We start from the raw sequence: 72,089 nt of genomic DNA, 5'->3' as shown, positions 1-72,089 counted from the left end.
GTGTAATGCATCTCATCAAGAACTACTTTCCATAACCCTTCACTGTCAGGAGCATATATCCTATTCTGGTACTTAAGCACACCATCATCATCTATGATGTCCCCATTTTAGCATATAGTTTAAATAATAAATTAATATTTTTATATAAATTAATATTAATAATGATATTAAAATAATAATATTTTATAAAGTAATATCACATTATAATCATATAATAATATTATACATATCGTATAATAATCTAATTATGATTAAGATATGTAGCAACATACTACAATCTAATAATATAGTTGATATATTATTAAATTAAAATATATTATAATATAAATATAAATATAATATATTTTGTGATATTAATATACATATACATATTAATAATAATTTATATAATTTATATATAATTAATATAATAATATAATATATAATCATTAAAATAATATATAATTAATAATTATCTTATTAATATATCTAATACAAAAAGGCACAACTCTTTGAGTATAGTCATATATATCAACACATCAAAAGAGACAGAGATCATCAGAGAGAAAAGATGGAAAAAAAGGTATACAACAAAAAAAAAGGGTCATTACAAATGGTATCAGAGCATAATCCTGCCATCCAGTGTGTAGGAGCTTATGGAAACTTTAAAGAAATTATTAAGAATAAAGCAAAGAATCTTAACTCGCTTGCACGAGCTCAGAATTGTGTAATATTGAGAACATATCAAACATCATCACAATTTACCACAGTTTCTGGAGTAAAGACATGCCCTTGTAATTTATCAAGCTGGACGCTGTAGGCAGACAATTTCTAACCTATGCAAAGTTTAAATGTGGCTAAAGGTTTCGAATAATGTAAATGGAAGGCCCAGAGAAGATTTAAGAAAATAGAGGAGAGGAACAATTCTTAGATTTGTGCAAAAGAATCAAAGAATCTTATATGCATGTTTTTTAAGAATGGATTGTTGAAATCAATTCAAAAATGGAAAAGAACAATGCAATCTTTCATGAAAAGCCACAAGGAATTTCCGCGCTGGCCAAATCGAACGTTTTATGTTTAGCGGAGCCAAAATCAAATCAGCGGTGCAAAAACAAAACTAAAAGTTCAGTCGGTAAAAACAACAGTAGTCTGCCCCAAATATTCCTGCAGAAGCTTGGGTAGGCTGATCCAGGCTATAGAGACAATGTCGATAGGCTACCTGAAGATTTTTGCAATCTCCAATCACTTGAACACATGGAGTTAAGTTCATGTGTAATGTTATCCTGATCACTACCTAGCAGATTTGGAGTCCTGAGAAAACTTCGACACCTAGACTTGTCTTCCTGCAAAAGGTTATCTTCACTGCCAAACAGCTTTGGGGGTTTGGGTAATTTGTAGCATCTAGATATGTTTTCATGTGTAATGGTATCATCTATGAAGAATCAACTATTGTAGTCACTGATTATTAATAGCTTATCATAAATGATTATTAAACTGCTGAAAATAAATTCTCAGCTAATATCGAAAAATAACACAACTGCAACTTCACTTATAAAATACGGAAAGAAATGCGCAACACAATGAACACAATATTTTCGGACAAATTGTCCTTGGCAAAACCCCTAAGGGAAAAATAGTTCTATAGATGAGGAATTATATTAAACTTTAGCAAATCAAGAGATACAAAATTCCTTGCCTCACACTAGCAGAACTCTGACAACCTCCTAATTTCTCTCGCTGATATTCCTCACTGCTATCCCCTCGCTAATATTGCGCCCTTGCTAACACTGCAAGACAATTTGCTATCACTGCAAATTGCTTCTCCAAAACTTCATGTTCTCCAAATGCCCCCTTGACCTCCTTTTATACTAATCCTGTTGGTAAACCAACAGCCGAGATTGATTTACAATCGACGGTTGAGATTAAGACAACTTGACAGCCAACAATAGAATTGGTTGCAAGGTGTCCAAAAGGGAATCACTAAAATTAGTAAATAATTATCCTTGCAACAACTATTTACTACTTCTCGGCAAGTGGACAAACAGCTGTCCAAACTACCCATAACTAATGCTGCTATACATAGATAAGGATGAACAGCTATCCAAGCTACCCATAAATACTACTGCTATTTTTGAGTAAAAAATAATAGCTGTCCAACTAACAATAATTAACACTTCCTCTTAGCGAGGAAGCTGTTCTGCAGGACACCCATCTTATCTCTAAAAAAGATAAATTTGGCCTTTCCCAAAGCCTTTGTCAAAATGTCTGCTACCTACTCCTCTATAGGTATGTACTATAGCTGAACAACTTTCCTTTGTACACAATCTCTGATGAAGTGATATCTGATATCTATATGTTTAGACCTATCATGAAACACTGGATTCTCAGACAACTTGATGCAACTCTGATTGTCACAATGTATCACAGTAGTCTCAACCTTCTGACCAAACAAAGCTGCTAACAACTTCTGAAGCCATATAGCTTCACATGTCACCATGCTAGTTGCTATGTATTATGCTTTTGCTGAACTTAGAGCCACAGACTTCTGCTTCCTGCTGAACCAAGATACAACTCCTGATCCCAAGCTGAAACAACACCCTGAACTGCTCCTTTTGTCTATTGTACTTCCTGCCCAATCTCTGTCAATATAGCCTATCAACCTGATACCTTCACCTCAAACATATTTGATCCCATACTTGACTGTACCATGCAAGTAATGTAGCACATGCTTAGCTGCTATCTAATGCATTCTCTTTGGTTCAACCATGAACTGACTAAGAGAGTTTACTGAAAATGCTATATCTGGTCTAGTATTGACCAAATACATAAGTGAACCAATCAACTATCAATATAAAGTGGGATCTACATCTTTCTCCTTAGATGTATCTACCTTCCTCCAATTCGTGATCATGGGTGTAGATATGGCTTTGCAATCCTCCATCCCAAATTTCTTCAAGATTTCAATGCAATATTTCCCTTGACCAAGGAAAATCTCTCCATCTGTCTGCCACACTTCCATGCCTAGAAAGTAGTGCATAAGTTCTAAATCCTTCATCTCAAACTCTTCTACAAGGTTCCTCTTGCAATCCACTATGAGCCCTAGTGAACCTGTAAGAAATAGGTCGTCCACATAAAGAACAAGAATGAGAATCTCACCCCCAACCATCAAGTAGTAGAGGTTAGCATCTGCTTCACTCTTCAAAAAGCCCATTTTCTACAAGTATGTATCAATGCGCTCATACCACACTCTAGGATCCTGCTTGAGTCCGTACAATGCTTTCTTCAATCTGCACATGTGGGTCTCTTTGTTGTGTGCTACAAAGCCTTTTGGTTGTTCTATGTATACCTCCTCCTTCAACTCACTATTAAAGAATGCTATCTTGACATCCATTTGATGGATTTTCCATCCCATCTGTGCTGCAAGTGAGATTATAGCTCGTATAGAAGTATACCTAGCAACTAGAGCAAATGTCTCCTCATAGTCTATTTCCTCCTTCTTAGAGAACCCCTTTGCCACGAACCTCACATTGTATTTCTCAATTCTACCATCTGCACCATGCTTTATCTTATAGATCCAGCGAGATCCAACTACAACCCTATTTGTTGGTCTAGGTACTACCTCCCACACATCATTCTACATTATTGAAGAATATTACTCAACCATAGCATCTCACCATACCTAATTTTTTGTAGCTTCCTGATAGCTAGAAGGCTCACTATCTACCAACTGACTAACTAATGCCACATAGTCATTAAACTTGGTTGGTTGTCTTCGCTGTCTAGTACTCTTCCTAGGAGCTCCCACAAACTCCTGAGTATCCCTTTGTGTATCTGGAACCACATGGTTCCCATTGCCAACTGTAGAGGATGAAATGTCAACCTCTAAGTCTTCTAGATGCATTTCTTGTTGCACCCGTTGCTCCATACTCTGTGAATCTTCACTAACTGAGTCTACACTCGTACTGGTAACTGTACTTGAGCTTTGTTGCCCTTGACTTGGTCTTGGAGCTTCTATTGGCTGCTCACTCTGATCATCTGCTGGCAAATCTCTGGATCTCCTGAATGCCTTGTCCTCCATGAACTTGACATACCATCTAACAATAATTCTTTTAGTCCCTAGAATGAAAATCCTGTATGCCTTTGAGGTCCCACTATACCCAACAAAGTACCCCCTCTCTGCAGTCTGATCTAACCTAGTACATGTATCTCCAGGAATATGACAATATGCCAAACTCTCGAATATCCTGAAGTGACTAACATCTAACTTCTTCCCTGTGAAAGCCTCCTCTGGTGTCATCTTCCCTAGCACCTTGTGTGGAACTCTATTCTGAATGTAGACTACTATATTACACGCCTCTAGCCATAAGTAACAGGGCATGTTTTGGTCATGTAGCATAGCTCTTGTTGTCTTCGATATAGAACAATTCTTCCTCTCAGCAACTCCATTCTGCTGTGAATTGTAAGGAACAATCCATTCTCTCTTAATTCCTTCTCTGGTGTAGAACTCCTGGAAGACATTTCCTTTTTACTCACCTCCATTGTCTGACCGAAGAACCTTTATCTTCTTTCCTATCAAGCTCTCCACAAGAGCCTTGAACTCTTGGAATCAACTGAAAACCTCATCCTTAGTCTTCAAGAAGTATATCTAGGTCTTTCTAGAGAAATCATCAATAAAAGTAACATAGTACTCATATCCTCTGAGAGATTTCGTTGACATTGGTCCACAAACATCTGAATGTACTAGATCAAGAACACCCTTAGATCTGGTGTCACTCTTTGGAAAAGATGCTTTTGCAAACTTCCCCAACACACATCCCTTACATACATCATCATGCTCTATGCTCACCTCTGGAACACCTGTCACTGTCTCACGAAGCAATCTAAGTGCTCCATGATGAATATGGCCCATCCTCCTATGCCATAGCTCTCCAAGATCTCTAGGATTATTTTTTCTCATAAGTGCCTTAGGAGTATCAAACTACAATCTATAAAGGCGACCACTCCTAACTCCAATAGTTATGGGTGATTTCCAGTCCTTGTGCTTAATCAACACATGTGTCCCTCTAAAGAGTACATTATACCCCCTATCTTGAAGAACGGATACAAAAATCAAATTCATACCTAAGCCTGGCACATATAACACATCATGAAGTGGAATTATCTTTCCATTCTCCCTCTGAAATTGAACAGTCCCTTTCCCAACAGGGTTGAGTTTGGACAAGTTTCTCATAGAAATCTGGATGTTGGTGTCCTCCTCCTTGTAACTCGAGAAGTACTCTCTAACTCCTGTCATATGAAATGACACCCCACTATCTATATAACAAACACACTATGAGGTTGAGCTAACCATACAAGCTATGAGTGCAAACTCATCTTCCATTCTACTGGAGAGTTCTTTTGCACTTGCTAAAGCTGCCACCTGCTTCTTAACCTTGTTCCTCTCTGGGAAATCACTGACATAGTGGCCAAACTCGTGACATCCAAAGCACTTGACCTTAGAAAGGTCCTTCTTCTTCTTTTCACTTTGTGAATTTGATCCTTGGCTAGATCCCTTCTTTGCTTTCCCTTTACCCGCTAGGGAAACGTTCTCTTGTTCCACCTCATTTTTTTGACTCTTGTTAGGCCCATTGACAAGACTTAGTCTAAACTCCTCCTGAGTGAAATCAGTCCATAGTCGATCCCAACTCGGTAAAGTATCTCATCTACTAACAACTTGAACAAAGACACTCTATTGTTTAGTAAACCCATTTAGGGCTATTCTCACTAGCTCATCATCACTAGGGCTATCTCCAACAGCTGCTAACTCATCCTTGACAAGTCTAAGCCTTGTGAGGTAACTTGTGATGTCTTCTCCCTGATTCATTTGAGTGTTCTTTAGCTTCTCTCTAAGAATCAACTTCCTATTGGTGGTAGCATTCCGGTATAGATTCAGAATGGCGTCCCACATCTTCTTCATTGTATCTAGCTCAAAGATATGTGGAACAATATGATCCTTGACACCATCAAGGATTATCCTCCTTGCCTTGGCATCGTCCTTCCTATATGCTGCAAGCTATGTTGTATCCATTGGTACAGGTACAACACTGGTAGCATTATCCTTGATACCATTCTCTTCCAACAATAAAGAAATTCTGGCCTTCCAGACACCAAAATTTGAGGCACCATCCAATCTATCCTGATCTCTTAAACCAGCTGAAGCCATCTCAAGGGTTTAAAGCAATAATAAATCTAAGGAGATTAAAATTTCTTTCCTAGGGGGAAACTCTTCTACCCTTAACAATGCTCTGATACCATGTGAAAAATCAACTATTGCAGTCACTAATTATTAATCTCCTATCATAAACGATTATTCAGCTAATATCAAAAAATAACACAACTGCAACTTCACTTATAAAATACCAAAAGAAATGCGCAACACAATGAACACAATATTTTTCAAAAAATTGTCCCTGGAAAAACCCCTAAGAGAAAACTAGTTCTAGGAATTTTGTCAGTTAAAGCCTCTGTCAAACAGATTTCCATTTAGTTATCTATGCAGCTACTATAGACAAAGAATGAGCATTGAATAGTGGTCCCTTAATGGTGGAGGGAAGTTATTTGAGTGTTTGGGATTAGACGAAAATATCCATCTACAAGAGCATTGTGCATATCCAGGCACAAAAGTAGAAGAACGAATTGAGGTTTCATTTAAGGGTAGCTTTGCCCATAGACCGAGCAACCTTTTAGTTGTTTTCTTCAAAAAAATTTAGTCCCTCCTTTGATTTGCAATTTCACGATGATTTGGCCGGGTTGAGTGCATGCAGTCAATTTTGGCAGGAGGGGTGATTTACTTAGGACAATGCACAAGGTATGCTTAATTCACATTTTCCCTTTCATTTATATATAGAAATGTATATTTATGAAATTCAAACATCATGATAATTTAGATAGTTTCAAACATTCGATATATGTTTAAAAAATGGTTATTACATGAATGATACTATATTCATGGAGATCAATGTGGTCACTCAAGAGTGAAATAACTAATTTCAAATATTATGTTAATTTATAATATTGTTATGAAATATGTTGAGAATATAATTGAGTATAAATACATATTCCTAGTATCACTATTTTCTATTCCTTTGCAAGGAGACATTATTCAAAATATTTGCAACCTATTACATAGTGGGTAGGGAGTGTGCATAGGGGGAGGAGTAAATCGCTCGCATTGTGGCAAATGATTCCCAATATGGATTGAGGTCTAAGGGAGCTCCAAAGCCAAGTGTGTCCAAACTCAGAGTCATAGTAAATCTTCCATCCACATTAAAATAAAGTATGTTCCTAGTGGGTAGGGAGTGTGCACAGGGGGAGGAGTAAATTGGTTGCGTTGGGGCAAAATTAATCCCAATATGGACTAAAGTCTGAGGGATCCCCAAGCTGAGCATGTCCAAACTTAGAGCAGCAGTAAATCTACCATCCACTATGGAATGATACACCCTATTATACCACTAGTTATGGAAAATATTTATTTCCAATCTAACTTTTGATTTTGAGACAGGTGATAGGAGCACGACATTCATAATCAAGGTATACTATATATCTACATCATGTCTTCATGTATCAGTGTGTTTGCTTTGTGTCTTCTTCGTGTCTTCATGCACTCTTGTCTACTTAGTGTTTGCATCATGTCTTCATGCATTAATATGTCTACTTTGTGTTCTCAATCATATGTTTTTGTACATGTTATTGTATACTAACATGTTTACTTTACAAGCGCCTAACACATATGCAAGAAAAAGAATAAATCCATAATATGAATAAATGAAGATCAAATCATTGCTTGAGGACAAGAAAATTTGAGAGGGGAGGACTGTGATGTCCCCATTTTAGCATATAATTTAAATAATAAATAAATATTTTTATATAAATTAATATTAATAATTATATTAAAATAATAATATTTTATAAAGTAATATCACATTATAATCATATAATAATATTATACATATCGTATAATACTCTAATTATGATTAAGATATGTAGCAACATGCTACAATCTAATAATATAGTTGATATATTATTAAATTAAAATATATTATAATATAAATATTAATATTAATACAAATATGAATTATAACAAATAAAGATAAATAATATTAAATATATGTGGTATACATATAGTGGATATATTTCAAATATGTATAATAATATAAAATTCTTTAATTTAATAATATATTAATATAAGATTACATTATATTATTTCAATTAATAATATAATATTATAATAATCTTATTAATATTAATAATAATTTATATAATTTATATATAATTAATATAATAATATAATATATAATCATTAAAATAATATATAATTAATAATTATCTTATTAATATATCTAATACAAAAAGGCACAACTCTTTAAGTATAGTCATATATATATCAACACATCAAAAGAGATGAGAGATCATCAGAGAGAAAAGATGAAAAAAAAGGTATACAATAAAAAAAAAGGTAAACTAGAGAATGACCAGAAAGGGTCATTACATCATCAAAAGAGTAGTCATCAAATCATGAATCAAAGGCGTTGGTGTCCAAAATTGACTTCAGACATTTATAATGAGTATCTCTAAGAAGGTATTGAAGAATATACTCTCTCATACAAGTTTGAGATGTAGTGATAGTGGTGATATACCTACTATAACTAAGTGCATCTGTTACCCTATTCTCGTTTCCATAAATATACTCAATATTGAAGTTGTATTCACTAAGGAATCCAAGACATCACCTCTTCCTAGAATTTAGATAAGGTTGAGTGAAAATATATCTCAATGCCATATGATCAATTCTAATCTCAAATGGCTTCCCCAATAAGTAATGCCATCACATTTGCAAAGCATGTACTATTGCAACAAACTCTAAATCATGTAGAGAGTGATTCACTTCATGTTGTTTAAGCTTCCTAGACTCATAGGCAACAACCTTTCCATCCTACATCAATACACCTCTAAGCCCATCTCCTAAAGCATCTAATGTGACAACAAAGTATCTATTAGGATCTGGTATAACCAAGATAGGAGTTGTAGTAAGCTTTTTCTTAAGCAACTGAAATCTTTCTCACATGCTTCTATCTACTCAAATATTTTACCCTTTCACTACAGAGATGTGATTGGTGTTGCTATGCTGAAAAATCCCTTAATAAATTTCCTGTAATACCCAACAAGACCCATAAAACTCCTAACTTTACTCACATTCTATGGAGTTGGCCATTCAAGGATGACTTTTATCTTTACAGGGTCCACTACTATGCCTTCAGTTGATAAAATATGCCCCAAGTAGTAGATCTCTTTCTAATTAAATGAACACTTGAAGAGTTTTCCACATAGTTTCCTCTCTCTCAGACATTGCAAAACTATGTGCAAGTGCTCTTCATGCTCTTCTAAATTCTGAGAGTATATCAAGATATCATCAATAAATGTCTCCAAGAATTTTTTAAGACAGTCTTTGAATATGTTGCTCATTAGGTTCATGAAAGAGATAGGTGCACTTGTCAGTCCAAATGGTAAGTGATGTAGCCAAAATTCCTCAAATAATTAACATAAACATAATACAAAAACAATACAAAATAAATTTGAGAATTTCAAATTCTTTTTTATCATTCTTCCAAATCCTCCTCCCCTACAATGAGAGAAATTACAATTTTAAATACAAATTGGAATTTACCATTTTTGGCAATTTTTTCATAAGACTATTTTTTGCCATTTTTGGTAATTTTTTTAAAGAACTTGAAAAAAGAAAATTTTTTTGTGAAACTTCCTTTAAATGAGATTAGATCAACTGCCAACTAACATTTGAACTTGGAAGTAATATTTCAAGGTTATTAATAAAAAATAGCTTTATAAAAACTAAGAAAAACATTAAAAGCTTGGAAAAGTTCTACTAAAAGGTCCTACATCATTCTCCTCTAGTTGAAAGAACGCAACTCCTGCAAGTTTTTTTTGAATGTGTATAGTTTCTTTTCTAGAACCTCCTTCCATCGTATCAAACATAAATTTTATTGACTCATAGGAATGCGAGTTTGTTCCTTCTTCCTAGTCTTCCAATTTTTTGACATTTTATAATTCATCTTTGCAACCATCACTAGATCCCTCTTCCTCTTATTCTTCTTAATCCATAATCTACTCAATATCTTCTTAGCCTTTAAAATTCAAAATTTCATTTCTTCTTTATAAACCTTTGTACCATAATCATTTATGTCTTCAACATATAATGTATCAACATATTCTCCATTACCACAATTTTTATAATATCCTTGAAAATATATATATTCCATATTAAAAAATAATTTGAAACATCATCATTAGAAACCTTCTTATAAACATGCACTTCCACTTTTTCATTCTGAACATAAGATTCAAATACTTGAGAATGATAGGAAGACTCTTCTATGATTATGCTTACCATCTCTTCTTCAGTGCTTGATGCTGAAATAGTCATAAGTATACTTTCCATTTTATTTTCCACCTCTTCCTCCTACAATATTTTATTTATCCTTTCTTGCATTTTTCTCTTCTAAAAAACCTTTTTAACAGGCCATGTGATCTTCTTCTTGATAGGTAGATACCATTTTTTGCATATCTAATTTCATTAGCTTTCTTAATTGTTGCCAACTTTCTTGTAATTTTATTAACATACCTTTCAACTCTAATTGCCTCATCTCTTCTTCCTTCCTTCCTCTTCCTCTTTTTCTCTTTTATTTTATTTTCTTCTCTCCTCTTATGCAAATACTTCCTAAATAAATCTAGCTCTTCAAACCAGTCTATCCTTTGCCACAACTGGATTGTTTCTCTTTTCTACCTTGATTTTTGGAAACTAGTTCCTCTTCTCAAACTACATAAACATAAACTCATAACCACACAAATAAAATAAAAAATATTTTCCTAGACCGTCTGATCTTTGATACCAGATGATGCAGTGAAAAATCCTCAAATAATTAACATAAATATAATACAAAAAGAGTACAACATAAATTGGAGAATTCCAAATTCTTCTTCCAAATCCTCCTCCCCTACAATTATAGGAATTACAATTTTAAATACAAATCTTAATTTAACATTTTTGGTACTTTTTAATAAAACTATTTTTTTTGCCATTTTTGGTAATTTTTAAAAACAAATTGAAAAAAGCTGATTTTTTCATGAAGCTTCCTTAAACTAAGATAAGATGTACTACCAACTAACTACATAGCTAAGATTTTTTTCAATTCAAATGGTCATTTGAAACCATTTATTATTACTAAGTGACTAGTGTCATCAATTCATTAAATTACCATATCCTTATAGATAAATAAGGTTTTATGTTCACTTAACCAATTAAGGCCTAGGGTGACATTGTATGAGCCAAAAGGCACTACATACAAGTTGGCCTCTATTTGGAAGTTTGGGAGTTCCAACTTGCTATAAAATAAGCATTGCTCTAGCCTACACTCAATCCTATTACCATACTCTAAAGTCTAATGTTCATCCATAAAACTATCCCTAACAACTATCTTAGCTACTATCTTAGGGTCTACAAAGCATTCAATAGCACTAGTATCTATAACAATAGAAATAGAGTAACCAAAAAGTGTATCATTCATCTATATAGGAGTGGCCTAATAATCTACCTATCTATGATTAACTGTAGCATAAATATGGTGTTGAAATGGAAAGTCCCTCCTGTCAAATCATTGTGGACATGTAGTGGCAAAGTGGTTATGGCCACATATAAAACATCCTATCCTTGGGCTTCTCCTATCATCATTCATATCTTAATCACCCCTATTGTTTCCATTTCTTCCATTCCCATTTTCATTATTTCTATTGTTTTAGTTCTTTTTGTTGGTCCAATTTTCCTTGTTCCTGTTCTTCTTAGATTTTTCTAGTCCCTTATCCTTCATGTTTATAATTTGTTGTTTTTTTCAATTTCATTTTTTCCTATCATCCTAATAACCCCTATTATCTTGATATGACATGTTATCCTAGAGTTTCCTTTCATAGTTTTGGTTGGAAGATTTAGATGAGGAAGCATCCTTCAATCTTTGCTCCTATTTATGGGCCTTACACAATGCACAATCCATGGTCTCAGGCTCTTGCATTTTGATCTCACTATAAATCTCAAATTGCAAACTGGTCATGAATTTCTAGGTTCTAAATAGTTCATCATGCTAGTACTAATGAACATACTTCACCAAATGACAAAAATGTTCATGATACTGTGTAACATTCATTTTCCATTGAACTAGCTTGTAGAAATATCATGGTTTCTTGTTATAGAATAGCTGAAGTAACTATTGTTTGTGGAAAAGCTACAAAAATTCTTATCATGTTATTTCCCATTGCTGAATTTATTTTCAACCATAACATTTTCCCACCATGTAGCTACCTCACCCATCAACTGAAATGTAGCCCAAACTACTCTAGATTTCCTTGTATAGTTCTGAATCAAGAAATACTTCTCCATGTTGATAATCCATGCCTCAACATCTTCCCTAGAGGCTCTACCATGAAAAGTGGGTGGAGTTACTTTCTTGAGATCTTTTCTCAAGTTAGTTATTATCTATACTCTATTAGTATTAATGTGAGCAATCCAATTGTTAGCTTCTTCCTTTTTTTCTACCTCTAATCTCCTATGAGCCTTGGCTAATTGTTCATCCTCACATTTCTTCCACAGTTCCTCCTCCTTCTTATATAGGGTTTCCAAGCATTGATCTTCATCAAACTTCCTTGCCTCTTCTTCAGCTTGCCTACCTTGAGTCTCATGCTCTAAGGTATCCATCTTTTGGCCTTGTTGTTATAAAAAGGCCCCTTGTTAGGTCAACAGTGCCAATACCTAATCTAACCTCTCATTAGGTTCCTTAGCTTGGGCACCACTACTAGACCCACCTTTATGCATACCCCTTGTGGCCATGGTGATAATTCAAACACCTAACACACATTAGCACAAGTTAGCATAGTATCCCAAGGGCGTAAGGTTTAAACATGATTCTCATACCATTTGTAAGAACCATGTCCCATAAAAGAAATTCCACATCATGCAATTTCACAAAATGCAGAAATGAACCAATAAGAAAAGAGTTGAAAAGTCAAATGAAACTATTTTTATCCAAAAATTAATATTAAACAATATATTTATTAGCTATCAACTAATACAAAACAATATAACAACTATGGTGCTGATTTACATTGCATGCAAAGTGCATGCCCATCATATACATGAAAAATAGTACATCACAATCTTTACAGTTACATCTAGATGAAGGGATAATATTGAGAGATAGGTTACACAATCTTGACATGTGTCATTTAATGTATCTAGTCTCCAAAGCCATCAAACATCATCCATTTGTTATCTGATACAAGAGTCTGATCCAAGTGTTTTTACCTTGCCAACCATAGAGTGTTTACACCCACAAGATTCTTTTTGACATGAAGAATGCCTTAACCCTCACACAAGGTGCCTAGCTTCCTAGAACAAGATGGATTAGATGGATCTAACATAGCCATGATATATACTACATACATCCATGTGCCTAGTAGCCTAATTGAAGAATGTGGTGGGGAAAAGAAAAGAATAATACACATCTACTCATATATAGTTAAAGAAAAACTATAACACATCTACCCACATGTACATTTCTTTTAACAATAGAATATCTACTCGTATGCAAGAGAAATTGAGCATAGTCACACACATATGCTACATATTAGAACAATAATGTTAATATAGAAATGGATTGGCGAAGCACTAAATCTATCAGCATTACTGAAAAGAGAGACAAAATGTAATGAATCCTACTTTTAAGGATCTGATCGGTTGAAAGAAGAAAAATACAATGCATCCATCCCCCCCCCTCCAATATGCCACATTACACCATTCCATAAGGAAACATTTAATACACTTGACATTGTAAGATTCAACTCAACATAAATTACGAAATTCATTCCAACCATAATGAATTCATTTAGCTTTTCTGGAGCAATACCCTCATGTGTTTAATATGAACAGGGTTAAACAAAAAGTGCATACAAGACAACCAATAATTGTGTACTCATTTTATGAGGTTTAATGTTTAATTCATTAAATCCATAATGTAATCTAAGGAAAATCTGCTCCAAGCTCAATCAATCCAACATGAATACTACACAATGCCCCACAAGAGAAAACATTCAACAAATTGTAGTTATAAAGATTACAATTAAATACCTATGAAATACATGATGGTAGTAAAACTCTCTTGTCTTTGATTATTCAAGACTTTTTGAAAGGTTTTCTTTCATCACTAAGGAACTATGGTGAGTTAGTGTTAGTTGTCACTAGTTTTCCTTAAGGTAGTGAAAATGTAGTGTAATACCCCAAAATTGGCTCATTGCCATGATACCAATTCTGGTCTATTTCTAACCAATCCTAAAGACCTATTCCATTAGACAAATTCTTATTCGGCTACTCGTTACTTGACTTAATTGTCAGATGCAGAAAACCCTAATCTGATTTCATCACGCTTATTATTTAATTCCTACAGTATTTACTCATATTAGTCACTTTAAACCTATTGATTACATTTTTTTTTAATTACTAAGTATTTATACTTTAATTAAATTAAATTATATCTTAAGGCTAATGTACTATGGAATTAAATTTATTTTATTTAATAAATGTGCCTATTTTAATTAATTAAACAAAATTATTTAATTAAATGGAGTACTTACTTCTAATTAATTAAACAAAGTTATTTAATTAAATGGGAAGCCATTCCTAATTAATTAAATGAAGTTATTTAATTAAATAAGAAAAGTGTCTCTAATTAATTAAAGGATTATTTAATTAAATAGAAAAAGTAATTATGAGAGTATATCTCATTTTATTAAATTAAATATCTCCCTAAAATCTCTCTTCAGTTCAAAAAGGGAAATTTTAATTTCATTATTGATCAAAAAGGAATTAAATTAGTGAACTCCTTATTCTACTCAAATTAAATCAGTTAACTTCTTATTTTACTCAAATTGAATCAGTTAACTCCCTTTAATTTGGGAATCTTCTTTTATGACTGAACTTCACCTTTAATCCTGACCGTTGATTGAAATCGATCTCAACCGTTGATGGATTCTAGGAAAGTCTATTTAAGAGACCCTCATCTCTTCATTTTGGGAGAGGTTGAATGAGAATTTGCATCGAATTGCTATTGGATTGTGCATTCATTTGAGCTCTTTACTTTCATAAGATATTCATTTTCTAGTTTAATCTCATTTAGCATAATATGCATACATTTTAGCATAGCTTTCTTTTACATGTTCTTAGATTAAATGTGCATACTCCATTCTAAATTAATCTGCATTCTCATATAGATTAGTCGCATTTTCTTTCAAATCCTTCATTCGTAGAGGGTCTAGTTTCTTAACACCTCAAATCTGAGGATATCTAACAAGCAATTCCCTTTAGATAGAAAGAAACAGGTCGCCTTGTAGGCTAATTTTTGGATGAACAGTCCAATGTTCATTCAGAGATGAATCCACAAATAAAGACTGTGTTGAAGTGTGTGTGTTAGCATAGGCCGCATTTTCACATATACATTTTTGGCGCCCACCGTGGGGTAGGGAAAATCAAATTTTCTAGCCTCTTTCTGCATTTTTTAAAAATCATTTTTTTGGTTTTGTCCATACTGTTCCGTACAAATTCAAGAATCTTCACGCAAGACTGTTCATTTTCGTGTGAGGATCCAAAATCTTCGCGCGAAGATTCTTTCCATATAGCGTGAAAAATTGATTGAGTGTGCAAAACTTCGCACGACACCTATTTCTTCGTGTAGGCCAAATATAATTTCGCACGAGTCGTAAAACTTCTTCGCGTGGAGTGTCAGGAATTTCGTGCAAGACTCTGCTGACAGATGCTATTTTTGCATTAATTTTCTTTTTTTCTAGTTTTTCTGCTAACAGCTCACTATTTCTAGTTTTTCTGTGTTTTTTGATTTTTTGGAATAGCATAACAACAGTTTGTGGGACAATTGGAAAAGCATGATAAAGTTGCTAAAAATAGGTAAAACATCTACTAAGCGCATTGCGAGGATTACCAGGTAATTTTCTTTGACTGATAACACTTCATTTGGACCTAAAATGAACATCTCTTGTGTCAAGCTTGTGTGTTTTTCCTTCCATGTTCTCATTTTACAACACATGCATAATTTGATATTAGGTTGTGATCTTTGTTAGTTTAATCTAGCAGGGTTAGTTACTAGTGATAGATCTAATTAGATATCTTGGGTTATTGGACTCACTAATCTGCCAGCCCCTTGTTTCACCCTATGGTTGCAAGATCAGCACCACGTTAAAGGGGAGGGGTCTATAGGAAAGAAGCGTTAAATGCTCCACTAGGAAACCCTTTTGTGCTTTCTAGAACTCACTAGTTTCTGAGTTGTGGACTCATATTGGCTTGTGTGAGGGGTTAAATGTTCCACATCTTTGGACTCACCTCATATTAGTTAAAGCGTTAAGTGTACCACCTTGTGCTCTTTGATTGCTTTTGGATAGATTTTCTTTCGAGAATTAACATATGTACACACATAGTAATTAGACCCCCATGAACACTATTCATGAATCTTGAGAGAGTGGGTTCCTAGTGAAACTCCTCTCTATGAAAGATTCCTTGTAGGTGGGGAGGATACTTTGAGCATCTCACAGATAGATGAATCTTTAACTTGTTGATTGAGACATCCTTTCTCTAGAGAGGTTGATAGATCACTAGAAGTTGATATTATAGATCTTTAAGAGATACTCTTAATTTAGCGTGTCATATTAATCTGTCTGCTTTGATTGGGCTAAAAGTGAAAAGGTGTCAAGACCTTGAATTTGGAAGCTAAGTCCCCTTTTGGTACACTATTGTGAGTTGATCACCTTTAGATAGGGTTAACTGTAGCAAACAATCCCTCTATAGTACAAACTGTGTTGACGGAACCTCGAGTGGTAATAGCCATTTTTGATGTGGTAGTGATAACTGCTATATAAATGTCCTTGTGGAAGAAATCTCCACGGGTGTGGTTCATTGTAGGTTGTTAGATCTCCCAGAAGCTCTTGAAGATTAAGTTCTCAGACTGTGTTAAAACCTCTGTGCGCCGAGATTGGAGGTCACCCCTATGAGTCATAAAAGTTGCAGAGTCAAAACATTACTAAAAACCTTAGAGAGGCTAAACTTTTCATTTTCTAGGAATGTGTGCAATGATTGCAAAAATCTTTGAAAACATACACAAATAGCTCTTGTAGGGATTAGCACAAACTAAGTCACTTGGTTGTTCATGTGCAAGGTTTCTTTTTCCCTTTCTCATTATTTTTAGATGTGCTTGAAATCACCTGCTTGCTGTTCTACATGCCTGTTTATCTGCCTGGTTACTGAAACAATCAAAAAATTTGTCAAAATTAATTGCTGTTGTAAAATTGGTCTACCTTCTCGCACGAAATCATTTTGGTCTCCTGTGAAATCATATGGTCCTCATGTGAAATCATTTTCTTCTCGCATAAAATCAAACTACTATTATGAGTCTTTGCATGACCCGTTAACTTCTTCGCACAAAATTAAACTACTATCACTGACCTATGTGCGAGATAGAAACTTCTTCATGCGGCTTGTAAAACTTCTTCATGTGACCCATAAAGGTTTTTCGCATGAGATCTTGTGTCAGCATTGCCAATTTGGGTCTATTTTAGCTATCTGTGGCCTATACACTATCCTTTTCTGCATCAATTTATTGCTCTCTATTTGCTAATAGTCCTAAAACAATGACACTTTGCTTAGCTAAAGACTTGTGTCTTACACCTTGACTAGTCTTGTCTCATAAGTAATTTGTTTGGTCTTTTTCTTAATGCTTGTCATACTTTGTGTCACATTGGTCATAATCTCTGGTTGTTCTAGCCTTTAAATCAGATCATTTGTGCCTTAGTGAACAACATTATTAGTATTATCTTGTCCTCTTTGAGACTCAATCTTAGTATAGTCCTTGTCCAAGTCCTAGCTTCTTGTCCTTGTCTATGACTATCACAACTAGAAGTAGCAACGTGTTTTATCCTGATAACCTTAGACCTAGTCGTGCTAGGGGTCGTAATCGTTGCAGAGGTCGCTTACCTTTCGTTATGTAATCTATATCTAGTTTGGCTAGTGAGGCATCTTCATGGTCTTCCTCACTTGCCAGGTCATCTCGAGTTCAATGAACATTTTCCAATTTGCAACAAATTAGGAATCCTTTTTACCAAGAGGATACTGAGACAGGTAGAGGTCCTGCATTCCCAAACAAAATGTATGATCCTTTCTCCAGAGACCCTTTTGAAACACAACATACAAAAATTGAACACATTCCTATAATGACTAATCGTGAACTTGAACATGGTAGTCATAGTCGATATCAAGAACCACCTAGGGATGACAAAGAGAAAGATAAAGAATATGACACTGATGAGGAACAGGAAGAGGCAGAAATCCTCCCTTAACACATAGCAAAATGTTGAAGAGACAAAAACTTTCAGAAGGTAATGGGAATCCTAATCAATGAAGAGAAAGAAAAATACTTTCTCAAACTTTCCAAAGAGGGAGCAAAGTTACCTTCTCATTTCAATGTAGAAACTATTGTCAAAACTAAAGAAGAAACTGAGACCTCCAAACTCCAAAAACAATTGAAAATTATTCAAGACTAGTTGGCTCAGATGATGCATGAGAAGGAGAAATCCACAAAGACATACACATTGGACACTCTTTGTTCATTTCCATTTGACAAAAGCATAAACATGCCACCTTTCCCATGAGGCATAGAACTACCCAAATATGACAAGTACTTTGGTACTACTGATCCCTAAGATCACTTGCGGGAATTTGGCACTTTTTCTATGAAGTTTATACACAATCAAATGTACCTCATGTATTTATTCCCTAGAAGCCTAGGTGGTTAGGCTTTGGAGTGGTTCTCATATTTACCTCCTGGTATCAAGACATTTGATGAAATTGCCAATTCATTTGTTCAGCAATATTCTCATAACATTCAACATCCTGTAAATATTCAAGATCTATGCAACCTTAAATAGAAGGTTGGTGAGCCTTTTCTCACTTTCCTCCAATGGTGGAGACAACTATACACTAAGTATTCTTATAAAATCCTAGAAATGAAGAAGCTTGACATTTTCACTAATAACATTTTACCTAATTTTGGGTATAGAGTCCAACTACAAGGTCCACATACCTTTGAAGACATGATTACAAAGGCTATCTGTATCGAAGAATTTATGGTCAAGAAAGGTGAGCTCACTCTTCAGAGAGACACAAAACAAGGTTCCACTTCCAACAGGGATAAAACCAAACATGTCAACAAGAATCGAGAAAATTGTACATGATGGGGTTGTTGAAAATGTCACACCCAAACTTGCTAAAATGGCATTTAATCTCATAGACTGCCTCAAAGTAGCCAAAAATACTAAGAAGCCTCCCTCTAACAATAGGGCATCTGGGAACAAACCGAGAAACTCATGGACAACATGACCCAAGTGAGAGTATATGCCTTTGGGAGAAACTTTGGATGTGGTTTACAAAACATTGCTACAACACAAGCTTATCTCACCAATGGATAACCCTCATCCCTATGATCCACAACCACATCCAACATGGTGGAATGAGACCTCATTTTATGAGTATCACCAAAACAAGGGACACAAAACCAACAACTATATAAACTTTCATCATAAAGTCTAGGACATGATTGATGTTGGTGATCTTGTGGTCGATGGACATAACAAAAACTTGGACCACAAGGAGTTCAAAGAGCCTTTCTCAGCTTATGAAAAAGGAGAGACTTCGAAACTAGAACCCTACAATAAGGTCAACTATACATATTCCAATGATGACAATGTTATTCACATGGTTGAACCTGTAGATTATGAATACTGTGACGTTATTACCATAAAGGGCAAGCAAGATAATGACAAACCCATGACACCATTTGTCTTGAGAGGCCCTACTTCCAATAAGATTGATAATGCATCTTCACAACACTGTGCTAACACTGTTACTCGCTCTCATGCGAAGTTGGTGCTCAAAGGCCCTGCACCTCCTACTTCAAATCTTGAACAACACAAAGACAAAGCCCTTTCTGGTCCATCCGATAAAGGTGCAAAATACACAGCAAACTTGACTACAACCATTTATAGTGTTCTCAATCAGTTGAAACAAACTAATGCTCAGATTTCCATCTTTGAGCTGCTTAAAATCTCACCTGCTCACAGGAAAATTTTGGACAAAGCCCTCATTGAGGAAAATGTTCCTCAAGATCTTGATCTTGAGTGATTTCAATCTATGGTAGGTCACCTGACCTCACCTTATCTAATGACCTTTTTCGAGGAGGATGACAACTCGCTGAATCACCCACACAATCAACCTCTACACATTTAGGTTATGATCCACTAGACACATGTTCATCAAGTACTCATTGACAATGGCACTGGCCTAAATATTGTCTTTGCTACTCTACTTAGACAATTGGATTATTCTGAGGACTCTGTTGATCCTCGACAAAAGATCACTATTAAAGCATACAATGAAGTGGAACGAAAGTCACTAGGTCTTGTGGTTTTACCAATTCACATCGGTCCTGTCGAAAGGGATGTCACCTGTGAGGTGATTGACATTCCCTTAGCCTACAACATTCTATTGGGATGGCCATGGATACATGAGATGCATGTTGTGCCATCCACATACCACCAATGCATCAAATTCCCATTTCATCGCTCCAAAGTTACTATTCCTGCCACTACTAGCTACACCTGCAATATGCTCAAAGTTGTTGATTCTTTCATCCTTGCTAATAGTGAGTCTACTGATTGTCATGACAATAAGCTAAAACAAATTGAGCAGTCATTCAAATTGAAAGAAACTAGTATGGGAGAGTACCACATTAAACTAGTGCTATCATTAATGTCTCTCCCAGAGCCCCCTTGACATTTTGGGAGACCCTCAAAGGCAAAGAAGTCATTCATGCTAACACCTCAGACCAAGTATAATGGTGCTTTCATTAAGGATACAATTCCCTTAGAAGATGAAAGTGAAAATAGAGCCATTGTTGCATGGCTTTACAAATAAGAGGCTCCACTGGACCTAATAGAACAAGCTCAAGAAATCACTCCTAAGAAATATGGACCTAGTCATAGGCTTATGAAGCATTTTGGTTACAAGGAAACTAGCCCTATTGGCTGCAATAACAATGGCCTAATTGATCCTATCAAAGCAATAGCTCAAAGCAACAGTGATACAACTAGCTTAGGCTTTCAGAAGGTCCTTTTCCATCTAGGATCAAATCAATTCATCCCCAAACCTAAGAGTTCATCTGAAAATGAGTCACAAGCTAAGTCAGATACTCAAGAGGAAGAATCTGATGATGAGGATTCTTACCTTGATCCTATTCCTTATGATCTTGCTAAATTATTTGCTAAGCCAAATGACTTTGTGCCACGTGTTAGCATCATGGATGATACTAGTGATTCTTCTGAGGACAATACTGAGCAACTCAAATATCATTCAGAAGAGAGAGAATCTAGTCAGTCATGCTATATTGAGTATTTATGTAAGAATGCAGAGGCTGAAGGAGAGTATATCCCTATCACTATTGGGGAGTTCTATAGTCTCTCACCATGTAGCACCGATTCTCATGAATATGAGTTTGAAAATATTTTAGAAGTGACTACTGATAAAGACATTGACCAAGTGCATGTCTATGAAAATCAAATCAAAGTGGGTGAAATGTCTAGGGTTAGGTCACAGGGGTCTGATCCAACTAGTGTCTTAGAGTCATCAATTCCTGACATTAGTATTTTGAGGCATTTGAATACACCTATGGATGAGGTCACCATAGGTCTCGAATTTCTGGTCCATGCACTTAATGACTATAGTATGAATGCAATTGAACCAGCCACTACTCTCTCACTCACACATCCTGAGCTTATAGACTGGAACCCTAATGCATCTACCAAAGTCCCCACATTCTACAATGACTATGCTCTCGCCTGTTACCTAAACACTATTGAACTTGTAACATCTTCCACCAATGAGCAGAGTATCAATATAACTGAAGTTGATATCAAATATCTCAGTCACACAATTAAAAGGAAAAAATGCAAGAGGTCCAATGGTGAAAACCACATTGTGGCAGTGTTGGATCCCAAAAAAGTAAAAACAAAAGACATATCCAAGGGTGAAAACCTCTCTAAGGTGCCTGCAGATGAGATATTTGATGTCCTTCCCAGTCACTTTCAAGAGAGATCCTCAGTGTTAATAGAGCCGACATAGCCAATTAACTTGGGCATAGAAGAACATCCTCATGTGATACATCTGGCACAGTCACTATCACCTGAAGAGAAGGAATAATTCATTGTCTTTTTCAAGGAAAATAAAATAAATTTTGCCTCGACATATTCTGACATGCCAGGATTGGATCCTGATCTTATCATGCATCACTTGTCCATAGCACCAGACATCAAACCAATTAAATAGAAGCTTCAAAAAATGCACCCTCATGTTGCATTTCTCGTCAAAGCCGAATTGGAGAAACTTTTGAAGGCTAGTTTCATTTATGCAATTGATTATGCTGAATGGATATCCAATATTTTTCTTGTTTCCAAGCACGATAAATATATTAGAGTTTGTATAGACTTCTGTGATCTTAACTTGGCATGTCCTAAAGATGAATTTCCACTCCCTAATATTGATATGATCGTAGACATGATGGCTGGCTATGAGATGTACTCACTTATGGATGATTTTTCTAGATACAATCAGATAAAAATTGCACTAGAAGACTAGGAGAAAATGGCTTTCACATGTGCATGGGGAACCTTTTGTTGGAATGTGATGCCATTCAGTTTAAAGAATGCTGGTGCTACATATCAATGGGTTGTTACTACAATTTTCCATGATATGATGCATAGAACCATGGAGGACTACGTTGATGATCCCTTGGTCAAAAGTGTTAAATGCAATACTTATCTACAAGATTTGGGTCCCATCCTAGATCATATGGAAAAATTCAGTCTTCAGCTCAATCCTAAGAAATGTGCATTTGGTGTCACATCAGAGAAATTGTTGGGATATATTGTTTTTGTAAAAGGAATCAAAGTAGATCCAGAAAAAGTACAAGCAATAATGGACATGACACCACCTTGAAGCATTAGTCAGATGAGAAGACTACAAGGAAGGCTTCAATCTATTCGTAGATTTATTTCACAATTGGCAGATATATCACAACCATTCACAAAGACCTTACATAAGGGTGTAAAATTCAATTGGAGCCAAGATTGTGAGAAAAGCTTAACATAGATCAAACAATATCTTGTCAATCCACCATTCTTGATGCCTCCTATGCATGAGAAGCCTTTGCTTTTATACATTTTAGCCACTAAAACATCTTTGGAAATCCTGTTGGCTCAGGAAGACAATGACAACAAAGAAAGAGCTATTTATTACTTGAGCTGAACATTGGTCTCTTATGAGAAAAACTACAACATTATTGAGATAGCTTGCTTGCCAGTTGTCTTTGCTTCCTAGAAGTTGAGACACTACATGCTTGCCCACACTACACAGCTTGTGGCTAAAATAGATCCATTAAAGTACTTGCTCAGTAAGGCAGCTCTCACTGGAAGATTGGCTAAATGGGTCATGATACTAAGTGAGTTTGACATCCAATATGTTGAACGCAAAGCTATAAAGAGACAGGCAATTGCAGACCAGCTAGCCGAGGCACCCATACAAAGTCTTCTACCAATGAACATTGATTTCCTAGATCAGTCAATTCTGACACTCACACACCATACATGGGTTATGTTCTTCAATGGGTCCTTCACACAACAAGGATCAGGTGTTGGATTACTCCTCATTACACCACAGAGATACTCATTGCCCAAAGCGTACAAGATTTTGTTTCCTTGTACAAATAACATTGCTGAATATGAAGCTTTGATCAATGGTATGAAAATTGTAGCTGAATGGAGAGTAGATTCAGTTGGACATCTTCGGTGACTCTCAGCTTGTTATCAACCAAGTAAATGATGTGTATCAAATAAAGGATGAGAAACTAATTCCTTACAAATGCATGGTTGATGACTTGATGAAGTATTTTGCACACATCACCTTTCAAAAGTTCCATGCATAGATAATAAAGTGGTTGATGCCATTGCCACTCTGGCCTCCCTACTACAAATGCCAGAAAATGATCTCCGACATGAGTTCTTGGTGGAAGCGTTACACTACCTAGCCTATGACACACCTAATTCCAAGATGATCTATTCTATTATAGGACAAGAATCATCTCACTACCATCACATCTATTCCTACCTTTGTAATCAAACCATTTTAGAAGGTCTGACCTGAAATGAGAAACATTACCTAATCTGTAATGCTTCACATTATGTCATTATTGCTGATGATCTATATAGGAGAGGTCTCGGCGGAACACTCCTTAGGTGTTTAGAATCAAATGAATCCAAACACACATTAATTGATGTTCATGAAGGCATTTGCGGATCTCATTCCAATGGCCTAACGCTAGCTCGCAAACTCCTTCATGCTGGTTACTACTGGCCTAAAATGGAGCAAGAAGCTATTAAGTATGCTAGGTCTTGCAAGCAGTGTCAACTACACGGGAATCTCATTCATGCTCTAGCCAGAGAGCTGATTCCCTCTTCTACAACATGGCCATTTCAACAATGGGCCTTTGACTTGGTGGGGCAGATTCACCCGACCTCTTCTAATGGACATAAGTTCATTATCACAGCTACAGATTATTTCACGAAATGGGTAGAGGTAGTCCCTCTCATAGTTGCTGATGGCAAAACTGTAGTGCTTTTCATCACAAACTATATCATCTGTAGATATGGTGTACTGTCCTCAATCATTACTGACAATGGAGGACAGTTCAAGAATAAAGACCTCAAGGAATTGTGCAAGAAATTCAAGATCACACAACATTGGTCTTCCATTTAGTACCCCCAGGGTAATGGCCAAGTTGAGGCATCCAATAAGGCGATCCTTAAAATTCTTCATCGCATAGTCAGTAAGTCAGGGAGAGACTGGTATCTCCAAATTGACCCAGCCTTGTGGGCATATAGGACAAGCATTAGAACTCCAAAGGGCATGACTCCTTTTCTGTTGGTGTATGGGACGAATGTTGTGCTTCCAATAGAGGTCGAGATTCCTACTTTGAGAATCTCTATGAAAGGCCTTATCACTGATGATGACTACAAGATAGCTCAGCTTCAAGGGCTTGTGTTACGAGATGAATGACAACAAGTGGCATGTGATCATCTACGAGCATATCAACAAAGAATGGCACAAAGCTACAATCAGAAGATCAGGCCATGTGACTTCTAGATGGGTGACCTTGTCCTAAGAGAGAACCATAAGAATCAAAAACAACAAGTGCAAAAGGGAAAGTTTGAACCAAACTAGCTAGGTTCGTACATCATCACTACAGTATATGGATCTGGTGCTTATCAACTTTCCACGACCAAAAGAGAAGTGCTTAAAGAGCTTGTCAACACTCTCCACCTAAAGTGATTTTACAGTTGATTTAATCTCAACAAGCTCTCTGTACATATCTATATGTCCTGAAAAAATTGTTACCCTAGTGAAAAGCTATCAATAGGCACCTTGGTAACACCAAAAAAATTGAAAAATCTCAAAAATACAAAAAAAAAAGAAATCAAAAAAGAGAAAAATACAAAAAAATTGAAAAACAAAAAAAGTGCCATTGATGAAAACCTGGAAATAGGCATCATGGTAGCAAAAAAAGAAAAACACTTGCCAAGAAGGTGAGAACATGGTAAACAGGTGCCTCTTGTTCCCAATGCCTCATCTTGTAGCGTACCTTTAGGCTTTCTGTAAAGTCACTTTCACTTTCCTACTTTCCTACTTTTCGCTCATGTATCCATAGATTGAGTCTTGTCATAGCTCAATGGCATTCCCCCTTTATTGTCACTATTTTTGAGAATCTCCTCATAGAATCTCCTTCACAATAGTCATTAGTGGTTCTCACTGCATCTACTTACTTTTTCTAGTGTCACTCTTTTTGAGATTCTCCTCATAGAATCTCTTTCACGACAGTCACCAGTGGTTCTCACTACGTCTGCCTACTGTTGCTACTATCACTCTTTTTGAGATTCTCCTCATAGAATCTCCTTTGTGATAGTCACCAGTGGTTCTCACTGCATCTGCCTACTATTGCTAGTGTCACTCATTTCAAGATTCTCCTCATAGAATCCCTTTCACAACAATCACCAGTTGTTTCAGTTGTGTTTGCCTACTATTGCTAAGGTTATGTCTCCAGGTTCCTTTATAAAAAATCTCTTGCATCAGTCATCAGTCATCCTGACTATGTCTGTCTACTATCGCTCAGTCTTTCTTAGGTTCTTCATTGTGAAGATTTATCTTTAACCTTAGTCATTAGTCATTCTGGCTATGTCTGCCTACTATCGTCACCCTACTGAAGAGATTTTTTTGAAACATTTTCTAGACACTAATACTTGAGATCAATCCCAAAACATTGAATTCAAAAATGATATAATTGTTTGGATATGCTGAGTATTTTCTTTGTTTGCTTTGTTTTGCTTTATCATATCTCCTCAAACAACTCGATGATGTCATTTTTGACTAGAGAAGTAATAATTACGGGCATGATCTTTTCTTTGCTTTCTATTTGCAATTTAGTTCCAATAAGTTGATATATTCCTATAACAGGGGTGTCTACTATATGAGCCTCTATCTCATATTGGATGGCTGTGTGTACCTCCACTCCTTTTATATAGATATGTCGATCACATTGGTTGTTCTCCTTGTTTGTTGGAGTAAACTCTTCATGCTACAGTAAATACTAATACTCATCCTGCTAAGTGAATGTATGAGTCACTGCGAGTATTTCTAGCACACTTCTGTCTCAGGTTACGAGCACAAGGGTCATTGTAGATAGAATGAATACTAAATACTTAGCATAAGAGGGATCTCTCATGTGTTTGGTGTGCCTATCATGCAAGAAACATTCAGGTCATCCTAGCATTTATGCTCTGATTCTTATGTTAACTTTCTACATTAAAAGGGACAAATGTTCTAGTCATTCTAGCTTCTTGTGCCTCGAATGCTTACATTTAATCCCAACAAACCAATAACGTATGTTATATTTATATTTTCATGATTGCAATGTCAATGGGAATTGTATAACATACGAGCTTTATTTTATATCTGGTGATGATTAAATATAGAGGCTTGGTAACCAAACCTAGGGTTGCATTTAACAATCTTGCATTACATACTTCATTGGCATAAAGCACGTGATTCAATGGTCATTCTGTTCATACTCTACATGTATCAAATTCCTCCATGTTTGTACAAGAATTTGGTTCATCGATTCACAATCCTCAATGGAATACCTGTGACTATCAAGAAAAAACACACAACACTATGTGAGATGTCAGTTCATACATATGCATTCTATCTAAGTGCAACATACATCTCATGTACATCAAAGTAAAACAAAATAGATAATGACATGTACACATGAATACTCAGCTCAAGATCTCATATATATATCAAAAGAATGGGTTAGTACAAAAAATGGGTGCTACTCAAGTGCAATCGATCAAAAATGATACATGTGGTGCTAGCACACCAATCGATACATAGCCAGGGATCAAAAAAATTAGGTATAGAGTATCTAACTCGGTCCTGAACCCTCACCTCGAGGAGGAGCAGGGGCAACAGGTGGTGAAGGTAGCGGTGGCATATTTGGCTTGACAGGAGGTCATGCACCCCCAAACTCTCACGCATATTTAGAGAAGCACTGAACTTGCAATGTCTCATCTGGTACCGCACTGGTATATGCAGCATAATAATAGGCAGCCCTAGCTGACTGAAAGCAGATCTCATCCTGTGCCAGCTCCAACCTCCGCTCTATAATCTCCACGTACTCCCTCTATCGATCTATCTCCCGCTGTCTCTCCACCAGCTATGCATCCCAGACTGCTACTACAATTTGTAACTCTCCCAACTATCGAGAGGCCACACGAACCCGCTCCCAGTACTTCCATACCATGTACTGGACCGCACCTACAGGCTGATCTGGCATATCCTCATCGAGCATCTCTGGTGCCTGCCACTATAGTGGTGCCTCTGGCTGTGGTGGTGCCTGTTCGTGTGGTATCTCCTGCTCAGGGGCATGCTCCTCTATCCTTTTCCTCCTCCGTCGACTGTGTTCTGTCTCACTGCCCCCGACACTTGGGTCTGATCCCATCTAACAAGGGGGAATAGGCATCTGTTGTACCCGGTGCTGGACCTGTGGCAGAATCTATGGCTGACCTGGTGGCTGTGGTTGTACCTACTACTACTGGGGCACCTATCTCTATACCTGCCTAGCCATCCCTAGTGGATCTATGAAGCATGGGAACAGATGGCTAATCAAAAATGTCTGATATGCAGGTGTCATCCCGGCATCTGCTACCTCTGGCAAGTAGTCCCACTGAGCTACAGCTAAGCTATGAATATCTATCATGGATCACCCTAAATCCATCTATGCTAGCTAGCCTTACTCAACATCCTTCTACAACTTGGCATAGGCACAGTACTCAACAAAAATATCCTGTGGTTGGCCATACTGCCGCCAAACCTGTGATATCACAAACCTCTCAATGACTGATGTTGTCCTACCTGCCGGAGGTCGAGAGCTAAACATCCATGGTAGCTCTCTGGGGGCATCATCCTAGTCCTCTATCTCTCTCTAAGGTTGCCATACAATGGACACTAGGTCATCAAGATGTGTTCGCTAGTGCTCAGTCTTACCCAGGTGGGCTTGGGTAATATGCCCTCGATATCTACATATGTACGGCTCCATGGGCTCTCTGGCATCCTCGAAAATTGGCCGACATACGGGAAGATGCTCCTAGGCCCAGATTTATAATACATATACCCCCGCTGCCATGGTCTTCTTCTCATGGAAGATGACCTTGTGCATCTCATTGAAAAGGTGGACCAATATGCGCTGACCCCACCTGAAGATCTCTAGTGCCTCCAGCATCCTGTGAAGCATGACACCCCATCTACACTCCAACCCATGCTATCCTCTGTCAGGACATAAGAAGCAGCTTAGAAATATACCCAGCATAGATGCCAGCCTATGTGTTAGTCCATAGGTATGCATTAGCTCATCCCAGTTGATGGCTCTACCCCTCAGTAACTCTCTCCCAAACACAACAGATAATGCCTCTGTCCCTGCTCAGGGCACTATATCATAGATGACCTGGGCACCATGAAAAGGAATCCTCAGAATCCTCCAAATGTCCTCCAGAGTGATGGTCATCTCACCCATCGACAAGTGGAAGGTGTTTGTCTCCAAATGGAAATGCTCCACCAAAGCTGTGAGTAAGCCGTGATTCACCATCACGGCTAGAATCCAGCATAGAGACAAACCCAATCAGGCAATGTGAGCCCAATCTGCATCATGAAGACTCCGCAACAACTCTCCATATGGCGGATAGTGTGATCTAAATGAAATATCACCAAAGACCTCCTGCACACACAAACAACAAATGAAATGATCAATATCAAGTCGAAACAATGCACCAAAACGAATTAAAAAAGCAAATTTTGAGTACGAAAATCAAATTTTTAAACAAAACTATCACAAAAATTTTCTCAAGATTTGTGAAATCTCACTTGAAGCTCTCCAGTTTCATGCAAAATCATTCTTTCTTCATGTGAAGAATCTTTCCATCATGTGAAAAAAGAGCTGCTCGCGCGAAAAAAGATCTTTTTGTGCAATAAAATAGATTCTTGTGCGAGAAATGAATTGCCTCGCGCAAAGAATCTATATCTTCATGCGAAACCTATTGCATGCCGTGCGAAGATCCTCCGGCTACGCATGAAGAAAAAGTGCACCCTGTTTCTTCACATGAAGAAAGAAGATCTTCGCAGGAGAAGAGATAGGCCTCATGTGAAGACCAAATTGACAATCCTAAAACATGCTAAAATGTGCAATAAATGACCTCGAAATGCATGAAAACAACAGTACAAAGGAAGGGACTCGCTGACTTACCAGTGGTCCGTAGTCTGTTGGGCAGCTATGATGTCTAGAGCACTTGAATCGATGATGTCTCACGCTGACTACCATGTCTCTCTCAAAGCTCAAATCAATAAAAGACAAAAAGCACAAATGAATTGAAAATGACCCCTCGAGCCCTATATAGCTGTTGACCCAAATTTTTCAAAGTGCTCAAATTTGCGTGAAAATCACACCTCTGGCTAATTGGATCATTTTGCATCCATTTTCAGGATCAAATTTGAAATCTGACACACCTAAGAGCCTCAAAAATGTATTTTAAAATTTTGGGGACCGACGCGATTGAATGGTTGTGCAGCCCAAATCTTTTTGATACTTTGTGATTCTTGGAATTCTTTCATCTTTACATTTTCCATATTTTCAAAATTCATTTTGAAAATAGTCAACTCAAGTCAACTATGGCTAAATCTAGTCAACATTTGGTCAAACTTGGTCTTTGCGACTTCGTAATCATTTCATATCAACCCTGAATCTTCTTTCGGTCGTTCTGATCTCTTCTATATTCTGCTAAATCTCAAATTTTTCCTATATCTCATGATATACTACTTCAAATCATATTTTTGGTGTGTCATCTTTCAATTTTGCTCCCGAGGGGGCAGGATGATTAAACATCATTAAATATCTATTGCTTGGGGCATTTGGTTCCCATCTTATGTCCTTATCACTTGGGGCATCTCATCACTCGGGGCATCTTGTTCCCTTCTATCTGGCATCTTTGCTACCTATCTTATCTTTTCATCAATTGATCAACCTTATAATAGCTCTTCTCAGAGTTTGATGGATAGGTATTGGGATAGTCTAAACCCTGACTCCTGAGGATCAAGCCTCCTTCTAGGGATGATTCTACGACTCAATATTGGACCTTGTTATCTTTTATTGATCTTAGGTATCTAGGTGTTCTATCTGGATCCTTGAAGGTTAAGCTCCATTTTGGAGATAGTCTTCTAAATGCTTTCAATTTTAGGTATCTAGGTGTTCTATCTGAATCCTTGAAGATTAAACTTCGTTCTCGAGATAATCTTCTAAATGCTTATCAATTTTAGGTATCTAGACGTTCTTTCTGGATCCTTAAAGATTATGCTTCATTCTGGAGATAGTCTTCTAAATTCTATCGATCTTAGGTATCTAAGTGCTCTACTTGAATTCCTTGGGATTAAGCTCTGTTCTAGAGATAATCCTTAAAATCTTAACAATTGGTCTCCGTGTAATCAACTTCGAAACCAATCTCATGTTCGCATCATGCTTTCTGATTATCTTTGAATTGAACATGTTGCTTGCACATTCATTCAAAGAGGGGCAAAATGTAATACCCCAAAATTGGCTCATTGCCATGATACCAATTTTGGTCTATTTTTGACCAATTCTAAAGACCTATTCCATTAGGAAAATTCTTATTCAGCTACTCGCTACTTGACTTAATTGTCAGATGCAAAAAATCGTAATCTGCATTCATCATGCTTATTATTTAATTCCTATAGTATTTACTCATATAAGTCGCATTAAACCTATTGATTAATATTTAATTTAATTACTAAGTATTTATACTTTAATTAAACTAAATTATATCTTATGGCTAATGTAGTATGGAATTAAATTTATTTAATTTAATAAATGTGCCTATTTTAAATAATTAAACAAAATTATTTAATTAAATGGAGTACTTACTTATAATTAATTAAACAAAGTTAATTAATTAAATGGGAATCCATTCCTAATTAATTAAATGAAGTTATTTAATTAAATAAGAAAAGTGTCTCTAATTAATTAAAGGATTATTCAATTAAATAGAAAAGGTAATTATGAGAGTATATCTCATTTTATTAAATTAAATATCTCACCAAAATCTCTCTTCAGTTCAAAAAGAGAAATTTTCAGTTCACTATTGATCAAAAAGGAATTAAATTAGTTAGCTCCTTATTGTCCTCAAATTAAATCAGTTAACTCCTTATTTTACTCAAATTAAATCAATTAACTCCCTTTAATTTGGGAATCTTCCTTTATGACTGAACTTCACCTTTAATCCTAACCATTGATTAAAATCAATCTCAATCATTGATGGATTCTAGGAAAGTCTATTTAAGAGACCCTCATCTCTTCATTTTGGGGGAGGTTGAATGAGAATTTGCATCGAATTGCTGCTGGATTGTGCATTCATTTGAGCTCCTTACTTTCATAAGATATTCATTTTCTAGTTTAATCTCATTTAGCATAATATGCATACATTTTAGCATAGCTTTCTTTTACATGTTCTTAGATTAAATGTGCATACTCCATTCTAGATTAATCTGCATTCTCATATAGATTAGTCACATTTTCTTTCAAATCCTTCATTCGTAGAGGGTCTGGTTGCTTAACACCTCAAATCTAAGAATATCTAACAAGCAATTCCCTTTAGATAGAAGGCAACAAGTCACCTTGCTTGCTGATTTTGGGATGAACAATCCAATGTTCATTCCAGGATGAATCTGCAAATAAAGACTGTGTTGAAGTGTGTGTGTTAGCATAGGCCGCATTTTCACATATACATGTAGTAGTATGGAAACCTTTCCAAACTCCAAAACTTAATTACCTATTTAGTCAATTTGGCAACACTCTGAGAATTCAAAGAAATTTTAAAAGAAAACACAATTACTTTTCCTAGGGTTCATGTTCACATGCTCAAGTTTCATAGATGTAATGTACAACAATAAATGAAATAGAGTAAAAAGGATATGATTTACTCTTATTCAACTCTTTAATTGTGTTTTAGATATAACTCTAATCCATCAAACCTAATACATATATATTGCTGAATTTTCTACTCTTTATGAGAAAATCCATTACTGATGCATGCAATTGGAAAAAATCCAGAAATTCATGCTAGGGGAGTTTTTAGTTGAAGAAAAGGGAGTCACATCATGTAATTAATCTTTTAATCTATTTTCTAACAACGTACAGTATAGGGTTGTGAAACAAGTTTGGTTTCAGAATTGCATGGAAGCAAAAACATGAACACATAGGTTGACACCAACCAACATGAATTCATAGCTTAACCGAATAACTAATAAGAACAACCACACATGTTTAATTCTAAAAATAATTCCATGCTACAATATGACCAATTTAAATCAATCCTAACTTAACAATCCAATAAGAATAAACAAGCAATGAAAACATTTCAAGAACCTAGTAAAACATGTTTCTCACATCCAAGAATCTTCTCCCCTTTTCATTCTTCCTCTCCAACTAATGCCTCCTACCTGGTAAAACTTGAGTCTTTTATTCCCATTTTGGTATAACTAACCCAAAATGTTTACTCCACTTCCAGGTTAGAAAACAATGAGTAGAGTTAGGGTAGATAGTATTCATTAGATATCCAATTAAAAACATTTATAAACATCTAATTTCTCATTCTTTTGTAATTAAGGAAAGCAAAACATCCAAGCATGTGTTTCGTTAGTGTTATCCTTCCATATCTATTTTCTATGGAAAAGATAGAATAAAATATAACTAAATTAAATTCACATCTCTATTTCATTTTGAGTGTAACATCATTACAAAAGAATATAACATGTTAACATCAATTAGAGATACACTTTTACTATTAAATTTCCTATTTCACACTATAATCAATATTATTTATATTCAGACTTAGATCATCCAAAAAGGGTTAGAAATATAACTCAAACTCAAATTAATTAATCATCTAATGTTTAAGTGGTGTGTGGTGTAGCTATGAGATCATCCAACTCATCCCCTTCTGAGAGGCTAACCCTCTCTACCTCAACTACACTCTCGTCTCGTCAATCTTTCATCCACTCAAACACTCACACATGAACATCATAACATTAATGTAATAAAACATGCATCAATATCCACAAATACATCATCATCATGTAACATGACTCATTACATCATTGTCTTAAAATGAAATCCATTATATCATCATAAAATAACTTTATAAACATAATCATGTTTAACATTAAAATGATGTAACCAAAACTTTTCAATTCATTAATTATCTATTTAATCATAGTAATTATGACATCATAATGTAGTAATTAACTTAACCATTAATTAATCTATGTTCAAATCAAGGGCTGACTAGGTCAAAATTGATAGGGTCGCCACATAAGCAAGGATAAGGAAAGTCACAAGATGGGATGTGACAAGTTGCCACTTAAAATCTTCAAAAATTGAATATTTAGTAGTGCTCTGATTATGCCAGGGAAAGAAAGGAGGTGTACCTTGATGCAGGCGCATCTCATTACTAAATCATTTCAAAGGTCCAAGATTCTCCATATATTTTAAATGGTCAATTTTAATAATTTAGGATTATGTCTTAGTGGATAGAATTAGGTGTTTTATTAAATAAATGTTATAGTTTTTAGTTGGATATGTTAGAGAGTTAGAGGAAAGGGTTAATGATGTTAGTGTCGGTTTTAGAAAGGATAAAATTAGTAATAGAAATGCCATGTGGTCAATAATTAAAAGAATCTCATCAGAAAGTTGGTGGCAATTTTAAGAGTGTTCATAATGACGAAAAAATGGCTATGGAATAAAAGAAACCATTTCATATTCTTTCTATTTGGAGGAAAGTCAGTTTTCTTTAAAAAAGCCAATCCTATTCTTAGCAGTTACAAGAATACCCATGATTGCTGCATGGTATTGATGGTAAAGCATCTTTCAGATTCCTATTCTTAGCAGTTACAAGAATACCCATGATTGCTGCATGGTATTGATTGTAAAGCATCTTTCAGATTCCTATTCTTAGCAGTTACAAGAATACCCATGATTGCTACATGGTATTCATGGTAAAGCATCTTTCAGATTCCTATTCTTAGATGGAAAAGAAAATATTTTTATTACTACTGGACAGCAAGGCCAGTTAGACTTTGGTTATTAAAAAGCCAATCTTTTATGTAAAAAATGATTCAAACTTGGGGAGGAATGGGAATTTTTATGTCTCCTTTGGTCTCTTGTGTTTTTCTTTCAAGATTATGGTTCTACTGTTATGCTTCATATATTTCTCATCGCAATCAGTTTAGGGAATAACAATTGCAAAAAAATGTACTCTGATGTGGGGTCAATATCTAGAGTTTGAACTGTTGGATTTCTCTCAAATTTTTATATGTTGTTTAAAACCTAGTTACACCAAATATCAACGACTGGATTGAGTAAATCTTTTTTGGTTCAGAAGTTATTCATGTCTGAGTGCGGGTCTATCCGAAGGCAGCAAGAAGATATTTTGGGGGATTTTATTTTCAAAATTTTGTTTATTGAATCTAATTTTAGTGTGTGTTCCTGAAGGTTGTAGATGCCCCTTGAAGAAACTTAGTTGAGTGACTGATTCCTCTTGAGTTTTTCAAGGTGTGGCTCTGCATCATTTTTGGTATCAGAGCTCAGCAAAAGGTTTGGGAAAAAGTAGTTGTGTATATGTTTGTGTGATTGTGAAAGATTGAGAGAAATAGCCTGAGAAGAAGTCCAGGAGACTAGATAAGAAGAAAATAACCTAGCTGAGGAATGATGGGACAAGAAGAAGCAGCTTTATTGTATCTTTTTAGAAGGTATCGGCAGAGAAAAGATTCTAAACGAAGGAGATAGAGGAAAAGAAGAAAAGAGAGAAAGAAGAAAGGAGAAAAAAAAGAGAAGAGCTAAGCAAGATAGAAGAGGAGATAAACAATTTGAGAAGGAGACTTGAGGAGAATGACGCTAAGTTGAAAGAGAATAAAGCTAAGTTGAAAGAAGTGCAACAAGAACAGAAAGTGTAGCAACAAGAAGTGCAGCAAGTATCTCTTGACGAGAGCAGTAACAAGACAAGCCCTATTGGATTTGAATGCAAGCAATCTATGGTTGGAACAATAACATGTCCTTTGAAAATAGAGAAGAGTACAATGCTGGAAGGTACTCCTATGAAAAAGATTTTGGAGGCTGAGGATAAGAAGGAAGAAGTGATTCAAAGCACAAAGGTAGAGGATGAAGAGTTAGATCAAGAAAAGGAAAACAATCCATTAGAAGGGCATAGACAGCAGGTGAATGTTGGTGTAGAGACTAAGAGTGAACAATAGGAGGTTGTTGTTGAACCTTGTGAGGAAAAGGTTCTTGCAGATGAAGATGAGTTGGAGACAGGTGTGGTTGTAGACAATATTTTCCCAGATGATGGAGATGTTGACACAAATGATCAGAAAGGAAAAGATGTAGTGCAAAGATCAGATGTTGAAGAGAAGACTATTGATGACAAGAATGAAGTATTTGTTGATTATTATGATGCTCTAGAGATATACAAACGAGAAGCAGATGTTGGTATGATAATTTGGTATTTTTATGCAGGTGATACGAGGCTGTTAAATATATTTGTTCCAAGATTCGACATAGGTACGATGGAAGGTATTCATTCTATAGTTTGGAATCAAAATTTTCTGGCAAGCGGCATCAATTCCATCATTCTTATGGTGACATTATTGCTTACATACAATTGGAAACTCTAGAAAAAGATTGCAGCAATTCAATGGGACTTGAATTTTTCTGTCCCTGGGAGTATGATGTAGGCGCATCTCATTACTAAATCATTTCAAAGGTCCAAGATTCTCCATATATTTTAAATGGTCAATTTTAATAATTTAGGATTATGTCTTAGTGGATAGAATTAGGTGTTTTATTAAATAAATGTTATAGTTTTTAGTCAGATATGTTAGAGAGTTAGAGGAAAGGGTTAATGATGTTAGTGTCAGTTTTAGAAAGGATAAAATTAGTAATAGAAATGCCATGTGGTCAATAATTAAAAGAATCTCATCAGAAAGTTAGTGGCAATTTTAAGAGTGTTCATAATGACGAAAAAATGGCTATGGAATAAAAGAAACCGTTTCATATTCCTTCTATTTGGAGGAAAGTCAGTTTTCTTTAAAAAAGCCAATCCTATTCTTAGCAGTTACAAGAATACCCATAATTTTTGCATGGTATTGATGGTAAATCATCTTTTAGATTCCTATTCTTAGCAGTTACAAGAATACCCATGATTGCTACATGGTATTCATGGTAAAGCATCTTTCATATTCCTATTCTTAGATGGAAAAGAAAACATTTTTATTACTACTGGACAACAAGGCCAGTCAAACTTTGGCTATTAAAAAGCCAATATTTTATGTAAAAAATGATTTGAACTTGGGGAGGAATGGGAAGTTTTATGTCTCCTTTGGTCTCCTATGTTTTTCTTTAAAGATTATGGTTCTATTGTTATGCTTCATATATTTCTCATGGCAATCAGCTTAGGGAATAACAATTGCAGAAAAATATACTCTGATGCGGGGTCAATATCTCGGGTTTGAACTGTTGAATTTCTCTCAAATTTTTATATGTTGTTTGAAACCTAGTTACGCCAAATATCAACAGTTGGATTGAGTAAATATTTTTTGGTTCAAAAGTTATTCATGTTTGAGTGCGGGTCTATCCGAAGGCAACAAGAAGATATTTTAGAGGATTTTATTTTTAAAGTTTTGTTTATTGAATCTAATTTTAGTGTGTGTTCCTGAAGGTTGTAGATGCCCCTTGAAGCAACTTAGTTGAGTGACTGATTCCTCCTGAGTTTTTCAAGGTGTGGCTCTGCATTAGGAATGCCTCTTACTTTCTTGAATTTACTTATTTTTACCAAGTTGTCAAAGTTTACATGACACAACCTCCTATGCCATTACCAAATTTCTTCAACTTGAGCAATAAACATGAACATTCACCAAGTTCAAGATAAAATAAGTTACCTTTTTTTTTAGTGCCTGATTCAATCATCTTTCCTTTGCCATCTAGCAGTCTTTCTTTTCCATGCATAAATTCCACTTTGAATCAATTATTGAGTAGTTGTGCCACACTCAGAATATTGTGCTTTAGTCCTTCTACCCAATATGCATTATCACATACAAGTTCATTGGTTAGTGAGATTCTTCCTTTTCCTCTTATACAACAAAGTTCATTGTTACCAAATCTTACACTACCACCATCATAGTCTTCAAAGTGTTCAAACTCAGCTTTATCACTAGTCATGTGATGAGAACAACCACTATCTATAATCCATGTATCATTTTTTCTCACATGAGAAATGAGTGCCATTTCTTCATCATTATTAGATTCATCCTTTATAGCTATGTAAACAATTTCATCTTCTTCTTCATCATCAGAATTATTAGAATCTTTAGCCATGAAAGATGTTTTCTTACCTTTATTCTTGAATGATTTGAAGTCTTTCTTGCCGTTGCACTTGTCACCTTTCTTCTCATCCTTGTTCTACTTATTTGGGCACCTAGCAGAAATATGTCCAATTTCTTCATAAGAAAAATAGATTAGAGGAACCTTACCTTTGTATTTTCCTTTGCCTCTTGAATATTTCCTTGCTAATAGAGCTTCAACCACCTCAAGATCACTATTTGAACTCTTTTTTGATTCTTCATAACTATTTGATTAAGGATCCTTTATCTTCTTTCCTTTTTCTTTGAGTGAAAGCTTGGCTTCAAATGTTGATTCAATGTTCTTGGTAGCTGGAACGTAATTATCATAGTTATTTAGCTCAAATATAGTCAATCTTCTAACTATTGCCTCTAAATTTATCTTATGATTTGCTTCACATCTTCTCTCTTGAATTGCAAAGACTCTAATTGCATTAATAGGAAGTAGAGTTCTAAGAACTTTACTTATAACTATCTCCTCCTTGATATCTCCTCTAGTTGCTTTGATTGCACTAACACATGCTTTAACTCTTTCAACATATTTTGCAATGTTTTCATCCTCTCTCATTCTCATTTGATCAAATTTTTCTTTCAAACATTTTTTCTTTGGCTCTTCTCACATTATCATATCCTCCATAGATCTCTTTTAGCTTGTTCCACATTTCAAAGGCAATTTTGCAATCCTTGATGTCATCAAATTCATCATAACTTAGAGTAGATGCTATATCTATCATCATGTTGTTGTGAGTCTTCTTTTTAGCAATGTCATTGATAGATAATGTAGTAGAAGGCTTTGCATATTTTTCATCAAGGTATTTTAACCCTATATCACCAATAGAAGCTAGATGAAGTCTCATCAACCCCTACCATGCTGAGAAGTTTTACCTGTTAAGTCTTGGAATTTCCCTCTTATAAGACATCTTGACCTTTGGATTAAATCCTTAAAATCTTTTCCTACAAGCACTAAAAGCTCTGATACCAATTATTGGAATTATAGATGGAGTAACTAAGAAGGGGGGTGAATTAGTTACCACAAAAACAAATCCACAGATCCCTTTGATGTCTTAAATACCTATTTACTATTGATACTCAGTAAACATTGTAAGAATGTTGTAACATGATAGATTAACTAGTTATTGATCATCTAGCATTCATAATTATTAATATGCATGTAAAAGTTAAATAAAATGAACACGAGAGACACCAGATTTAACATGAAAACCCAATATGGGAAAAACCACCAAGTAGCTAGCTACCAATTTTCACTCTTTTGAAGTGAGCCCTGTTAGGAGCCAACCCTGTTAATGGCTACAATACACACTGTTAGGTGTGTCCTTGTTAGAGGATTTAATCATCCTATTATGAGTGGCCTAGCTAGAGGTCTTTAGAAGAATTCAATTGAACTATCACCTTGTTAGAGGATTTACAAAATGGTTGTTAAACCAACTCTATTAAGAGATTTTAAATCACTACTACAATGGTTAGAAAGTAACAATAAATTGACCTAAATAAGATGCAACTAAATTTTCTAATCATAGATCTCTATTCTACACTATTAGATCCTTCTCGATCAAATACAACTTTTTTGCTCCTCAATAATCTTTGATCATCCTTCAAAATTTTCTTTCACAATAATCTGTCCTCCTTCTCATTCACATTACATCGAAACCCATTATGCACTTAGAATTCGCAACTTGACCTCTTGTATATATCATTCAGATTATCAAGTTTGCTCATTCACAAGTTACATTTACCAATAAACCATATATTAGTGGGTTGCAAATATTACATTAAACAAATAAACTTTATTTCAAAAAATAATGGAATCCCTCACTAGTCGACCCTGCTCAGTAAATACAGCTTCTAGAAATAATTTTTTGAGTTAACTGTCTTAACTCAATTAACACTACAAAAGATGCAAAATCCTTTGGTTTCCGAGTTAACTTGGTAATAACTAAATTTCTTTCACTATCCCTGAAAGCTCAGTTAGAACTATTTGTTGTACTATTTTCTCTTGATGACCGAGTGAGCTCGGTAATAACTACCTATGCAAGGTAAAGCCTGAGAATACTCGGTAGACACTATAAACCTTCTTTGCTAACCTTAAAAACTTGGTAAACTATTTCTTTTTCCTTTCTAACCATCTGAGCTCTGTAGACTCTAACTGATAACTGATATGACATTTGTATAATATTAAAGACAACACACGATTGAACACTTGTATTCGACAGTTATTGGTGTTTTTTTTCCCAAATTGGGTTTCCACATTAAATTCTTATATTAAATTGTGTGATTGAATTTTTGATATTTCATGTTGACATTTCTACAAATTTGATTTAACCTAGGATGGTAATATACAAAGGTTTGAAGATATTGCATCATCTAATCAATGCATGCATATATTTTTTGAGTACTGAAAAGTTTTACTTGTACATTTGGATCTTGGATAACTGATTCACCCCCCCCCCCCCCCTCCCCCCCTTTTAGTTATTCTAAATTTTCCAAAATTTGGTATTATAGCTATTGTTTCTTGTAAGGAAATAGTGTGAAGGTAATTGAAGCTAAAGATCAAGATCTACTGAAAGGAGGTACCCAAGATAAAGAAGGAAAGCTTTCCTACATAGAAAAGTTTGATGAAGTTGCATTATTGGTTAAAAGTTTCTTCTCTTGTTGTATTTTATAACCCGACTCTTTCTAATGCCTTATATTTTGGAGAAACAAAATGATGTCACCAAAAAATGGCTCAGTATATGTGTTATATTATTGCCTCCTAAATTACAAGCTACAAATCCGTTTAGTTAGAAATTATATACAATGAATTGATGTCTTTATTTGATCATGATTTTAAATGATAAGCTCTTAACCTAAAAGTAGAAGAGGCTACTAACCAAATTTCTTGTAGACGTAAAAGGTTCAAGAAAATTGGATTTGGCTAACTCACAACTCACAATGGAATATTTTTTATAAGTTATCTTAAAGTTCTAGCATCTAACTTCTAAATTAGCAACTATTTTAACTTATACAATCATGACTATTGATTCTAATGATGTGGATAAAATAAGGAGGTGCAAAAAAAGAACCACACATGGATGGTAAGTAGAATTACCTATGTTCCAATCACCATAATGGAATGGAATCCAAGAAAAAATCATAGTACCAAATATGATTGTCTTTTAGCCCTCAATGCAAACCTAATGTAACCTATGATATTAACAACAAACATGAAAGCCAAATCAAGGTAAATGAAATTACCAACTCTTCACTATCAAATTTGTTGACCTTTTCATTATCATCAAAAATTACATTTATAGTTTTGTTGTTAAAACCATCCATCAATAGGAACCTAATAGTCATATTATTGCAAATATTTAATTTGAGGAAGTTACGAATAAAATCCCAAATTAGTAGGTAGATTAATCCATTAATATGTTTCTTGACATTAAGCCATGGTCTTGGGATGACTCTGTAGAAATCTAGTAGAGGCTTGGATTTCTCTAACTCAAATGAACCAATGAAAAACCTCAATTCCCTATGTGTTCCTATGAAATTCCTATATCGGCATCCAAACCTTCCTTTTATAGTCCAATAGATAGTTTCTCTTTAAATTCTAAGCATGGATCTAGCTCATATCAAATCAATGGTTGAGATTAAAACATCTTGTTTTAACTAACCCATGCATTTCCTTTTCTCCTATGATAAAAATGGATGGCTATGATCTCCTCTAATCCTTTTAATTTTGGCCTGAGATGGATTTGAGTGTGGACAATTGTCTTTATTCTAGAGAGTTTCTTTGAAATTTTTTATCATTCAACTTTTAGGATGAAAACATGACTAGAGCCATTTGATCTTTATTAATAAAAAAATGTGTAATTGTAGTTGGGTTGGCCCACCCTTTATTAAAAAATGAGACTAGTGGCTTCCTACCATAATAGATATGGTAAAAAGTGTGCCACTTGTCCTCCTTCTAAAGACATTGTGAATACAAGAAGATAGTTGCCCAAAATTCACCCAAAATTCATTTAGAGTCATTGATCTAAACTTTGTTGAATGACTAGGATGCATTGCCAAACTGGGTCTATAGCCTTATGGTTAAGTGAAGATCAATGACTCCTATGATGTTGTGAGAATTAAAGACCTCACATCTAATCTATGTGGGGTGATAGGAACCTTTAGATGTGTGCAAATGATAATGATTTACTATAGACACTTATAATTCCATCTTAAAACATGATTTGATCCCCATCTAATAGTCATGACATGTTCTCCAGAGCATTTGACTTTTTAACTTGTAAATGTGGATGCTTAAATTTAATCTGCATTGCTAATTACATTTTGTTGGTGGAAATAAGTATTTACTATTTAAACTTTACTTAAGTTTACTTAGGTTAATGCATTATTTTATTATTTATTTAGGTGAGACACTTGGGAGTTTGTCTACTCTCATGAGTTGTCATATTGACAAAACTAGAGTAAGGGACTCTGATTCAACACATGGTGTCTACAACACTAGAGTTTGCATCATTCACTAAGTTGTCATATAGACAAAATAGTTATTCACACTTCCATTTTAGCACATGTTGTTTACAACATTATTTTGTGTTCTATGCCTTTGTAGGTTTATCCACTTACTTCCATGCTTAATGGAGGATATCCCATATCTGGTGGACATATGCCTAGTTGTATGACTTATAATGTTGCTGACTTCTATGCATTCTAGAGGCTTTCTTGAGGCTTTTATATGTAAGAACTTCTAGTATACTTTCACATTGAATATTGAATGCATATATATCATCATTTGGATCATACTCTCTTTGGTTTACTATTGTGCTTGTGTTTGAGTTCGTTGGTCTTGTGTGAATTCTACCCCAAGGCAAATTCTTAAATGGTATTAGAGCTTGGGGAGATTCTCTTCACATGGCCATTTGAGGCCATTCATGCTTTAGCACCGCAACTTGAATTTGAAGAATTTGCAAAAATTAGGAGCCTCTAGATCCAAATTGGACCTTGCCATTATGTTTGGAATGTTGATTCGGTAAAGATCGGCTATACATTTGCCTATGTTGGGCTAAAGTTGATCATGAGGCAATTTTTTTTGCAGACTGACACCTAAAGGCACTGATTATATTTTGTCAATGATGTCACACCTACTACTTGTTGGTAAGACAATTGCTAAATTTTGTTAGAATGCTATCATTAATTTGATTGATTAATGAAGAAGATTTGAAAAGAAAAGATAACAAGAGTACCTAGAGAAAGGTTGAGCTATATGGTGTATAAAAGGAGCACTAAGACCAAATAAGACTTTGATGATATAATGTATTATTTATCTACTTAAGGCTACAATGAAAGGATATTGAAGAAAAGACAAGAAGAAGAGTTTACATAAAGTATTTGTTTGACAAGCTTGACTGGACAAACAATGTAAGTTGAGCCTTTAGTTTAGGCTGAGTAGAAAGATGGTTATGACCAAGGAAACAAAAATTTAGTATGTGCTAAGTGTCAGAAAAATTCAGTATATGTTGAGTGTCAGTAAATTGTAGTATTGACCAAGCAAGATTTAGTTTATGTTGACCAACCTAGTGTTCACCAAGCATGAGCAGTCAGTTATTTTTTAGTGACAACAAAAACAGTTCAAATGAAGATTTGATGAATTTGGGTCAACATTAGTTGATTTCTTGAATTATGTGAATCATATTAATGATAAGCTTGATAAGTTGGTGGCACAGAATTGGAGATAAACTATTTTTAGAGAAATTTAATGAGGACTAAATGATAAGTTTCTAGAGGTAACATAATGGAAAGAAGGGAGGATTCTATGAATCTAACCTAACCCTAAGGTGGACGATTTTGATTAAGGGAAAAAAAATTCAAAATTCTCTATTTAAGGAGATACAAGGCTAGAAGCAACAATATCTAAGGTCAAGTGTTGAGAGTCTTAAGGTGTTGCTTCATATGGTGGCTAAAGGAATGAATCTGTAGTTGGTATACTAAGAAAGAAGGCTTAAGGAGGTAAAATCTTGAAGGGTGAATAGGCAATCGAGGAGGAAGGAAAATGAATGCCAAGTACAAAGGGGAGTTGAATTAGAAATCCCAAATTTGAAATTGAGTTGTTTTGTTATAAGATCAAGTCCTACTATTACACTGTAACAATTAGATATTAGTCTAGATAAATCCTTTGGATTAAGGTTGACCTAAGAGTCATGAGTAAATCCTTTAATTGAGTGACATTCTAATAGAATATTATAAAGTCCTCTAACTAGGCTCACTTTTAATAGGTTAATTGAAATCCTTTAATCAAGGTTGCATTTAATAGTGTTCATTGTAACTGTTAATAGGGTTGGCTCCTCATAGAGCTCACTTCAAAAGAGTGAAAATTGGTAGCATGTTATTGGTGGTTCTTTCCAAACTAGGTTTCCACGTTAAATCCTTGTGTCAAATTGTGCGATCAAATTTGTGATATTTCATGTTTACATTTCTACAAAGTTGATTTGACCTAAGACAATAATATACAAAAGTTTCAAGATATTGGATGATCTAATCAATGCATGCATATATTTCCTGAGTACTAAAAAATTTTATTTGAACATTTGGACCTTGGATAAGTAATTCACCCTACCTATCAGTTATTCTAAATTATTCCAACAATGATTAGTATTGATCCACCTAATAAAGAATCCACTTTTAGATGAGCTAAGGTATATACAAATTCAGAGCCAATCATACTGAAAATGCTAAACCTTCTATTTGTTAGAAAGCTTAGAAGAGGATCTAGTAGATACAAAAGAAAATTATTTTTTAATGCTCTAACAAGGATATTGATAGCAATGAAGAAGATAGCTCTAGATATAGTTTTTCATGTTATGGTGAAAGAAAATAGATGCTTTCTTAAATTTCAATATTTAATTAAAAATATGTCTGTGACATATAACTATTTATTATTTAGTAAACTTTTTTCGATATTACAATATTGAGAAAAAGAAAAAGAAAAATGCATGCCCATTCATATATGAAAATAAAAAATGAAACTTGTAAGATAATTTTTGTTATTTATCAATATTTTATTATTTTGTTAATTGTCATATCTATATTTCCGCCATGTCTTCTCGATACATTTGCCATGTCTTCTTAATACATTTAAGATGAAAATATCAAAATTGAATTGCATTTATTCTGGAATCATAATGTTTAATCTAATATTTTTCTTTGAATGATAAAAGAAAAGCAAAACCGACCAGTTCTAGGTTAAATAGAATATTCAAAATAATTTGGTTGAAAATTCAACAATTTGTCAACGATGTTAAGAAATTCCAATTGAAGAAGTCCAATTTTTTACCAGAAAATTTACTGATAGAATATTGTTCTCCATTTTAAATAAAATTATTGTATTATCTAACATTATTTCCTCAATAATACTAACACGTTCTCATAGAAAGAGTATTTTCAATCCAGCCAATTGATGCATTGGATGCATTGTCCTCGACCGAGATTCCTACCAAAACATCAAAATCTTAAAACATTACTAGGAAGAAATTACTTTTCTTTTCTACGAACCTCTGTATCATCAGTAGTATTTTGTATCTACGAGTTGATTCCTCTGCTGTATGGTCACACTTTCCTATCTACAAAGAGCTATAAAAGCTAAGGAAAGCATGGACAACAATGTTTTTCTCGAAGATAAACATAGTAATCTTACACGTTATGAATTACATTGTTCATTTGTGCATCAAAATTATAAAAGAGTGCGAATCATAACATCAACATTCTTGATGAATACAACGTAATTATTTTTCCTACTATTATAAGTTGTTTTTCTTGTATGTTTTCTTATATATAAAATAAGAAAATGTCTTATAAACACTTCTCTATCGATGATATTAATAACCCAACAACATAGAAATCGTGACTAGCAAAGCACAACTTGCATACACTAAAGTTCTTCCAAATTGAAAGACACTCCATACTCACCATCTTATCTTCATTGAAATTTCTCAGTATCTTCACATGTCAAATTTCTTCACTACTCAAAATCTTTATCTTTGTAGTAGATCATATGGTATTTCTTGAAAGAACACATCTCACCTAAAAGAAGAGAACCTAAGAGACCCCTTTCATTCCTTTTCTTTGGTGTGAGTAGTTTTCTCTCATACTAGGTTATCCATGAAATAAAAGGTTTCCACCGTTGACGATGACTATTGATGATGATGGCAGATTGGTATTGAAAATAATATACCCTAGTTGCAAAACTGTGTTCTATGATAGACCAGTACTAGTTAAAGAAATTATGAACAAACATCCCAAGTACTACATTGCTAGACCTAATGTTTTTAGAGTTTCATGGTTTGTGGTAAGTCCAAAGGTCACAGTGATGCCAGGTAAGAAATATTTGGTTGTCCTAAGTGCACAATAGAGCAATTGCTAAAGAAGCATAAAACCAAAAGGGATACAACTTCATTGGGTAAATCTCCTTCTATGAAGGAATCTCCAAATTCAGCATTGAGAAGATCAACATGTTAAAATAGGGCATAAAAAAACATAAAAACCAAAGTAATAATTGTTGTAATGTAGAAAGCAATGCAAATAAAAGCAAAAAAATAGAGATATCTAACCAATAAACAACAATATATTAATCTAGCTTGTTTACATATATCAGAGCTTCAAATGTCTTCTAACAATGTACAACTTGTATGTGCAAATCACATATTTATACATAGTACCAAAATCTAGAAACTCTTTTTTCTAGAGTATTCTATATCCTAGAATGTTCTACATTTAATCCGGACTATACAATAGAAGGCTTTAGGAAGCCTCTTCTCTAGATTCTTCTAGAAAATCTTAACTCTTAACTATTGGAAATGATTGAAAAGATCATAAATAAAAAGTAATGGAAATATTAAAGAATGTTCTCAATCATTGTTTTGTCATTGATGTCAAACTTGCTACTTGCAGGAATGACAATTGCTTTAGTGATCCAAATACTATCAATTGGTTGATTGACAAGGAGGAGGTAACCAATAAGATGTAACTAGAACACCTAGAGAAAGGTTGAAGTTATGATGTAATGAAGTACAAGGATTAGCTAAGCCATTGATGAAAAAGTGTATTGATGACATACTCTAAGACATAGAGAATGGGCACACCGAAACATATCAAAGATGTAATATTTTAGCTAAGTCATTTGAGAAGCTTAACTAAGTCTATTAGAGAGGGAGCCGAGCAAGCTAGTCAATGTTGAACAGATTCTTAGTTGAGCCGAGCAGATACAAGTGCCGAGTCAAAAAAATAAGTGTCGAGCAGGATACAAGTACCGAGTAACATAAAGGTGTTGAGCATTAGTAAACCAATAATGCTGAGTTGTTGCATTATTTCAAAGATCAAAGATTCGCCAGATCTGAGCCAACAAGGTTGTTATCTATAATTTTGTAAATTAAATAGAAGATAAGAGTGATGAGCTGGTGGCACAGAACATCATGTAAAATTGATAAGTAGGACATGATTTCCACAGCTAGTCAAATTGTGATGTGAATATCAGGATTTAACTGTGTGATTTTGAGTCAAACTCGATGACCCATATTTCATGAGTAGTGATTTAACATGAATCCATCTCTCATGAGAATAAATGGAACACTTAGCACTCATTGGATCTAGGTGATGCTCACAGGGGTGAAGCACCGGGACTTCCCGGGAGGTCACCCATCCCAGTACTACTCCAGCCTGAGCGCGCTTAACTACGGAGTTTCCTCCACAATTAAACCCAAAGGTTGCAAGCTTTGGGTTTAATTGTGGAGGAAACTCCGTAGTTAAGCGCGCTTAGGCTGGAGTAGTACTGGGATGGGTGACCTCCCGGGAAGTCCCGGTGCTTCACCCCTGTGAGCATCACCTAGATCCAATGAGTGCTAAGTGTTCCATTTATTCTCATGAGAGATGGATTCATGTTGAATCACTACTCATGAAATATGGGTCATCGAGTTTGACTCAAAATCACACAGTTAAATCCTGATATTCACATCACAATTTGACTAGCTGTGGAAATCATGTCCTACTTATCAATTGATGAGCTTAAGGGGCTTTCTAATGAATGGTTCATAAGGCACAACACTTGGTGAAGGTTTTGCAAATGGGGTTGCAAGCTTTGGGTTTAATTGTGGAGGAAACTCCGTAGTTAAGCGCGCTCAGGCTAGAGTAGTACTGGGATGGGTGACCTCCCGGGAAGTCCCGGTGCTTCACCCTTGTGAGCATCACCTAGATCCAATGAGTGCTAAGTGTTCCATTTATTCTCATGAGAGATGGATTCATGTTGAATCACTACTCATGAAATATGGGTCATCGAGTTTGACTCAAAATCACACAGTTAAATCCTGATATTCACATCACAATCATGTAAAATGTTTTTGGAGAATATAACTAGACTTTAGATGAAGTTTCTAGATAAGAGCAAGATATGGGGTAGATACATTGTACCCTACCTAATCCACCTGAAACCCTAAAAATTGGAGAGGAAAAATCGAACGAGAAAGGGACTCCAAATTTCTATTTAAGGAGTCATAAGGTTCCGAAGCAAAGTGTGAGAGGAGGTCAAGCATGAAAGCATAAAATGTTGAAGGAGGTGCTAAGGAGTAAGAGAGAACAATTACTCTACCTCAACAGATGACCACAGATATGGTTGCATTGGTATGATGAGTAAGAAGACTCAAGGAGACGAAGCTTGAGATGACAAGCTATCAAAGCTGAAGTGATTAAAAGCCAAGCAAAAGGACTAAACTGAAGTGTGATCTAAAATCTGCAAAATATGTTGTAAGTTGTATTAGATCAGAAAGCCATTATTGTTACTCTCTAGCAATTGTAACAGATAATTTAAATCCTATAGACCTAGGTTTGTTTAATAGCCATGTTATAAATCCTTTAACAAGGTGACATTCCAAGTGAATGTTCTAAAGTCCTTTGACTAGGCCCATTCCTAACAGTATGGTGAAATCTTCTAACAAGGTCACATTTAACAGTGTGTTGTAAGCCTTTAATAGTACAGGCTTTTAATAGGGCATCACTTTAGAAAAGTAAGAATTAAGTAGCATGTTACTAGTGATTTTTCCCAAATTGGGTTTTCACATAAATCACTATGTCATGTGTTGATCTTGCATGTTTTATCCCTGCAGATGGATTTACTATAATTTGCTAAGATGATTGATTTAAGTTTGAATGGATGAAAAGTTTATGGACTCACTATAATTTGAGAAAAAGTATTATTAGGACATTTAGAACTTGAATAACTAATTCACCCCCCCATCTCATTTATTCTAAAGAATTTTAACAATTGGTATCAGAGCCAAACTGTTGATTCGGTTTAAAGGGACTAGAAGCAAAAAAGATCAAAATTCCTAAGAGAGAAGTCCCCAAGCTCAACAAAGATAACTTTGTTGCATGGCAGAGTTTGATGAAGCTCCATCTTGGATCCATAGGAGATTATGCCCAAAAGTCAATTGTTACTGAACATGTTGATCCAACTGGTACTCTTATTGTAGAAGATTTGAAAAAAAAATAGGAACACAATCAGACAATGCTGGAGATTTCTTCAGCACTCAACTATGTTGAATTCAATGATATCAAAGGATGTGACACTGCATTCAAAATGTGGAAAGCCCTATTAGACATCTATGGAGGAGATCAAAATGTCCAAAGGGCAAAAGGAGAAAGCCTTAGAGGAAAGTTTGATGATATGAAAATGGAGGAAAGTGAGAATGCTGCTCAGTATGACGCTATAATAAAGGAAGTGGTAAGTGCAATCAGATGTTTGAGTGGTCGATTAGATGAAGATACTGTTAATAGTAAGATCTTAAGAACCTTGCTCCCTATCTATCCTATTAGAGTATCAGCAATACAAGAACTAAGATGTGTACCAGGAAACAATCTAAATTTTGAAAGAATAGTGGGTAGACTCACTACATTTGAGTTATCTAACTTTGACAACTATAGACCTGAGAATGTTGAATCTACTTTCAAGGCCAAGCTATCACTAAAAGATGTTGAATAGGTGAAACCAAAGAAATGAAGAAAAATGAAATATGTATCCAATGACAGTAGCACTGATGAGGAAGATGTGGAACAATTGGAAGCATTGCTAGCTAGAAGATTTCACAAAGGCAAAGGAAAATTCAAAGGTAAGATGCCTATCATTTGTTTCAATTGCAATGAAGTAGGACATATTGCTGCAAGGTGTAAATAGAAAAAAGATTATAAGGAAGGCAAAAAATATAGAAGAGAAGATGATAAGAGAGACAAAGGCAAGAAGTGTTATATTGTTGAAGAGAATTCTGATGATCATGATGATGAAGTTGTTTATGTAGCCATGAAGGACTAATCTGATGAAGAAGAACCTATAGCACTAGTAACAAGTATGAACAAAAATGATAGATAGATCATAGATAGTGGATGCTCACATCACATGATAGGAGACAAAAGTAAGTTTGTTAACCTTACTCAGTATGATGGAAATAGTGTTAGATTTGGTAACGATGCTCCATGTCAAATAAAAGGAAAAGAATCCATTAAGCTTATAGAAAAAAATTTCATGTGATGATGCATACTATGTTGAAGGATTAAACTACAATTTTCTGAGTGTCTCACAGTTAGGCAATGTAGGATGCAAAGTAGAATTTGAAAAAAAATTTGCAAAAATATATGGTACTGATGGTAAATTGATAGGAAAAGAAGATCAAACAAGAAGTAATATATTTTACCTTGATATGGATGATGTTTCTTGTTTTTTTGCAAAATTTGATGATGAATGGTTATGGAATAGAAGGCTATGTCATGTCAACTTTGACAATTTGGTCAATATCAGTAAAATGAAGAAAGTTAGAGGTTTACCTAAATTGAAGAAACTTGATAAAATCATGTGCAAACAATGTCATCTAGGAAAGATGACAAAGTCAAGTTTCAAAAGTAAAAACTATACATCTAAAGAAGTACTTGAGTTAGTCCATACTGACTTATGTGGTCCAATGGAAGTACAAAGCTACAAAGGAGATAAATATATAATTTTTTTTGTTGATGACTATTCCAGGATGATGACTGTTATGTTCTTAAAGCAAAAATTTGATGCTTTTCAAATGTTTAAGTGGTATGTGGCTAGAGTTGAAAAGAAAACAAGAAAGAGTCTGAAATGCCTGAGATTAGACAGAGGTGGTGAATTCACATCAAATAAATTTGAGATATTTTGTAATGACAAAGGAATCAAAAGACAAAGGTCAGCTCCTAGAACTCCCCCGCAAAATGGAATAGCTGAGAGAAGAAATAGATCTGTGATTGATTGTACTAGAACACTAATGATGGAAAGGACTGTTGCTCTAAAATACTGGAGAGAAGCTGTAAGTGTAGCTATTCATACACTAAATCGTGTACAAGTCAAGAAAGGTACAAATACAACACCTTTTGAATTATGGTATGGTCACTCACCCAATGTAAAATATTTCAAAGTATTTGGTTGCAAATGCTTTATCCTTAAAGATGCTAGAAATGGAAAATTTGATACAAAAAGTGATGAAGGCATATTCCTTGGTTACTCCACTAGAAGTAAGGCATATAAATGTTTGAATACTAACACTAAAAAAATTGTGAAAAGTGGAAATGTAAAATTTGATGAGCGTACATAAGTCCAAGCTAAAGAACCAAAGAGAATGGACAAATACAAAACCTTTTTGTATTCTTATGAAGGAATGCCTATTGACGAGGATGTTGTCAATCAAATTGGAATTCAATAGCAATTTTAGTTTCATCTGAGTCACAACCAGTGAATGTCGAGTTACATTCAGAAGTCGAGTTACAGAATGAAAGAAATGCATAATCTGATCCTGAAAATAGTGCACATGAAAGAGATGAAGAACAACCTGACAACTTAGTGCATAGTGACCCTGAATATGAAAGATCAAACATGGAAACAAGGACAGAAACAAGATTATCCAAATATCTAAAAAGACATCACCTTGCTGAATAGATAATTGTGGACAAAGATGCAAGACCAATGACAAGGAATAGACTAAGACATGAATCATGTCTGATCAGAAAACTTGAACCTAAGATAGCATATGGTGCATTACAAGATGATGACTGGTATAAAGCTATTGAAAAAGAGATTGATCAAATAAAGAAGAACAAAACCTAGAGTTTGGTTCCCAAACCAGTTGACAAGAATGTGATTGGCATCAAGTGGGTATTCAAAAACAAGTTAGATGAGAATGGCAAGATTACTAGAAACAAAGCTAGACTAGTATGCAAGGGTTATGCTCAAGAAGAAGGATTAGACTATGGGGAAACATTCGCCCCTGTTGCTAGAATGGAAGGAGTAAGAACTTTACTTGCATATGCTACATATAAAGGTTTTAAAGTCTATCAGATGGATGTAAATTTTGCTTTTTTAAATGGTATATTGGAAGAGGAAGTCTATATTGAACAACTAGAGAGATTTGTTGATGAGAACAATAGGGATATGGTTTGCAAACTACATAAAGAACTCTATGGTCTAAAACAAGCACCCAGAGCATGGTATGAGAGACTTTACAAGTATCTAGTGCAAATAGGATTTGAAACAACTGATGATAATAGCAACATGTACATCAAATCAGAAGAAGGTAAGGATCTTATTGTATCTAAAATCTTTGTGGATGACATAGTTTTTGGAGGAAAGAAAGTGCTTTGCAAAGGCTTTGTTGATAAAATGAAACATGAGTTTGAGATGTCTATGTTTGGAGAAATCAAATTTTTTGTTGGATTGCAAGTACATCAACTAAAACATGATATATTTGTGACACAATCAAAGTATATCAAAGAGGTACTTAAAAAATTTAGATTGGAAGAATCCAAACTAGTTAGCACACCAATGGCAACAGGAAATAAGTTATCCAAAAATGATGTATCAACTGAAGTCAATCAAACAATATACAGATCCATGATTGGAAAACTACAATATGTTGTACATAGCAAACCAAACATAGCATTAGTAGTTGGAATAGTGGCTAGATTCTCTGCTAATCCAAAAGAAAATCATCTCATAGCAGTAAAAAGAATAATGAGGTATCTCAAAGGAACTGACAACTTTGGTCTATATTACCAAAAGAATGAGAAGTTTGAGCTCAATGCATATACAAATGCAAATTGGGGAGGCAAAATTGATGACAGAAAAAGCACAAGTGGAGGTGCATTATTTTTAGGTAAAAGGCTAATTACCTGGACTAGCAAGAAACAAACATACACATCCTAGTCCACTGCAAAATCAAAATATGTGGCAGCAGTAGTCAATTGCACAAACATTGTGTGGCTCACACATCTATTGAAAGGGATGAAAGAAGAGGTAACCAAACCTATAATATTGTATTGTGATAATACAAGTGCTATAAACATATCCAAAAATCTAGTATTGCATGCAAAAATTATGCATATTGCAATCAAGTATCACTATGTCAGAGAATTGGTAGAAGATAAACAAGTGAAGTTAGAGTACATTCACACAAAGGAACAAATTGAAAATATCTTCACCGAACCATTGCCCAAGGATGCTTATGAATATCTTAGAAGAAAGTTGGTGGTAATGCCCCTAACTTAAGCAGTGTAAAGCAACAAGGAAGCTACCCTACATCAATAGGAATAAATCATTGAAATATCTGAAGAATGATGCAGAGGATGACAACAGAAGCAGAAACTCCAAATCAGTCACAAGCATGGTGACAGAGGGAGAAGACATCAAGAGCCAAAGCTTATATTGTGCATGTTAAAGATGCTAAATCTTTGGCATTTATGTCAAAGAGGGAGAAATATGTAGAAAACTGATCAATACAAAGCAAGAGGGAGATATATATGAGAGAGGGAGATATATGAGATCAATAGTAAGGATGCAGCAGTCAAGAGGAAGACACAGAAAGAAGCAGAAAATGTATATAATTTTGGTGGTAACAAAGTTGATCAATTGATCAGTTTGGTTTTCCATCAATGCCAAAGAGGGAGATTGTTGGAAATGATTGAAAAGATCATACATAAAAACTAATGGAAATAGTAAAGAAAGTTCTCAATCATTGCTTTGTCATTGATGTCAAACTTGCTACTTGCAGCAATGACAATTGCTTTAGTGATCCAAATACTATCAATTGGTTGATTGACAAGGAGGAGGCAATCAATAAGATGTAACTAGAACACCTAGAGAAAGGTTGAAGTTATGATGTTGTAATGAAGTACAAGGATCAGCTAAGCCATTGATGAAAAAGTGTATTGATGACATACTCTAAGACATAGATAATGGGCACACTGAAACATATCAAAGATGTAAGATTTTAGCTAAGTCATTTGTGAAGCCTAACTAAGTCTATTAGAGAGGGAGCCAAGCAAGCTAGTCAATGCCAAATAGATTCCTAGTTGAAGCCAAGCAAATTCAACTTCAGTAAGTGCCGAGTGATCTTCAAGTGCCGAGTCAAGAAACAAGTACCAACTAGATACAGGTGCCGAGTAAGATACAAGTACCAAGTAACACAGAGGTGTTGAGCATCAGTAAACCAATAATGCCAAGTTGTTGCATTATTTCAAAGATCGAAGATTTGCCAGATCTGAGCCGACAAGGTTGTTATCTAAAATTATGTGAATTAAATAGAAGATAAGAGTGATGAGCTGGCGGTACAGAACATCAAGTAAAATGTTTTTGAAGAATACAACTAGACTTTAGACAAAGTTTCTAGATAAGATAAAGATATGGGATAGATACATTGTACCCTACCTAATCCACTTGAAACCCTAAAAATTGGATAGGAAGAATCGAGTGGGAAAGGGACTCCAAATTTCTATTTAACGAGTCATAAGGTCATGAACAAAAGTGTGAGAGGAGGTCAAGCATGAAAGCATAAAGTGCTGAAGGAGGTGCTAAGGAGTAAGAGAGAATAGTTACTCTACTTCAACAGATGACCATAGATATGGTTGCATTGGTATGATGAGTAAGAAGACTCAAGGAGACGAAGCTTGAGATGACAAGCTGTCAAAGCTGAAGTGATTAAAAGCCAAGCAAAAGGACTGAACTAAAGTGTGATCTAAAATCTACAAAATATGTTGTAAGTTGTATCAAATTAGAAATCCATTATTGTTACTCTCTAGCAATTGTAATAGATAGTTTAAATCCTATGGACTTAGGTTGGTTTAATAGCCATGTTATAAATCCTTGAATAGGGTGACATTCCAAGTGAATGCTCTAAAGTCCTTTGACCAGGCCCATTCCTAACAGTATGGTGAAATCTTCTAACAAGGTCACATTTAACAGTGTGTTGTAAGCCTTTAACAGGGCATCACTTTAGAAGAGTGAGAATTAAGTAGCATGTTACTGGTGGTTTTTTCCAAATTGGGTTTCCACATAAATTACTGTGTCATGTGTTGATCTTGCATGTTTTATCCCTACAAATTGATTTATTGTAATTTTCTAAGATGATTGATTTAATTTTGAATGGATGAAAAGTTTATGGGTTCACTATAATTTGAGGAAAAGTATTATTAGGGCATTTAGACCTTGAATAACTGATTCACCCCCCCTCTCAGTTATTCTAAAGAATTCTAACATTAACATCCCCCTTTAAAATTGGCTACAAAAAAATACAAAAGAGAGGGGAAGAGGGGAACATGATATGACTATCTCCCCTTAATGTTCACCTTAATCATACACAACATGCTCTGTAGCTTGAGAAATTTAGCCTCAAGCATTCTCTTAGTAAATATATCTGTTGTTTGATCTTCACTTGGACAAAATTGAAGATTAATAATATTTTCTTGAACAAGAGCCTTGATATACTGAACATTAATTTCAATGTGCTTTGTTTTAGCATGAAAAACAAGATTGCTTGCAACTTGTATAGCACTTTGATAATCACAATACAAATTAGTAGCTAAACTTTATTCAAAGCCAAGCTCATACAAAAGATGTTGAAGCCAAACTACTTCTTTTCCTACTTCTTTCCTAGCTCTATATTTTGCTTCACATGAAGATAGTGATGTAGTCACTTGTATTTTGCTACTCCATGTGATTGGATTTGAGCTAAGTTGAAAAATATAGCCTCCAGTCAATTTTCTATCATCAATATCACCGCCCCAATCTGAATCCATAAAGCCAAACAAAGAAATTGGGTACTTATAAGTGTAATGTATGCCATAGTACATTGTTCCACCAGCATATCAGCAAAATTTCTTGGTAGCTATCCAAAGTCTTTCTTTAGGTTCCTACATAAATTCAGATACCAAATTGACTACAAAACAAATGTCTAGTCTAGAATGAGTTAGAAAAACCAAGCTACCAACATGTTGTCAATATAGAGTAGGATCTACTTTCTTGGAGGTGCATTCCTTAGTAAGCTTGACTTTGGATTGGAAAGGAGTAGGGGATGGCTTGCAATCAAGGATTTTAAATTTCTCTAAAAGATCCCAAAAAATATTTTGTTTGAGAGATGAACAACCGATCATGAAGCCTACTAATTTGCAAGCCAAGAAAATAAGTCAGTTCGCCTAAATCGGTCATACAGAATGCCCCTTTGTGAGTCAATTTCTAATCAATAATTAAACTAATATTTTTTTCAGTAATGATTAAATCATCTACATAAACTATAACAATGATGATGTCATCTTTCACCTTCACATAAATATTTGGATCTTATTTACATTTTAAAAACCCATGAAGCTGAAAATACTTGTCAATCTTCTTATTCCATGCTCTTGGTGCTTACTTAAGTCCATAGAGTGACTTCTTTAATTTGCAAACATGATTAAGATGTTGCTGATCTATAAAACCTAGAGGTTGATTCATATATATTTCTTCATATAAATCTCCATTTAAGAAAGCATTTTTTACGTCCATTTTATTAACATGCTACCCAAGACTTGCATCAAAAGATAAAATAACTCTAATTGTATTCATTTTAATGACGAGCAAATGTTTCTTCATAATCAACACCCTCTTTTTGATTAAATCCTTTAGCAACCAATCTATCCTTGAATTTCTCTATATTACCATTTGATCTAAATTTTGTTTTGTATTCCCACTTGCAACCAATAACATTCTTACCTTGGGGTTGAGGTACAAGTTCCCAAGTTTTATTTTCCATTAATGCATTATATTCTTCTTTCATGGCTTGCTCCCACTCTTTCTCCCCTTGAGCTTCCTCATAGGATTTTGGATCATTTTCTTGTAATGTTTTGGCCATGAGAGCACAACCATTCTTTCCTTGGATCTTTGAGCCTTACCTATAGATTTCTTCAACACTTCTTGTCTTTTGTCTAGCTGGAGAAACATCTTCTTCATTATCACTATCTACAGATAATGGCTGATCAAAAGCATTAGTAGTTTCATTTGTATCAATAAAGCATACGACATGCTCATCAAACTTTACATCTCTACTAACAAATACCTTATTTGTTGTCAAATCATACAACTTATAAGCCTTTGATTCTTCACTATAACCCATAAAAAAACACTTGTGACTCTTTGGTTCTAATTTTTTCCTTTTTTTGTCAGGGATATGTTCCCAAGAAATACACCCAAATACTTTAAAATAACCAATGTGGGGTTTTCTACCACTCCAAGCTTCTTTAAGGGTGATATTTGTAAGGGCTTTACTTGGAAATCTATTCACAATACATGCATCACAAGAAATAGCCAAATCCAAAAATTTATTATGTTAACTTTTAAAATGAAACATACAACGAGCCATTTCTAGAAGAGTTCTATTCATTCATTCAACCACCCCATTTTGTTGAGGAGTATATGGTACTATTTTTTTCAATTTAATTCCACAATTGTCACAAAATGTCTCAAATGCATAGTTACCATACTCACCCCCATTATCTATTCTTAAGCATTTAATTCTTTTCCCACACTGATTCTCAACTAAAGCCTTAAGTTTTTGAAAAATTTCAAGTACCTCATTCTTTCTTTTAATGAAATAAGCCCATATTGTCTTACTATAGTCATCAATAAAAGTGAGGAGATACCTAGCACCTGAAAGTGAGGGATAGCCTAGTTCACATAAATCACTATGAATGAGTTGTAATGGATGATTGGCTCTCCATACTTTACCTGAATCAAAAGGATCTTGATGATGTTTCCCTAACACACATCCTTCACAAACTCCTTTAGATGGTGATATTTTTGTTAACCCTCTAACTATATCCATTCTAACCATATCTTGCAATTTCCTATAATTGATGTGTCCAAGTCTAGCATGCCAAAGTTTTGTCATATAATAAGCTTGAGCAATATAAGCATGAATGTGTTTAAAATCTTCATCAACAAATCCCAAAAATTTAAAAAGACTTTCTTCATGATCAACTCTACCTCTGGAAATTATATTGGTTGGGTCTTTTCTATCTCTAACAATGACTTGATCAGCAGTAACAACAAACTCATATCTAGCTTGAACTATTTTGTATACTAAAATTAGATTCACCCCTAATCTTTCAAAGGATAAAACATTTTTCAAAGACCCATTTTTTACATTGATAGTTCCTGTACCTATAATTGATAGTTTCATTTTATTGCCAATAGTAATTTCTTGATCTAATTTTTTTCCTTCATAAAAATCAACAAGCAAAGATCTATCTCCACTCATGTGAAATGATGCACCTAAATCTAAAATCCATTCTTTGATATAATCCAAAGCAAAGTACCCCTCCCCTCACACCCCTTAACATTATATTTTATTTTAGGTGTAGCAGTTATCTCCTTACTTCTTTTATCTTCTCTTTTTTGGGAGATGGCTACAAAGTTGTATCTATCCTTCTTTCAATCCTTAAACTTTCCTTGCTTGAGCTTGTTTTGTTTCCTTTCATTGTCTTTCTTTTTCAAACTAAATTTCTCCATGTGATTTTCACCACCACAATACTTGCAAATAACGAGTTTTCTTCCACCTTGTTTCTTTGCTCCATCATTTCAAAAAAAAAAAAATAGAACTCTCATTATTCTTAAATTTATTATATCCTCTCCAATTCTTCTTTGTATCATTTATAAAAAACTTACTTCTAGCTGCATATGCATGATTTTTCTTAATATTCCCTTCTTTAATAAGTTGGGCTTCTTCATCTATAACAGACTTACAAAATTGATCAAAAGCTTCTTGTGGAGTATTAGGATTTAGCTAAATAATCCTTTTCCTTGAGTCCTTAAATACCTTGTATGGATGGGGGATCTTACTTTTGACCATTGCATTATCTAAAAATATTTCTTTGCATATTCAACACCTATTTTCTTTAGTTGAGCATTTAAAATGGTAACTTCATTGAAATAATTAGTCATTTTTTCAAAATAGGATGGATCCAAGTTCACCAATTTTTCCTCTATACTAAATGTGCTAGAAATATCAAAATCTTTATAATATTTTTCTAAATTATCCCATGGCACCATTGGATCATCAATATCAACAAACCTTCTATTGAGACTGGGGCTTAAATCTTTACCAATAATACCTCTAGCTTGCTCCAACTTGCATCTCCAAATCACTTTTTCTTTATTAGTTTGGGTTCTCCAATCTTCTTATTCACTATCCTCCATAGGGCCTTTTCTCTCAAAGCATTCTTGACTACAATCTTCCAATCTACAAAACCACTTCCATCAAATATAGGCAAAAATTCATTTGAAGAGCCCATGTTAGCAAAAAAAAAATCAACCTTGAACCACTTTCAACAATGCATTTCCTGCACCAAATCTCTCAAGAGATATTTCTTGTTAAATCTCTAGCTAAACCTCTAAATGAATCTCCAGATAAACCACACAAAAATCTATTTCTAGCTAAACTTAACTCTAATACCATGTTACAACAAACCATAAATAACATAAAAACCAAAGTAATAACTGATCTAAAGTAGAAAGAAAGGCAAAGTAGAGCTAAGAAATAGAGATATATAACTGATAAACAACAATATGTTAATCTAGCTTGCTTACATACATTAGAGCTTCAAATGTTCTAACAATGCATATTTTGTATGTTCACATCACATATTTATACATGTAGTGCCAAAATCTAGAAACTCCTTTTCTAGAGTATTCTATATGCTAGAATTTTCTACATCTAATCTAGATTGTACAATGGAAGGTTGTAGGAAGCCTCTTCTCTAGATTTTTCTATACAATCTTAACCCTTAACACAACAACAATACACCCATATTAAAAGAATATAAGTCATGGGTTTATTTCTACAAGGGACCCAGAGGTGCCAAGTTTGGTTGTATTCCTTTACCCAAATTGAAAGTATCATCAAAGTTGTTCCTAAGCTCTTTTTATAAAGTCAATAAAATAAAGGAACTAAATTTTCTTTATTTTTATTATAGCCAAACTCAGAAATCCCATCCTAAACCACTATTCGAATCATTGATTTTGTTAATAAGATCTTGCTTGGATCCATCAAAAGCTTTCCAAGAAGCTCAATTACTTCTTAGGAGCTTGAGAAGTTGAAGGTTTTCAGCAAGTTAGTCTTTATTCTTGTTCATAAATGCAATCCCATTCTCCTTCCATTGACATAGCGATGAAGTTTCCAAGAAAGTCAATATTTACTGAGCAGTTAAGTTTCCTAATTTATAAAAGGAAGGAATCTTTTCTATTTTGAAGTGTAATGCATATGTAATCTAAGATAGAGCTCAAAATAGAGCTTGTAGTAGGGCATATGCAATAGTCATATTTGTAGTAGGAAATAATCTTTTTGTATACTCTGTTTTATTAGACTTTTTTTTGTACTAACCTTTGTTGAATATCTTTCCCTATAGAGAAATGATTGCTCTATGAAAAGATAGAGTGTGTACAACCTTGTAGTGTTGTAGTTTTTCCTTTGTAAACAATAGTAATAAGTTTTGTTGTAGATGTTTAACAATTTGTTTTAGTCAGTTTTTTTATTTCAATAGAAAGAAATATAATCTATTGCATGCTCCAACACTTCCACTGTCTCCATAGTTATTTGGTTCATTTTGTTAGGTGGTTGAACACAAAGAAGCCATCTCTGTGAATCCACCATTGTTCCCTATTTGGGTGGAAATATATTTGATTTTGGAAGCATTATTATTATTATTATTATTATTATTATTATTATTAGTTATTAAATCTTTACATAGTATCAGAGCTATAGATCTCTTAATCTGATGGAGTTCAAGCAATTTTTGTTGTTGTCTAATTGAACTTATTATGCAAGAGACATTACTAGAGATGAAAGAAGGGTGTGGAAGAAAGCACTATTCTTTAATGGATAGAACTATCATGTTTGGGCAAGAAAAATGAAGACCATCATGATAGAAAATGACTTGTGACACATTATGAAGAATGGTTCATAGATAGCATAGATCCTTCCCTATTTTCTTCCCTCACAAACAATTAGAAGACTTAGTTTAAGAGATGAGAAGGAAAGATGCTAGGTAGTGAGCATTATTGAAGAAACCTTGATATAGGCTTTTTTTTGAGAATAATATTAGATAGTTATTCCAAAGAATCTTGGTATATTCTTGAAACCACATTCAAAGGGATTGATCAAGTCCACATTGTGAAGTTGCAGAGGCTTCGATAAGAGTTTGAGTCTCTTCTTATGAAATAAAATGTATCTATTTATGATTTCAACACTAGAGTCTCCACTTTGTTAAATCCGTTCAAAGCTAATGGAGAAGTGATTAAAGAACAAAGAGTTTTGGAAAATATCTTGAGGAGTTTACCTCAAAAGTTTGATACACTTGTGATTTCCATTAAGGACTCAATAGACTTGTCTAAGTTGACTATTGCTGAGTTGATGGGATCTTTCCATACTCATAAGCATCATATTAATAGATCAAAGAATTATTTTTAAGAGCTCACTTTCAGAACTCAAGCTAATGTAAGAGGCAAGGGGAGAGGAATAAACAAATTTGGACCTAGTTTTAGAGGAAGAGGATGTGGTTTATCTAGATAAAGAAATTCTAGTGGAGCAAGTAGCTCTCAAAATAGCTCCCAAGGAGGAAGAAGAAATAACAACTCTAATAAGAGAAATGTTGAATTTTATTATTGCTACAAGTATGGGCATTATGAAAATGAATTCTTAAATAAATAGAGTGACCAGCTAGAAAAAAATGCTAATGTAGCTAATATATATATTGGAGAAAGAAAGAACAATATAGCCTTCATCATGTACAATATTGGTGAAGAAGACAACCCTAAAGTTTGGTATTTGGATAGTAGCTATAGTAACCAAATGAGAGGTAATGAAAGTCTTTTTTCTTTCATTGATAAGAATTATAAATCTGAAATCAAGATGGAGAACAATGTAACTATTCTTATTGTGGGAAAGAGATCTATTTTGATCTATACCAAGAAAGGAGAGAGGAAAGAAATTCAAAATATTTATTTTTCCCTCGATATAAAGCACAATCTGATGGACGCTGAAAATTTCATTTATCATTGATATAAAGTTCTATTGGAAAATTACAATTGTGTCATTCATGAGAAAGATGGGAGCAAGAAAGTGACTATAGCAGTCTAAATGAAAAAGAGTTAGATCTATTGCTGCACCTCCCAAGAAAACAACTTTTAAAAGCATGATTGAAAACCCTTCTAAGTTATGGCATATGAAGTATGGACATCATGGCTATACTAGTTTGAAATTGTTATTGAAGAAAAGGATGGTGGATAGTTTTCCAAGTATTGTAGAGTTTAGTAGAAAGTGTAGGGCTTGCATTTTGGTTAAGAAACATAGGTTTCCCTTTAACTCTAGTAATTTCACAAGGGCTAGAGTGCTATTAGAGTTGGTACATATTGATTTGGTAGGCCCTATGCAAGTTACTTCCATAGGAAGGAGTACTTATTTTATAACCAATATTTATTATTTTAGTCATAGAACATGGCTATATTTTCTATAAAATAAATTTGAATCTTTTGATAAATTTTTAGAGTTTAAAGCCCAGGCTGAAAATGGAAGTGGGAATTGTATCAAAGGCCTAAGGTTTGATAGAGGAGGAAAGTATACCTCCAATATTTTTGTAAATTTTTGTAGGAACAATAGTATAAGGAAGGTGCTAACAACTAGCTATGCTCCACAACAAAATGGAGCAGTTAAAAGAAAGACTGGAACTATATTTGAGATAGAAAGAAGTATGTTGAAATTAAAAGGTATTCTAACTGAATATTGGGGAAAGGTTGTAGCAACAACAATTTACTTGATAAATAGAAATCCAAAAAAAGTAGTTTATGATATGATACCTCTTGAGGCATGGATAATGCACAGATGGACAATTGAATGCTTGAGAATGTTTGGATGCATAGCATATGCACATGTACGAAAGGAACGAAGACAGAAGTTTTATGATAAAGGTTAGAAGTGTATTTTCACGGGTTATAGTTTAGAATCTAAATAATATAGATTATATAACCCTCTTACCAAGAAGATCATCATTTCAAGAGATATTTATTTTTTAGAGAATGAGGCATTGGATGGCTCTATGGATGCATCATCTAGCACTTTAAGTAAAGTGCCTATTATTGATGAAGATGATGAGTTGGATGATCATCAAGATGAAGCAAAAACATAAATAGAAGGCTTTAGATAGCTCTAGATTTATCTTGATAGAAATAGGATGAAAGGAAAAAAACAAGAGATAGTTAGATAGTTTTCTCTAGATAGCTCTGGATAATTTCATAATAATACATTAAGAATTTTTGATAGTTCTAGATAGCTCCAGATTTAACCTACACAACACAATAGTAGTAGTAGGGAGATTTTAGATCCTACTCTCAGCTCCCTTCTATAAAGAAACACTAAAAGTCCAAGGGAGGTTTATTGATGGAGAAGTAAACTAGATAGTAAGAGGATGGGGGGTGAATGACAATCTATAACAATTTATAACTTTTCTTAGATCCATCCACATCCAATAGCTTATGCATGAAAATCTATAAATGAAAACTTGTTGTAACATGTAAATAAATTCAATTACATGCATGAAAGTAATGACACATAACACAATATTAATTTTTTACCCAAAAACCATCCAAGGTGAAGGTAAAACTGGGGTCACGATGAAACCCATAAATCTTCACTACTACAATAATAAAGTTAACTAGTTAAGGTTACAATGTTTGAACATAATGTATGATCTACTCTTGAGGAGGTCTTGTACTTAAATACTTAAGAAACTATCAGGTCTCATCTTGTTAGAGGATTGAACACTTACAACTATGTACGAACATTTTTAGGAGAATTAAAAAGATCTATTAAGACCACCCTGTTAAGAGATTTACCCTTATTCAAGTATGTTAAAACTAACTCGGTACCTAACTCTTAGTTTGTTGTGTAAGTTGATTTTGAGTCTTCTCCTTACTAACTAATCTTCTCCTTTGATATTATACTCTTGTCTTTCCCTTCCACTTTCATTTTCACTTCTTATGAATAGGTCACTTGTTCTATTAGATGATAATAGAACCCTTGAATTATTTTTGATATTCTCCTCTCTTCTCTTCACATGCGTGCACATGATTATTTTCTTACCCTCTCTCTCTCACTCACTCTGATCTAGGTTAAGATCATTGCTATATAAAGATTCCATGAAGAGTCTTCTAGATGGTTTCATGTTTTTCCTCTTCATCCTTATCATTGAACATACAGATGGGGATATGTGACCCACACCATGTAAATTTTTTGTAACAACCTCAACAAGTATAAAATGTTTAATAATAACCTCTTCAAAACTTAAATAAGCCTTCCAAGGCATCTTGATAATAATTTTTCCTAAATCTTTGTTCAATTCCTAACTTTTATATAGACTCTAGATTGCTCAACCTCTACTATTACTGGTGCTCGATATTGCTATATCTCATCATGTATTAACATCTTGAAGCTTGATATATACTATGCTCATCAAATACTATATCACTTGGTACTTATATAATTAGAATTTCTCTCAGTCATTGATGATTTTCTTGGTTGCTAAATGAGCTCAGTCCATATAGAAAATTTATCTATGAACATAATTTACTCAACTTTTATACAATTACTTGGTATGTACTATCTTATGTACATGACTCCACCTATGTAGAGTAGCTCAGTCATGGTGATGACCATCTAACTCTACCTTCTAAATGACTAAGTGATTGAAACTAATAGATAATAGTGGTTAGAGATACTATCAATCTCCCCCTTTGACATTAGTGGAAAAAACACCTTGTCATATCAATAAAAAATGATCTTTCCCCCAAAACCTTATGACTTCTAAAAAATGAATACATAAATTCATTACTTATACATGACACTGCTTCTATATATATTTCTCCCTTATATACATTTCCCCCTTATTTTTGAACACTTGATTTCGTTGTTGTTGGGGTTGAAAGAGTTGAATTAATCCACATGTTTTAATGGATTCATTGTGAAATCTAGTAATCATGGGAAATGCATGATTCCATGTGGTTCTTGCTACCTCCAAAGTTTGATTCTATAGTTGTTTTCTTACAACTAAACCAATGAAACTCCCAACCACTAATAAGTTATGTCTTTTTTCATGAGATAATGGGTTTTGTTTAGTTGTCTCTACATGACCTCCAAATGAGGTATCAACATTGCCTAAATTGAGATCAATTTGGATCTCATGATGTTGTAACCTACCTAAAGCTTAGCCATTGTACCTTGAGCATTCATTACAATATCATAGTGATCTATGCTAGATCTTGTTGACTCTAATATAACAATATAAGATACTTTTAACTCGGCCTAAGTCTTATCTACTTGTGCCTAAATAATAACTATAAATTGACACATTTGATAAAATTATGTAGACCTGTTGTACCCTCTGTATAATATCCATCATTACTTGTTATTTTTCCTACAATAGAACTTTTTTCTCAACTATGTTTATGAATACATTGTCCATAATTAACCTTGGTTTCAACTCTTCTTGCTAAACAATCCATTAACTTGTCATCAGATTCAAAAATTTCAGTATTCACTCAATAAATGATATGTACAAGTTAATCAATAATAGATGTCTCTTCATCTACATTCTCTATGTCAAAATCATAAAAAAAGATGTTTAACATCTTGTAGAGTCTGTTGATACTTTAGCTCTCTCTTGAGCTCCTCTTGCCTTTTTTTCTTATTCAATATTTCTTGTAGAAAAAAGTTTTTTTGCAAGGTGAGATTTCCTAGATCAAATTGTGGCATCTCAATATTTGCATCCAGACTAACCTCAATATATGGTGAAATATTTTTAATTATTTATCTCATCCTATTTGTTGAAGGAGTGTTGCTACTCAACACTACCTTAGGAGTAGGTGAGAGGGTGTCACCACTCGGTCTTGCTTGTGCATTGATGCTCAAGAAAATGACAATAGCACTTTGTTTAGTCTTATTCAATTCTTTATTTTCCTCAATTTGAGGTGCTGAAATAGTCTTTTCATTTTCATCAGCTTCTTTATCTTCACCATCTTCTTCTTCATTTGTAATCCTTGACTTCTCAACTTCTAGAATATCAGGGGTTCTAGCATGTATAGGAGACATGCTGCCTTGTGTACCTGGCACACTTGAACTTTATCCACTACTATGTTCACCATCAATATTTATCATTTCTACCTTCTTTGTTGTAAGCCCAAGAATGATTTTCCACAACAATTCACTATGTTTTCATACAACTTCCTCATTATTTTTTAGCATCAAGAACATTATATATTTAGGAAAAAATGTGCTCCTATGTTGTTTCAAAAATGTCTCCTTTTGTTCTTGTGATAGATAAGGCATAACTCTAACTTGTGTCATTTCTTATCTAATTTTTTATTAGTTCAGCTTGATGCCATTTCCTCTCTACTCTATCATATAGATTCTTGGGTATCCTCTCTTCTATTTCACTAGGAGCTAGCCTTTTATTTGCAATCATTTCTACCATAGCTTCCTCCACTTTATTTCTATCATTATTATCTAGTGCATCATATTTCACATGTTTAAAACTAGTTAAACTTATTGATCTTCTTATGTTGTCACATACCTCTTCAATAGTCTTGATAAGCTTGATAGGTGGTCATCTGACCAATCTCCTTGTCCTAGTTTGAGATTCACAAGTGACTCAATATTATTTTCTAATATTAGCTTTATAGATTGCTCAATATTAGTAGTTTCCCTAGTCCTTAACTTATTTGGTGGTAGAGGTGTTGTTGTCTTCTTCTTTTTTGATCTTTGGGCCTTCTTTCTTGATGGTATGAAAATAACTAGGGATTTACCCTTGTCATCATCTTCCTCTTCTGCTTCTTCTTCCTCATCACCACTATCTTGTTCTTCATCTTCACTAAGACCATGCTTCAATTGTAATGGTTCTTTACCCTTGTCTAGGGTTCCTAAGTTAGCTTCTAGGTCTTCAATCAACTTCTTCCATTTATTTTCCTTGGAAGCCATCTTTATGTTGACTGTCATCCTTTCCTTTTCTTCTAGATATCATCCAAATGGTTCTACCCCAACATCTATTTCTTCTTTTAATAATGCATCAATGTCTGCACTAACATCATCACTATGTATTTCATATACAAAAATTTGTAGCCATGCCTTCCTTTGTTTCACACAAATGTGTTGTCTGTATCAACAAGAAAACAAATGTCACTATAGTATTTTTTGAATAGTTCCTTTGGAATTCTCATTCTCCTTTTCATTCTTAACTTGAATTCATCAAAATATGTATTCATTACATATCAAAATTGTCTCCCAATTGAGTAATAAACTCATTGGTTTTCCTTGTTACTAGTTTATCTTGTTCCCATACAAAATTTCCTATACCAGGAAAATACTTATGAATATAAAATAATGTACAAAAAATTAGGGAACCAAACTGACACATTAAATTCTTTTATTTTCTTGTTGATGATAGGTTTTCTGCTAGTTGTATCATTTGCATCTCGACAAGATCATACTCATGATATTTCATCATAATCTTCCATGCTTTATCCATAGCCATACTCAACAAACTATTTAATCTTCTAGACTGATAGAATTTGTGAGTAATGACTCTCACTAAAAATTCTATAAGTGGATCAAAAATGTTTCTAATGGACAAACCACATCCATTCCACTTGGCTCCTATATTAGGCTCAACTTCTCCTGAGCTCAACAATCTCATGGTTTTCTTCCTATCTAGGGTTGGATATCCAATAACCCTATGCATCATCATCTTCATGATTTTTATTGGTCCATTCTCTAGCCAATAATTCATATCATGAATTCTACTATAGATGACTTTGATTGATTCCACTCTAAAAATTTTCAAAAATTGTAGGGCTTGATTTAACACTTTCCTTTCAGTAATTTTAAACTCATCCTTAAGGTTCCTTCATCACATAACTTCTCATAAGACTATCTAATTTCATAGTCTCCTACTTCTCCAAGTTTTCACATGTAACAACTTTTGACATCATGAATTGTGATGACTTTAGGTGGTATCAAGGATAACACATCCACTAATTCTCCTTTAACAACAATTTCTAGAATAGCACAAAATTTAGGTGGAGGAAATATGTTGCTCATCACCAATTGAACTTTACTAACCTTTTAGCTCATTCTAGTAGTTGATGAGGCTACCATGATCTTAAGTAGGGTTCAATGTATATACTTCTTTAGATACTTGACACTTGATCACACTCTCATTCAATCAATTCACTTCTTGAAATATTTATTGGTTTCTTGAATTTTTGTTATCACTTGATCAATTAACCACTCAGAGCTCTTCAAAATTTTGGATGTGAAGTATAAAATAATGTATTTGAAATCTATTATATACCTCATCTTTTGATCGATTAGGTTTGCCATTAATCTGTGTCTACTTCATTGAGTGGAAGCCAGCTGGCATAACAACTTGGTCCCTATTGGAATGCTCGGTCTATGTTGCAATGCTTGATCAACATATACATTATACTAATTCTTGGAAAACTTTTAGAATAAAAATTATTTTGCATCTTATATATGTAGATACCAACTTTTGGCACACATTTATGTTAAGGAATTATTGTATTATATATTATTTAGGTATTTAGTTCCATACATCCTCTTTTTCTCAATTAAATATGACATGAATACCTTATCTATTAGATTGGGTGACCTCAACTCCATTAGCTCCACTATTTCTATCTTCTACTTTCTTTTTCCATTTTTGGTTCATTTCATTCCTTATTTTCTCAATATCTATTTTGTCTTTTCCTCTGTCCTTTGTTTGATTGTCTAAATGTACTTAAGTCCTGCAATTCTTGCTTTGATGTCAAAACTTGTGACTTTTGGAACATGCATTGTTGGGCGCATAGTTATTCTTTCTCTTATTTGGCCAGTAGGATTTTATTTATGATCTACATTCAAATGCTTCATGTCCACATTTCTAATAGTTGTAGCAGTATCCTTCAAATCTAGGTGTAGTAGGTGCATTTCTCAATTTCAACCTACACTCATGTATTTGATGTCCTTGTTTTCTATAGTAAAAATAGTAGCCAATAAACTTACATTTAGAATTTTGCATACCATGTTTGCTTCAATAAATATTTGTAGTATGAGCAATTTTTCCACAGTGATAGAAAGTTGGTTTGTCTTTAGGCTTTTCATTTCTCAATTCTCCATTCTTGGATGATTCTCCTTTCTCAGTGCATGAATTTCCTAATGCAATACAATAGCTTGATGACTTCATAAGTTATTCAAAATATTTTATTTCTTTCTTTGGTTTGTTGAATTTCTCCATATATTCCTTCTCATTCTTTAGTTCATTCTTTAGTATCTCATTATGAGATTTTAGATTGGAAATATCCACATCCTTGTGATTTAGTGTCTAATTTGCGCTCATTAGTTGATTCATCAAATCCATTTGTGTATTTGTTAGTTGTTGCACATCTGATATCCTTTCTTCTAGTCTAGTAGCCATTACCCTCTTGTCATCTTCTACCATGATTATATCTTCTTTAGCTTTCTTTCTTTGTTTAATCACTTCACATAATCTCAATGCCCTTATCTCTTCATCGAGGAGTTTGTTTCTTTCAACTAGTTCAACAGATGCTTTTTCATTAGAGAAGAGCAAAAGAGTGAATTACAAAGGCTACAATACTATAAGGAGTAGAAAAGATATACCTATCATAGCAAGGTGATTTGTACACTCAAAGGAATCTCTTTCAGTAAACCAAGTTGTAGATCAAAAATTAGCTACTTCTTCATCCCAATAGGTGGATCAATCAAATCCTTTAACAAGTTAGACCTAATAGTCTTATGTAAATCTCTTTACCAAGTGCATACTTCATTGTATGTTTGTAAATTCTTTTACAAGGTAGATCTAGTAGTCCTTATTTCTCCTAATTACAAAGTTAGTGATGTTAGGTTTTTTGTTTAACACATCAATACTTTATGGCATGATTTCATCATCCAACCAACTAATGTCATCACCCATGGACCCCTTGCTAACATCATTTTTCAAGAGGGTGACTTTATTTTTTGGCTGTTGATGTTAGCAATTTGATAGCCAAAAAATTTTTAGTGATGTCCTCTTGATGGCCATATGGTTGTCAATTTTTTCTTAGGTCTATAATTTTCTAGTGAGCTCCTCTTTTGGACTAGCATTTGGCCATAACTTGAGTATACAGAGGTATTTTTCTGATCTAAAAGAAGCACTAGAAAGCTAGTTTAGATATGGGGATAATGGTGTTGGTTTCATTTCATTTTCAGTTCATTTGGGCTCCCAATTTTGGTGTTGAAGTAGAGGTTTCTATTTTCTTCATTTTTGCATCTAAAATCTGGGTTCTTTTCTTAATTTTTATGCTTTCTATAGTTGTTTTCTTTGGTATTTGAGGGATATCATTATATGTTATGGAGGGGGGGGGGGGGAGGAGAATTTTTGTTTTCTATAATTTAATTTAGAATAAGACCCTTCTACTTCCATCTTCTTCTCTCAATGTTGGATCCTTTAGTGACTTAGCTCATGCCACACAACTATCACACCTAGAAAGCACAAATGACTAGGATTCTCATGTCATGAGGTTTGTGTACTTCATGTCTAGATAAGAAGCAACATGTTCTACAGTGCCCTTTTGAGGTGCTTTAGCATAGAAGAAAATGGATGAGGCCATGAGATTGATTGCATTGAACATCTTAGCTAGTCTACTATTTCACTTGGATGGTTTGACCACTCCTCAGGCTATTTGGACCAAGTTCTACAACTTGTTTTGTATAGTGAATGAGTTCTAGGAATTATAGCTTGATGTAGAGTTGACTTTGTCACTAGCAAACTTCCCCACCATTGAAGACTTCTTGATGAAGTTCAAATATTAGTGTATAGTTTTGTAGGGATGTGGGAAAAAAAGAAGATGAAGAGTGTATTTTTTTGATACTCTCAAAGTTACAAGGACAGTACCAGATCTTTTCTTCTAGTTTCTACTCCACTATGGATGCCTTGGGTTACAAAGATTAGATGCCTTCTTTTGAGACATTATGTGATCAATTAACATGGGAATATGCAAAGATCCAATAGGTGGATGCCTCTGGCTCTTCTAGCCAAGCATTGGTTTCTTAGACTTCTCGAGGGAAACCAAAAAAAAAATCCAACCAAAGAAAGATACACCAAAAATTGAAGCCAAACCTCTAGCTAACTCTTCCAATGGTAAATCTACTTCAAAGTCTACTTAGTTTACCTCCAAGACTAAGAAGAAATCAGCTAAGACCTATAGTTTTTTGTGGAAAGGATGGACATCCCATTTCTAGGTGTTGGAAACATTTGGAAGCTTTAGAGGAAGTCCTACAGGAGAATCACATTTCAGCTCCTAAGTCTACATCCCCCCTGCAAGGAAAGGTCATGCTCT

The sequence above is a fragment of the Cupressus sempervirens genome, chromosome 1 (assembly GCF_028749045.1).
Source record: "Cupressus sempervirens isolate cs-2001-9-10 chromosome 1, ASM2874904v1, whole genome shotgun sequence".
Lineage (NCBI taxonomy): Eukaryota > Viridiplantae > Streptophyta > Pinopsida > Cupressales > Cupressaceae > Cupressus > Cupressus sempervirens.
The sequence above is the reverse complement of the archived record's forward strand: the minus strand, read 5'-3'. Positions refer to the sequence as shown.